The sequence below is a fragment of the Pinus tabuliformis genome, chromosome 8, assembly GCF_031772625.1.
Source record: "Pinus tabuliformis cultivar Carrire ecotype Pingquan chromosome 8, CPIR1, whole genome shotgun sequence".
Taxonomy (NCBI): domain Eukaryota; kingdom Viridiplantae; phylum Streptophyta; class Pinopsida; order Pinales; family Pinaceae; genus Pinus; species Pinus tabuliformis.
In genome coordinates, this window is record NC_142294.1 from 1,483,878,953 (window position 1) to 1,483,951,041 (window position 72,089).

Sequence of the window (72,089 nt, forward strand, 5' to 3'; positions counted from 1 at the left end):
GTTTCACATAGTACTATATGTTGGAAGCAGAGTGTTAGGAAGAGATGAACATTATAATTGGTCTTTAAAGTGGTTTTTCTTACTTTTTATTGCAGCAGCATGAGTAGTGACTAGTGCCATTAGAAAGTGGTTTTTATGCTTTTCTTTCAGTTTCATTTCAAGTTATTTCTTTCAAGCTCTTTCTTTGCAAGTTTAGAAGGTAGTTAGAAACCACCAGTTACACACACTCACTCATTTAGAAACCACCATACACACACAAATCACTCATTTGTTTATAAAATCATCACTTCATCTTAGGAAGTTAAATTGATCACAACACCCCGAAACGACAAAAAGATCTAAGAGGTTACTTAAGTATATACTGTACACCTTCACTTCATCAGCTTACGAGCCCCGGGTTGACAATTTATGATAGCAATTTAGACAACACTAAATTGACTAAACATTTTGGCGCCGTTGCCGGGGAAGTGAAATTAAGTAGCCATATTCTTAGGAAAAAAAAAAACATAAAATTTCAAGAAAAGAAGTTGATAACCTATCAAAGTATGCTCTCCTCTTGCACTTTAAAGTGATCTGGAGGATCAGAAAAGAGAAAGTTATTGATTTAGTAGTTTCTTGAGTATGCTCTCTTCTTGCACCTAGAGTGACCTGGAAGATCAGGAAAAGAACTATTAACTTGACTTGAAGAAAAATAAAAAAAAATAAAAAAAAATGACATGCATAGAGCTAGAGATTCTAGGGGAAGGTTTTTAGCTAGAGCTCGAAGTTCAATTTTCACAAGTCCATCTGCTTCAAGGAATAGACAAGAGACACCTCCCTCATCTCCAACCGACACTCCTAGCCCTAGAATTCCTGGAATTCAAGAGCCAAGAATTGACTCTCCCACACCTTCTATTGAATTTGAACCAGGAAGAGACCCTTCTCTTTCTCCTACAGAAAGACCAATTGTAATTGAGGAAGTAGAATCATCTGAAGAAGAAGGAGAAATCTCTTCTCATTCACCCTTTGTAGAAGAACCAGAAGATTTTGAAATCCCTAGGGGAACCATCATGGCAGAGGAAGAAGGGGGTGGTAGAGGTAGAGGTAGAGGAGGAGGAGGAAACAACAATGGAGGAGGTAGAGGTCCCCTTGGAGGAGGAAATAGAGATGGGGATAACTCATTTGGGTTTCCTATTGTTAATGAGGATTCCCGGGCTACTATGAAAAACATATCGCCATCTGTCCTCCCAAATTTCCATGGGTTAAGAACTGAGGACCCTGAAACATTTTTATTTGAGTTTGAAGTTGTGTGTCGAACTTATGACTATCTGGATGACTCTCAGAAACTCAAATTGTTCCCTTCAACATTAAAAGATCAAGCTTTGAAATGGTTCATGGGGTTACTCACTCAATCCATTAGGTCTTGGGATGAAATGAAACAAACATTTCTGGATAGGTATCTGGACTATTGTATGCCTACTAATCACAAGGACGAGGTATTTAAAATGATACAAAGAGAAGATGAGAGCTTAGACGATTTACTTGAAAGATTTCAATATAACCTGAAAAGAGCAAAAATGAGTAACTTGGATGAAGAGACCTTAAAAGCCCTCCTATTAAAAGCCATTAGAGATGAATGGATAGATATCTTGAACATGATGGGGAAAGGGGATATATCTCAACTTTCACTCAGTGATATAGCAGAACTATGTATCCATCTCTCAAGGGGCAAATCAAAAACTCAAAAAGGGCCTAGAGATCCTTCTCTCCTTAGAGCAAATAAATCTGCAACGGGATCAATAAGTAGGGCTGAAATCGGCAATATGCTTGATGAATTTAAAACTGACATCTTAGGGAGTCTTAGTGAACAATTAGATACCCTTAAGATTCACAATAAAAAAAAAGCAGAAGCTGAGGCTTTGGCCATTTTTTGCCCGAAATGTAGAAAGAAACATGCTTTAAGGGAATGTCCCTTGGATGCACACGTTGTAGAAACATGCGTAATTTGCTCAGAAACTCATGAGACCAAGGATTGTCCTTCAATTCCTGGCCTCAAAGCAGTCTTTCAAGAAGATCCAAATACACTTGAATCTCTCTCTTTTGTTGCAAGGAGACCTTGGCAAGGGCAACAGAATCAAGGGTTTAACAACTCTATGAATTTTCAACCCCAACCAAATTGGAATCCTTGGCAACAACCCTGGTCTCAACCTCAAAATCCTTTTCAATCATGGATGCAAAGCATGCAAAATCCTTATGGGAGACTTGCTCAATTCTATCAATATCCTCCATCTTTTCAGAACCAGCAAGCTCCACAACTTCCAAATCAAGGTCAACAATTATCATTGCCATACCCTCAACAACAACAACCTCCTCCACAAAATCAAAATTCTCAACTCTTGCTTCAATCCCAACAGAAGTCAAATCAACTTCCCTCTCAGCCATTACCAAATCCCAATAATAGGAACCCTCAAAATGCTTACATGATGGAAGGTCAACCATTTCCTACCTATATGATTGTTCCTCTCAATGAAGTACAACTCAGATCAGGTAGAATCCTAGATCAACCTTCTATAAATGTTCAACAGCCAAGCATTTTTGAGGAAGAATCTCTTAAAGTCAATAAGGGTTCTGAAGTATCACTTCAAAACCAAAATATCCAAAAAGAAAAAGAAAAAGAATCAACCCCCACAACTCCCATAGTTGAGCAACCTACATCTTTAGCTACACCTCCTTTTCCTGAAAGATTACAAATTGACAAAGGAGTGGAAAAGCAAATTTGGTTGCCTGACTATAATTTTCTAGATGAATTGAAGAATGTCTGTATCATGATTCCCTTGTTACAAGCCATTAAGGAAATTCCCATTCTAGCAAAGACAATAAAGGAGTTGAGTTTGAAGAAAACAGGAAAGAAAACCAGAGATACCAAAAGGATCCATCTGGTTGGAAAAATCGCAGACATTATGATGGGTAAGATTACCATGCAAAAGTATGTGGATCCCGGTAGCCCTATTGTCAAAGCTCATATTAATGGGGTTGAAATCCCAAATACTTTGATTGACTTAGGAGCCGCTATCAACATCATGAGTAGACAGACCATGGATCAGTTAAAGCTTCCTAACCTTCTCTTTACACCTACTTTACTGCAACTTGCAGATCGATCAATCATTAAACCTAATGGTGTATTGGAAGACATTCCAGTCTCCCTAGACTCTTGGGAATATCCAGTTGATTTTATGATTTTAACTCCCAAGAACAATCTAGGAGGACATCTTCTTATCTTAGGAAGACCTTGGCTAGCAACAGCTGATGCTTTTATCAGTTGTAGGTCTGGGGACATGTATATATCAGATGGTAATTCCACCAAGAAATTCAACTTGTATCCTCCAGCAAAGGCAATAACAGAAATAGGAGAAGATGAGTGGGTCGATGATGAGGATACTATACAACCTGTTCTAACCATCTCTGAGATCAGTGAAGACAGTCAAATCCTAAACACATTAGAAAATTTTGAAATATCTTTAGAATATGACTCTACACAGTTTCAGTTAGATGCGGATGTTGAATATCTCTCCTCTAGACAGATGTCTCTCTTCTCAATGGAAGAGTTTGGTAGTTCTACAGTTGAAATCCTTCCAGGAAAAACATTGAACATTAATAGAAACTTGGAAAGACCACAACAAGAAAAATTAACCAAACTTTTGCAAAAACATTCTACTGCATTTGCATGGGAATACACTGACATGAAAGGAATCGATCCTAAGACTTGTATTCATCACATCTATATTGAAGAAAACAGCAGACCTATTAGGCAACCGCAGAGAAGGATGAATCCAAACCTTAGGGAAATCGTGAAAGAAGAACTCCAGAAATTACTCAAGGTAAACTTCATTTACCCCATTTCAGATAGCCAATGGGTTTCTCCCTTGGTTATAGTGCCCAAAAAGAATGGTAAATGGAGAGTTTGCATTGATTATCGAGAATTGAACAAGGCAACCTTAAAGGATCATTTCCCTCTACCTTTTATTGATCAGGTACTAGACACTTTAGCAGGTAAAAAGTATTTCTCATTCTTGGATGGTTTTAGTGGGTATAATCAAATTCAGGTGGCACCTGAAGATCAAGATAAGACCACATTCACCTGTCCATGGGGAACTTTTGCCTACCGAGTACTCCCTTTTGGATTATGCAATGCACCTACTACTTTTCAAAGGGATGTATTAGGTATCTTTTCAGATCTAATCCATGATTGTGTAGAGGTCTATATGGATGATTTTACAGTTTACGGTAATACATTTGAAGAAGCTTTGGAAAATTTGGAAAAATTACTGATAAGATGTAAGGAAACAAATCTTTCTTTAAGTCATGAAAAGTGTTTTATGATGTTTACTGATGGGATTGTTTTAGGACATCATATTTCAGGAGATGGGATTAAGGTTGATAGATCCAAAGTGGAAGTCATCTCCAAGTTACCTGTTTCAAATTGCCAGAAAGATGTTAGAAGTTTTCTTGGGTTTACTGGATATTACAGAAGATTTATTGAAAACTTCACTAAGATAGCATCTCCTCTTTTCAAATTGCTTACCAAAGACTGTGAGTTCAAATGGGATCCTGAGTGTCAGTCTGCCTTTGAAACTTTAAAGACTAGAATATCTGAAGCACCCATCTTAAGGGGGCCAAATTGGAAACTCCCTTTCCACATTTCTACTGATGCTTCAGATACGGCTCTAGGAGCTGTCTTGGGACAAAAGGATTTGATCCCTTATGCCATTTATTACACTAGTAAAAATTTGACTCCCACTGAGTTAAATTACACTGTGACTGAAAAAGAATTTCTAGCCGTTGTTCATGCAATTAACAAGTTTAGACATTATATAACCGGCTATGAAACTTTTGTCCATACTGATCACTCTGCAATTAGATATCTCATGAACAAACCTGTTACTAATGGCAGAGTTACAAGATGGCTTTTACTTTTACAAGAATTCAACATTACTGTGTTAGATAGACCTGGGAAACAAAACACAGTAGCTGATTTCTTGTCTAGAATCCAAAACACTAATGAAGATTCTCCAGTAGAAGATAAGTTTCCAGATGAATACTTGTTTGCAGTAACTACCAAGACTCCTTGGTATGCAGATATTGCTAATTATCTAGTTACAGGGAAGCTACCTCTACACTTATTTCCTAATGAGAAAAGGAAAATCATTCAGGAGAGTTCACATTATTCTTGGATTTCTAATGAATTGTTCAAAACAGGGCCAGATTGTATAATCAGAAGATGTGTTCGGGAAGATGAAATGCCTGACATCCTTAAGGCATGTCATGATGAACCATGCGGCGGACACTTTGCTGACAAGAGGACAGCCTATAAAATCCTTTCTCTAGGATATTATTGGCCTTCTCTCTTTAAAGATGCAAAGCAGTATGTTAGAAGGTGTGACAGCTGCCAAAGAGTTGGGAGACCAACTCCTTCAAATGAAATGCCACTACAGCCACAGGTATGCATCGAACCCTTTGAGAAATGGGCTCTAGATTTCGTTGGACCTATTAATCCACCATCAAAGCAAAAAAAGTATATATTGGTTTGTACTGATTATGTTACTAAGTGGGTAGAAGCCAAGGCATTGCCTTCTGCCACTGAAAATTCAGTTGTTCAATTTCTTTTTGAGGATATTTTTACTCGTTTTGGTGTCCCAAGAGAAATTGTGACAGATCAGGGAAGCCAATTTACATCTAAATTGATGGAGAAGCTGATGGAGGAATATAAGATCAAGCACAGAGCATCTACTCCATACCATTCGCAATCAAATGGCCAAGTGGAATCTACCAATAAAGTTCTTGAAGGCATTATCACCAAGACTGTTCATCTTCATAGAAGAGATTGGGCGGAAAGGCTTCCTGAAGCCTTATGGGCCTATAGAACTACATGGAGGAACACAACAGGACATTCTCCCTATGAACTTGTTTATGGGAAGGAAGTCCTGCTCCCCATTAAGTTCCAAATCAAGACCTTCAAGATGGCAGTCCAATTGGGGACGAGCCTCTCGGAAGCCCAAAAACACAGAATGGACCAGCTAAATGAGCTAGATGAAATAAGACAAGATGCAATTCTAAGGACCGATCTAGTTCAGCACCAAAGAACTAAATGGCATGATCGACACATCAAGGAGAAGAAGTTTCAGAAAGGAGATTGGGCTCTATTGTTTGATTCAAAGTTTAAAGACTTCAAAGGAAAATTTCAAACTCATTGGCTTGGGCCATATGAGATTGATGAAGTCTTTAGCAATGGAGTAGTTTGAGTGAAAACTATTGATGAATTTCATACTCCTCTTATTGTGAATGGCCATCGCTTGAAGATCTACCAGAAGCCACTCTCAAAAGAGGAATTTGTCAAGTTGTTTAAAGAAGATTCTGCAATCAGGTTGGTGGAGAAGGATTCTTCTCCTCCATCAGCCTAATCTTTGGTTTTTGAAAAAAAAAAAAAATAAATAAAAATAAATAAATAAATACAAATGTATAGGCCTGAAAACCAGTCTCTGATTGGCAGTCCTATGTAGAAAATCTGAGGTGAAAATCAGGGTCACCTGACACCTCACATTTTCCAAAAAAAAAAAATCTCTCTCTCCTCCTTGTTCCATCTCATTTCGCCCACTTCATTCACCATCTCATTCATCCAATCACTCTCACTCCATCTCATTTCTTTCCATCCATCCATCCATTACATTCTATCTCACCAATAAAGTCATTGTCAGATTTATTTCACACAGCTAAAGTTGTTTTGTGCAGACAGAAGGTATCACTGCAGTTTCCTCAGCTGAGGAGCAATTCCGCAGCCAACATCCCAATTCCGCAGCCGATACACTCTGTGCCTGCACATAAAAAATTACACTCTGTTTCAAGAAGAAATCTGCAGTCAGAAAAAATCACCAGCATTATTAGAAGGCAAGGTCATAAACAATTAAAGGTTAGCATCATATGAGCAAAAGGAATCAAGATGCGGATACACAAGGTATGTTCTAATTTCTGACCAACAGTTATATCATTATGCATGGTTTTCGGATTATGTTTTGAGGCACCTAATGTAATGATTGCAAAATCCTTCCACTCCTCGACCGAAAATCCACGTAACCCTCATCCATAACGGTCCCTACTCATCACAGCTTCAAACCCAAACACGGCTGCTCTTTCATTAAAACTCTCGTACCAGAATGACGTATACAACTGTACTACGACACTCTGAGTTATAATTCCACAGCCAGATGTACACCAATGACCGACGTCTATGGGATTTAACCGTTTTCACCCATTACTCGTAACCCTCCTACGCATACATAATTCCATTCCCGCTGTTGATTCACTCCCTCATTTCCATTGTTCTTCACTGCTCTGTCTTATTCACTATTCTGTCCACCGTAAGCACTCTCTGTTTCATTTTCTTCTCATTTCTCCACTACACCCTTGACCACTGTTGTAAGTGCATCATGGCTATTTTGCTGTAGCCGTAAACCCACTGTCCAAACACTTTTCTCCCGTATAACTCTTTCACCAAGTGTTAAAACAGTGCTGTTAAGGCAGCCAGAGAGCTGATGGGTAAGCTATTGAGGGCAGAGCCTGAGGGCTCTAAATTTTTAGAAGGTTATCCCCAAACTAAAGACGCTTTGCAAAAGGCCAAATGGCTCCAGTTCATTCAAAAATTCCAGGGATACCATAAGGAAGTCACAAAGGCTTTTGCTCGTTCTTTCGAAGACAACAAAGTGGAGATTGGAGATCTGAAATTTACAGTTACAGAAGGCAGTTTAGCACAAGCAACTTCATTACCTCAAACTGGGGAAAGGTGGTTCAAGAATCGATCAGTGAAAGACCAGGAATGGAAGCAAATATTGAAAAATCCAGGTATGAACACTAGTATTTTTACAAAAGGAATCCCTATTAGTCTTGTCAAAGAAGAATGGACAGCTTTGCTTCTGTTAGTACAAAAATTCTTTACATGTGAAGGAAGATTCGGAACTTTGTATGTTTACCATGCTAAAATTATGATGCATTTCATGGGTGAACATGACATTAATCTTCCTTATTTTCTACTATCTAGCCTTAGAAAAATGTGTTCAACAGTCCAAAGAAACATAAATAATATTGAGCCACATTTATACCATCACGGGCTTGTCAAAATGCTAATTGAAGAACAGTTAAAGGCCAAAAGGGATACATGGGAAAGATTTCTTGTGAGGAACCACTTCCAAGAGGCAGGAGAAGCCTCTGGTAGTTCACCTAAAGTGCCCAGAAAGAGTAGAAGAAGAAGAGAAGAGGTTACCCCAGAAATTGCTGTCCAAGTAGAAACTGTCCCTGAAATTGTTGTCCAAGAAGAAACTGTCCAAGACCTTGTTGAAGAAGAAACTGCTGCCCATAACTCTGAGGAAGAAATTGACCCTGAGCTTGCTGTAGATATTGACCAAACAGCCCAAGAAATCATTACAGAAACCCTGCAAGAAATTGTACAAGAGGCTGCTCAAAAGAAAAAGGAGAGTAGGAAGAGACAAAAGAAGGATAAAGGAAAAGCTATAGCCCAAGAAACCTACCTTACTCCTGAAAATTCCAGTGAAGAGGACACTCAGCCATTGGCACATAGATTGGCCCAATTTCATGAGGCTGCCCTTTCCAAGAAGATGCAAAAACAAAAACAGAAGCAACAAAAGGAAAAACAGAGCATCACCACCGTGAGGAGGAGCAGCAGGCTACAAAGCAAAGTGGGGGCCACAAAGAACAAAGAGTCACTCTTTATTGACTTGAGCACACCTAAAAAGGTTGCTACAAGACTTGACTTTGAAGCAAGCCCACCACATGTTGAGGTTACTCCTCCACGAGAGGAAAGCCCTTTTCAACAGGAGCATAAAATCGAATTTGAGCATGAGCCTAGTCCAAAGAGGTCACCAGAGATTGACCCAGATCAGCAGAGAGTATATAACTACTTGGAGACATTAGAACAAGCTGCTGCTGGTCCAAGCACTGTTCTACCTCTTGAACAGCAAGTTCACTCACTTAAACAAGAAATTTTTGAGCTTGAAGTTTTAAACCGCCACATCACACAAGAGAATGAAGCATTAAAGGAACGAGGTAAAGTGGACAAAATGGTCCACGATAATACCATGCTTCATCTGGGCCTTTGGCAAAGGAAAAACAGAAAGCTAAAGAAAAAATGCAGGAAGCTAAGCAGAGCTTTGGTCAATTTAAAATTCAGATGCTTGATGAGGAGACCAAGAGTCAATGTGGCTACACAGAGGAAGAGGAGAAGACTAGATGTCTTAGCAGAGGCATCTCAGCAGGTGGATTAAACAATGTTTTCGTTGCATGAGGACATGCAACACCCTCGTAGTGGGGGTATGTAGAGCCTCTAACTTGCACCTAATTATCTATCATTACCTACAACTTTTCCTCACTTATCCCTCTCTTTTGCCCTATTTTCCTCATAAACCTATCCAGATCATTACATTTGATGTCTTTAAGCATGATTGGTTAACTTTGCTAATGTTTGACTGTTTGTCTAGATTTTTGACATATGCACAGAGATTCCGCAGCTGTCTGGCAATTCCGCAGCCATTCAGCAATTCCGCAGCTATCTAGTTATTCCGCAGCCTTTTCATTGATCTCTATGTTCCACGTGTCATTTTGAAAAACGAATCACATGGGCACGTGGGAATGAAGGTGTTAAAGGTTCCTATGCTATTGGTTCGGTCAGCAACGCCACGCACACCTCCGGTCAACGTGGATCAAACTTTGGTCAACAAAGCCAGCTCAAACGGTGCTGCGTGAGCTGATAGGTCACGTCACTCCAGATGGCGATTCCTCCACACTATGCAAGTTATGGGAGACAGGATCCAACCTTGGATTCAACCTCCATGACGACCGTACCCTCCAGATAACACACGGACCTGTTTACGTGTTGTTGTACCATTTAATTAGCATGACTGTCAGTTAATTTCTAGTTTCATGTTTTACGCAGTAGGTAGTTGTTCATACGCCTATAAAATCCAGCGTCTGCGCACGCTTAAGGATTAGTTTTTAGTTGCTTTGTTTATGTAATTGCTACAATTTTAGTGTGTACAGAAACTCTGTTTTGAAGCTGCTGTTTCAGCACTTTTTACTGTAATTTCTGCATATGAGTTAATAGAAGACTGTGGTGTTTTGACTCCTTCAAGTAGCTGATCTTTCCTTGGGTTTTGTGGATGGAGGGCCCCCATTCATAACAGCCTTTGTACAGTAAATTTACCTTTATGTTCTTGCCATTTCCTTCTTTTGAATTCAGCAATTTTCCTTTTCTTTAATACATGTACAATTTTGATTTACTTTCACTGTCATCTCATTTCCAGCATTTACTTTAACTGATCAAGATTGTTTTCTGCAGGTGTTAGCCCGGGATTGTGTGTCTTTGTTGTATTTGCTTTATCTCTAATGGTATTTTCAGTTGTCATATTCATAGTTGCTGCCTTTACTCTGTTTTTTTAGCTTGATTTCTAGTTTAGTTTCTCAAGTTGTATGCTAACATATTGATGGTCTCCTTATCATAAGTTGTTCATCTTCAAGAGATCAGAATACTAATAAATCACAACTTGCTTTGAGTAGTTTTTGACTTATATCACTAACTCTTTCTTCACTTGTTACACATTACAATGTATGTTGGAAGCAGAATGTTGAAGAGAGGTACAGTGGTGTTATAATTTGTCATCTTAGAGCTTGATTACTTTTTAGACTTATTTCTAACTACTTCTTAATCGCGTTTCACATAGTACTATATGTTGGAAGTAGAGTGTTAGGAAGAGATGAACATTATAATTGGTCTTTAAAGTGGTTTTTCTTACTTTTTATTGCAGCAGCATGAGTAGTGACTAGTGCCATTAGAAAGTGGTTTTTATGCTTTGCTTTCAGTTTCATTTCAAGTTATTTCTTTCAAGCTCTTTCTTTGCAAGTTTAGAAGGTAGTTAGAAACCACCAGTTACACACACTCACTCATTTAGAAACCACCATACACACACAAATCACTCATTTGTTTATAAAATCATCACTTCATCTTAGGAAGTTAAATTGATCACAACACCCCCAAACGACAAAAAGATCTAAGAGGTTACTTAAGTATATACTGTACATCTTCACTTCATCAGCTTACGAGCCCCGGGTAGACAATTTATGATAGCAATTTAGACAACACTAAATTGACTAAACACCCCTAATGTGACTACATATTGGAAAATACCTCTAAAAATCACATTATTTAACCCCCTACCAATACGAACCCAATACAGCGTCCCAATTTAAAAAACCTCTACTTTCACTAGATATTGAAGGCATCCATTTTTTCATTAATATTTTTTATTCCCCTTTATATTTTTTCATTAACTTTGAAGTCCATTTTTTGTACTTGTCAATATAAAAATTGTTAACCCCATATTATATGCTCAATATATTATGTCATTTTTTCCTCAATATATATCCCCCAATATGAACACGCGTGGTAGGGTATTTCTCCCCCCAATGAAGCCTTATGGATAATGTGCAATAATTCAGAGGAAATTACCATTTCATTTCCTAATCACTTCTTAGTCACTACGACATGACATCCTTAATGTTAATCTCTAGTAAAAATATACTTACTAAAAATATTAAAAATAGCTAAAAATAGAAGATGGCCCGAAGTGGTAAGGAAGGTCTAAGAGAAATAAAAGTGGTCATATGTGCCCATAATAATGTATGGAACATGGTTGTCAAAGGAACCTAGCTCAAGTGGTATGGTTCACGATTTATATCCCAAGTAGAGTGGGTTCAAGTATCCAGAGACATGTTGGCCCTTGTGGCATTTATGAAATATTGGTTCTACCAGGTGGAATAGTAGCAGTCATTTCTACCAAGTTACTGATTGTGTCTAGTGGAATATACTTGTTACTATTAAAAAATCAATGTATGGAAGAGGGTCAAATGATGTCCTAAGTGAGGTTCTAATGAGGTCCTCACTCATGTGCCCCAACATTATCTCAGTCATTTGACATGATGATTGGAAATGCTACAAAGATATTAAACTCAATCATGATTGTCACAAGTAGGTAGGTCCCCTATAAAGTCCAAGTACTTCACTTTTAAGTACGTACAACCAAATTTTCCTTTCTTGTTCAACAATGAGCAAAATGTTTATTCTTTAGTAGAGAATTTTAGCCCCATTAGGACTCTCAACTCTACTTTCGACATGAATGAAACCATCCTTAATTGGGGGAATAACTAATTTATTCACGAAACTATTTTTGGTGTACACAAAGTTCTTAACAACTTGTAGCACACTAAAATAATATGACCATAGTCGAATGCTCATCAAGACGTACTTTTTCATGACCTACATGCACTTATGTTTTTATTTTCTCCATTGCAAATGACTACCATTATGCAACAATGATCTCCAATGAACCAATTATCTAAGATCAATGCTCGATCCAAATGGAAATTTGGATTCCATATCACTGTGTGTGTCAAGATACCATCTCAATAACAGCTAAGTGGAAATCAACATGAAGTTTATAGCTCATAACATTGATATGCCTGCCTAGTTAGGTGATAAAAGTTGACTAAGTCTATATAGGTTATATACTAATTATCAATTTGGAGCAATTTAATGCGCATTGTTGGGTTATTTAATTGATGTCCAATAAACCATTTACATGTCAATTTGGTTCGTAAACTTAGGAGTTGTAAACAAAATATGTGCAGAAAACATAATGAAATTTAAGCTACCCTATTTACTTGTAAAGAAAATAAACCATTCTATGATCTAACTGAACATTAAAGAACTACTTCAAGAAAAAACCTTAAATTGTCTCACACATTCATAAAACCAATTTCAGGTGAAACCAATATTCAATGGCTTTATATCATGTCAAAAATTACTTAAATTATACATGAATGTGACTACAATCTAGTCTTATCTTTGATGATGAAAACACCAATTTCAAAAGCCAACGACTATTTCTCTATTCTAAATCTCTTTATGGGGCTCAAGATGTAATCTTTCACTTAATGATTTTAAGTGTTCTTTCTATAAAAAGTGAGGTTATATTTAGATGTTAGAGGATTCTAGTTGTTGTTTGTAATCAAATGAAACATGACAAGACAATATGAAACATAGTATTGTTGAGGCAAAGTATTAAAAAAAACACAATGACCCCAATTACTATTCACTTTGGATTTAACCTCATAAATGAATTGAAGTACAATCTCTCACCTCATCTGTTTATGTACTTGTGGAATGTGATTGAATCAGTTCTCAAGTGATCACTATAACAATTCCAATTTGCACTAAATCACAATGGATAGAAAGAAAATGATAAGGACAACATATCAAACTATGTAAAGACTATAAATCATTCGGATTGAATGTTTGTATCAAAATAATGGAACAAATGAGTGTTCTAATCTATCTGAGTACAAAACTATACTATGGAATTGAATGCTACAAAAATATAATTTAAATGCTACAGTAAAATCCCTAAATCAAAATCACAACTAAACTAAATAAAATACATAGTAGCTTTGCATTCCAAGATAGTGGGTAGTAGGCCCTTCCCAACTAGGAAACAAGTTATTTACTTGAAATCACAAGAGGAAAATCACAATAATATAATTAACTAGAACTCCAATTTGTATTATGAAAGATCTATTTGGTTTACAATAGTATCGTTAGTCAATACATATCGCATTGTGACAAAGAGTATTAATAAATCACACAAGTAGTTTATAATCTTTATCTAATAGAAAAAACCCTTTCCTCACTTCTCCCTAGTTTTATATTACAGAGTGAACACAAATGTAGAAGAGATTAGTTACAAAGATTAACATGATTCCCCTCGTTTCGGTAAAATATAGCATTAAGAATAGGTTGTATAATGAATTGGAGCAACCTTATCTAATCTTGTATAATAATTTGGACAAACTTAGAATGGCACTAGAGATAACCAAATATTCACATATTATTCATATAACATGAAATGCATACGAATATATCAATTGTTGTGGAGGGTGATATTATTAATGGCCTATGCACAAGAAAATTTGACCATGGTTGACTAAAACTCATGCTCAGCTGGAGAAGCCTAGCTGCAAACAGAGCAACACACACCATATTGCCAACTTTTCCTTCAAAACCCATGCGATAATTTCTCATTTTGGCAGGCTCAAATATGTCAATCAATGAACTCAAGCACCAGAAGTAACCTAGTGGTACACGATTTAAACTAAAGAATTCACCATTAGCAAGGTTAACTTAAAAACACACTTTAATCTACTAAATACTTAGTAAATGTCATACAATAAGAAACATTTACCTCTAGATGCTTGTTAAAAGGTTTTGGGCTTAGAAACCTACAAATCTAGGATAGTATGGATAAGTTCCAAGTAAAAAGATATGGTGATAACAAAAAAATGGAAATATATTATATCAAAATGAGAGGCCAACACACACCCTAGTCAACCTGATTCTAGGATTTGAGGGATGAATTACCTTCATATAATATGCCTAAATCCAATCACCAGGAACCACCTCATTTGATGTATAACATATATAAATATAATTGATTTTAGTTGTAAATAGTTTTATAAACTAATATGTTTTTATCAAACTTGTCATTAGATTAATTGTAAAATTCACCTTAGTACAATGGTTCTAATGACTTGGGTTACAAAATACTTCACATCACTTCAATTTTTGTTATTAATTGTAACTCACTCTTTTGTATAAGAAATTGGTGCTTGATGAAATTATAATGTATCTCTTTAATTAGATTGTTCATTATCATTGGTATATTTTTATTCATTCAATATGTTAATGCCACACTTTATTGCTTAAGTACATTATCTAAAAAAAAATCACTTGTTCATATGTGAACGGATTTGAATATAAAAAACACTTAATTAGTTTTACTCTTCTATGAGTAATATCTTATTAAACTTCTATAAGGTTGACTATTTATAATAGTCATCGGTTTAGTTTTTTAATCCATTGCTAATTAGACACCAAATAAAAAAAGGTTAATAACTGTTATATCTTATTTCTTCTCAACTTTGTTTAGCTTTATATACTAATCCAAGTGACATTCAAAAATATGTAAGATTTACTTTGATGATCGTCATGTGCATAGCTCATGCTAAGCTACATTAAACAATTGTGGCCAAATTGACCTCCTTATCTACCTTCCTATTATAGCATGTCTATGTTATGTGATTCAATCAATTCCCTCCAATTATAAACCTATTCTTAGAAATGCCTATATATATATATATATATATATATATATATATATATATAGATATATATAAATTAATCTAACACTTTTATTATAAAGAAAAATAAATAGAAAAATAATGATAGTAGTAATAATAATAATAAATTAATTATATAATAAAAATTGAAAATAAAATAATAGCTAAAATTAAGTAAAGTATCTTGTGCCTCCAATATAGATTTATTCTTGGTACCAGAGGATTTGTTGGTAAAAGATATATTTATGGAAGCTTCTATCATGCCCAGTGGTTGATTGAATCATTGGCCTATGCACCTTAATCTTAACATCAAAGTAAGTCCTAAAAAATGGTCTTTTTGATTCAATTTTTTTTCCTCTTAGACTCCAAATTCTTGGACAAAGTCAAGGATTATTGGCAAGAGGCAAACACTTTTAAAGGCACAAACATGTATAAATTTCAACAAAAGCTTAAATTTCTCAAGAATAAGATCAAAAAATGGAACAAGGAATATTTTGGAAACATTTTTAGAGAGAAAAAGGTTCTTTAAGAGGGTATGGAAAGGATCTAACAAAGGATCATCATAGAAAGCCATTTAGAGGAATTGAAGCTTGAAAGAGCAACACTTCTTATGCATATAGAGGGCCACAGGAAACAAGAAGATATTCTATCGAATGAAAATCAAACGTCTGCTAGCTTTGGAAAGGAGGTTGAAACACTAAATTATTTCACATATCTGTGATACAACACTAGAAAAAAAATCACATTACTTCCATCAAAGATGAGAATGGATGAAAACTCTTTGACCACAAAGATATGGAGGCTAAACTAATATGATACTATTCCTCATTTTTTACTAAACCCTCTTTAGATTTCCTAAACACCATTCAAAAGTTACTCAGCACATTCCATAGCTCATACGCAGAGAACAAAATGATGTCATGGTGTGTGAAATGTCTCTAGAGGAGGTAGAATGTATAGTAAAAGGAATTCCAAAAAATAAACTCCCCTAGCCCAAATGGCTTCACTGTGGATTTATTTTAGGCTTTTTGGCCTATCTTAGGGTAAGAGATCTTTGCCTTAGTGTAGGAATCCATGAACTCGACTTGCATCCTTCTTGGTCTGAATTCCAATTTCCTAACCCTCACCCCCAAATCGAACAATTGAGATGATCCCTTGGGATTCAGGCCCATCGCTCTTTGTAATGTAATCTACAAAGTAATCTCCAAAGTAGTTTTCAACCATCTAAAACATCTTCTCCACTCACTTAATTATGAACAACAAATTGATTACAAGGAAGTAAGACATATATTGGATGCAATCTTTGTGGCCCACAAAGTCCTCCACTCCCTTCAACTAATCAAAAATATAGGTATGATAATCAAGTTAGACCTCTAAAAATATTTTGATAAACTCAGTGAGTATTACATTCATCTTGTGGTTCTTGCTTTTGGTTTCTCCCCTAAATTAGCTAAATGGATTGGATCCCTTATATTGATAAATTTATTATTTACCCTTATCAATGATTCTCATTCCTCCCTTTCAACACTTCTTAAGGGATTCAATAAGGTGATCCCCTCTCTCCTTTTCTATTCATCCTAGTAGAAGAAGGCCCAGGAAGAGCCATCAAAGTTGTTGTATCCTTTGGTCATTTAATTATCCCTATCCTATTTGGTCCTTCCCACCAACAATTTATTGATGATGCTATGCTTATGGGCACCCCCACTATCTGAAGCTTTACATGGAAGACTCGATCATTTCTCTCAATAAATCAAAGTCTTATATTTTCTTCTACAACACCCCCCCATCAACCTAAGGTCACATATCTTAGTTTTCTAGATTTAAGACTTACTCTCTTCTTACCAATATCTTGGTTCTCCCCTCACAGAAAACTCATTCGAGTCAATAATTTGTCTTCCTTGTTGCTTAAGATGGCTGGAAATTTGGAAAATTGGATGTCCCACTCTCTAAACATTGTTGGTCACTTAAATCTTCTTCAATCAGTCCTCTAACCTCTTCCCACCTATATTTCTTACCCTTGCTACTCCTAAATCCATCCATGTGGCCATATGTATCCTCCAATGCTCCTTCCTTTGTAGTGGCATGGATAGAGAAAGAAATCCAACCTTGGTCTCTTGGGATAAGCCCTTCCATCCAAAATTACAAGGTGGTCTCGGCCTAAGAGACTTAATAACACTTAACATCACCCTAGGTGCTAAGATTTGCTGGAGATGGCTCAATAAGGTAATGTTATGCAACCAGCTCACAAAATAGAAGAAAAGAAAGAGAAACAACTTCAAATCATCCTCTTCGAGGGGGAAACCTCCTTTACATTACACAAATGAACAATTCTTCGATGATACAAATGATAAGACCTCCTTTCTATATATAGGATTCTAAGGGGTCACAATATAGTCAAAGTCGACATAACAATAATAATGTAAGGGCACAACAATAACAATAGTGGGATTCTATGGGGCATAATAATAATAATATGGGGACAACATGGGCATAATAGTAACAATAAGGGGCTACAATGACAATAATAATGAGGGAATACACTAGTATTATAGGGGCCTAACATGCCCCTCTCCTTCAGAAAATTGTTCTCCTCAACGCTTGAGTAGTTTTGGATGCTTCTATATAAAATTCTCGTCCTCCCATGTGGAATATTTAGTAGGTAATTTCTTCCACTTGATGAGATACTCTAAAATTGATCGATTTTGTTGCTATCGAGTTCTTGTTTCTATGACTGCTTCAAGTTCCATTATGATTTTTCCTTCCTCATCAAGTTTTGGAAATATTGTTTGAACTGGGAGCTTGTCACCTATAACCTTCTTTAAGCATGAAACATGGAAAACTGGGTGCACTCAGGAAGCTGTAGGAAACTCTAATTTGTATTCCATAGTACCAATCTTTTGCAACACCTTGTACTGACCATAATACTTTGGTGATAATTTATTATCATTCTTAGCCTTCTTGAGGAACATTTTTTCCTATGGTTGTAGCCGTAGAAATACCCAGTCACCTACATCAAAACTTCTTTCACTGCGATGTTGATCTGCATGTTCTTTCATTATATTTTGTGCCAAAGTGAGGCTATCCTTTAAGAGTTGGAGAACTTGTTGTTGATGCTAGATGTGATGTTCCACTACTTGAAACTTAGAATTTTCTCTTAAATATGATGTGATGGACGGTGGATGATATCCATAAAGTTCCATAAATGGGGTCATTTTTTCTACAGTATGGAAGGAAGTGTTATACCACCATTCAAACAGAGGAAACCATTTGACCCATTGTGTCTGTTTATCAGATACAAAGCAACGAAGATATCCTTCCAAACATTTGTTCACTATATCAGTTTGCTCATCCGATTGTGGATGATACAATGAGCTATGAGCTAATTTTTTGTCCAAAAATTTCCAGTGAAAATGGGATCTCTGTCACTTACAATAATCTTTGGGTTTCCATGCAGTAGCGACTGTACTGACTTTAAAGGGATGAGATAATGCACAAAAGTTTGCATACTTCGTAAGTCTATCAACTACCACCATGATGACACTCTTTCCTTCAGACTTGGGTAAACATGTGATAAAATCCATTCAAACCTCCTCCCAACGTTGATTTGGGATGGATAAAGGTTGTAATAGACGTGGGATCTTCATTATTTCAACTTTATTTTGTTGGAAAACAAAACATTCCACCACAAACTTTTGAATATTATATTTAAGGCCATCCCAAAAAAATTCCTTCTTAACCCTATGGTAAGTTTTTAAAAATCATGAGTGCCCTCCCAAGGGAGTGGTGTTCAATTTCATAAGAATATTTTGTTTGAGTTGGGAATTCTTACATAGGTATAAACGATCTTTGTCCCATAACGAATCCTTTTTCCAGCTAAATGTATCAGATGTACTGGGGTCTTGTTGTATCTTTTGAATGAGTGCTCACACTTCTTTGTCATTCTTCCATTCATCCCTTGTTTCGATTATCCAATTTGGTTGGATAATAGAAATAGCGCAAAGCAATGCTTCCACATCCTCATCCTTTCTTGAGAGTGCATCTGCAAAAACATTTTTCTTCCCTTTCTTGTAGATGATTTCAAATTCATAACCCAACATCTTTGTGACCCATTTTTGTTGCTCTTCTGAAGATAATATTTGTTCTAAAAGGTATTTAAGACTATCATGATTTTTTTTTACCTTGAAGTGTCTTCCCATTAGGTAAGGTCATCATTTCTTAAGTGCATGTAGTATTGCCAACATTTCCTTCTCATAAATAGATTTGTGTAAATACTTTCCTTTATTGGGATGACTTTTGAAAGAAATGCGTCTTTCTTCTTGCATTAAAATAGCACCAATTCTATTTCCTGAGGCATCAAATTCCACAATAAAGGTTTTTGTGAAGTTTTTCGTATCTAAGATCAGAGCTTGGCACATTGTCTCTTTAATATGTTCAAAGGATTTTGTTGCTTCTAGAGTCCAAGAAAATGCATCTTTCTTCAGTAATGTTGTTAGACGTGCTACTATTCTCCCATAATTCTTAACAAACTTGTGATAATACCCTATCAACCTGAGAAATCCTCGCAAATGCTTTATGGATGTGGGGATTTTCCATTCCTTAATGGCTTTAATTTTGCTAGGGACTACCTTAAGACCTTCATGAGATACAATGTGACCCAAATATTCCACGTCTTGTACTCCAAAGAAACATTTGGAGGTCTTTTCATATAATTTTTTCTCCTCCAATAGTTCGAGCACTCTATCATCATGTTAAACATGATCCTTCCAAGACTTGTTGTAGATTAGTATATCATCAAAAAATACTAACACAAATTTTCTAAGGAAGGGTTTGAAAATGGAATTCATCAAACCTTGAAATGTAGAAGATGCATTAGTAAGGCCAAAAGGCATGACCAAAAATTCATAATGACCCTCATGAGTGCTAAATGTTGTTTCAGAATGTCTTCAGTCTTCATTCTGATTTGATGATATCTTGAATGAAGGTCTAACTTGATGAAGTACATTGCTCCATGCAATTCATCTAGTAATTCATCAATGACATGAATTGGAAATCTATCTTTAATAGTGATCTTGTTGAGCTCCCTATAATCCGGACACATGCGCCATGATCCATCCTTCTTGTGCACCAATACTACTAGAGTAGAGAAATAACTTTGACTAGGTTGAATTATACCAGCCTCTAGCATTTCTGCAACCATATGTTCAATTTCACACTTTTGGGCATAGGGATATCTGTAAGGCCCGATGTTCGGAGGAACACTTCTTGGAATCAAATGAATAGCATGATCATGATCACGAATAGGTGGGAGGCCTTTGGGAGTCTAAAATACCTTCGAATGATTGTCCAGGACCTTTTGGAGATTTGGATAAATAGATGATTTCAATGCGGGAACCTCTAGCAAACAAAATTGTGCAATTATGCTACATTGTTATTTATTTAGAAGATTTGTCATGACGTTAAAGCTTCTTATTTTTCCCAGTTTCCCTGCAATACCCCTTAAATCAACTTCCTTTCCTTCTGAAAAAAAAATAAAATAAAAATAAATTAAAAAATAAATAACTAAAATAAAATAAAATAAAATAAAATAAATAAATTAAATTAAATTAAAAAAAAATAAAAAAAAATTCTCAAGAAAAGTTCTTGAAAATTAAAAGCTATCATACCCAAATATTGTAGCCATTGGACTCCTAGTACAACATCAGCACCACCCATTGGAATGGAAAGAATTGGACTATTAAACACATATTCTTCCATGGAGAGCTTGATATTATGGCACTTTCCAGAAAAATTTATGGTTCTTCCATTTGCAACCATTACTTGACACTCTGGTGTTGGATATAGGAAACAATTCAATTCCTTCGCTATCTTACAATGAATAAAATTATGGGTACTGCCTGAATCTATAAACACTATTACCTTTTTCTTCTTAATATGTTCTTCTATCATGACAGTTTGAGGAGTGGTTATTCCGGCCAATGCATTACAAGATATGGTCAGATTCATTTCTTCTTTCTCTAAGCTTTGTTCTTGGTGTGTATCCTCTTCTTTTGATGTTTCTTGTTCCTTTTCTTCTTCCTCTTCACAATCTATGTAAAATCATTCTTCTCAGCACACCTATGACCTTTATTGCATTTGCTATCACAACTGTAACAAATCCTTTTTTCTCTTTTTTCTTCCAATTTTTGTGGTGTCAACCTTGTAGGTTGTGGAAGGCTAGGAGCAAAAACACTTCCATCTTTATAGTTGTGATTGGTAGGCTTCCTTGTTGCCATAAGTTTTCTTTCAATTTTTCTTGCCAACCTGAATGCCTTCTCTAATGAATCAGGTTCCCAAATTTGAACCTCATGTTGGATGTTATCCTTTAATGTCCCTATGAACACATCAATCCTATGCTCCTCTGGAATATATTTTACCCTTATATTCAATTTTTTGAAGTTCTCAATGTGCTCCACCATTGAACATTTTTGTTTGAGATTTATCAATTGGCTAAAAAATGTGTTTCTTTTTGTATCCTCATAATGTGTTGCCATTTCTTCATTAAAAATTTCCCGACTGACAGTTTGTTTACGAGGGAAAAGCTATTGATACCATACAAAATGATTGGGATCCAAATATAAAGTTGCAATGTGTACCTTTTGTGTGTTTTTCACATTATGGAGATCGAAATATTGCTCCATCTGTAGCATCCATGTTACAGGATCCTTGCCATCAAACTTCCTCATATCGATCTTTGGAACATGGTGGGTCTTTAATCCAATGTTAGGGTCTATGAAATCATTATTAACATTTCTTTTGTTCTCGTCATGAGTTTCCTTTACTACCCTTTCGCCATTAGTAAGAATTTCTTGTAGCAACTTTGTCAAATCTATCTTCAAATCTTCCATGTTGGCTTTAAGTTTTTCTTCTATACCATCCATCTTAGTTTCGATGCCATCCATTTTAGCTTCCACGCCATCCATCTTAGATTCCACGCCACTCATCTTAGCTTCCACACCATTCATCTTAGCTTCCACACCATTATTTAAACCATCCATCTTAGCTCCCACAACTTTCTTTAAACCATCCACTGTAGCTTCTGTTACTTTTTGTGAGAGTGAAATTTGTTGCACTTGGTCTCATAAATTTGATATATCATGTTGCATTTCTTCCTCTTCTTTATGAGTCATGCTAGAGCTTTCAAGTTTCTTACTAGGTGTTTCCATTTTCTTTATTCACGGCATCAATTAATGATAATTATGTTTCACTATGTCCTTTGAATTCCTTCAAACTAATTTTTCAAACCAAACCTATGCAAACTTTTAAAAAGACTACACAACATTTTTGGCTTTGTAGGAGCTCGATATTGAATCGGTTGTATCTCTGTAATTGCAGATCTCCAAGGTTTGAAATTTATTCCTGTGGTAGCCCTTTGCGTCCTCATTCCAACCCCACAAGTGTGATCAAGATTGGATTCTCCAAGAAACAGTTATTCCAAATCTCCCACCATGACCTGATAATATACTCGTTCAGTAGAGAAAACTTGTATGAAGTCCCATGTGTCACTGTTTCAACCCTCGAACCTGAAACCAATACACAAGAAACTACAATTTGTCCTCTTTCTATACCTTTTTATGAAATTTCAATCTAATCCTCAAAGAGAATGTCATGATGATTTTCCCCAGGTTGCCTCTTTGAGATATAATTCGGGAGCCTGCAAAAACCCTAACTTCCTTGGATCATATCTCCGAAACTATAGCGAGACAAGATCTCAAATTAGTACCTAAGGTTCCTCAAGAGTTTGACGCAAATGGGTTTTAATTTTAGCTTCAGAAACAAAGAAACCCTAGAATCCAAAGCTCTGATACTAATTGTTATGCAACCAGCTCACAAAATAGAAGAAAATATAGAGAAATGACTTCAAATCAACCTCTTTGAGGGGGAAACCTTCTTTAAATTACACAAATGAACAATTCTTGGATGATACAAATGACCAGACCTCCTTTCTATATATAGGAGTCTAAGGGGTCACAATATAATCAAAGGCGACATAACAATAATAATGTAAGGGCACAACAATAACAATAGTGGGCTTCTATGGGGTACAATAATAACAATATGGGGACAACATGGGCACAACAACAACAATAAGGGGCTACAATGACAATAATAATAAGGAATACATTAGTATTATAGGGGCCTAAAAGGTAATGAACTTTGGCATCAAGTATGGAATAAGAAATATATTCCCTTCCCTACCACGCAACAAAGACTTCACTAGTAGCTCTCAATTTCAGGCTCTCTAATATTAAATCTTTCAAGCTATAGCCAACACATCATTCAACAACATTGCTTCTAGGAGATTGGAAATGGAAAAACAACATTTTTATGGGATGAATCAAGGCTCCTATTACAAAAGAGTAATAATCCTTTGTTGGGGCTATATGTCAAATGGTTTCTTCATAGTTAAAGAGGCCTATCATTTATCAATTGGGAAAAATATTCTTCCTAAAGAAGAGATATGGAAGAAACTAGGGACTCAAAACCTCTGGCCCAAAATATTGCAATTCTTATACTCACTTCATGTTGGACCTTGACATGGGAAAAAATAATCCAAAAAGGTTGTTTGGGACCATCTATATTCTACCTATATCACCTTGACTAGGAAAGTGTGGAGCATCTTATCAACATATTCTATTTCTCCTCTAAAATTTGGGAAAAGGTGGCAACTATATTCACAAAATCAGAACCAACATCAATAGTATCATGGAAGCCATTGTTAACTCGAGATTTACAACCATTAAAATCCCATTTTTAAAAAGGTTTTGGTACCTTCTCCTAGGATTCATTCTCTAGCACCTTTGGTAGGAGAGAAATCAATGCATCTTCCAGGACTTGAACTCATCTATAGATAACACTTGGAAAAATATTTTGGATTATATCAAGGAGACTATTCATCTCATCTTTTAGTCTCTAGAAGAATAGAAATCCTTTGAATTTGAATCCCTTATTCTACAATAATTCCATCTATTCCCTACCTAACCTCTTCCTTGTCATTATCCCTCTTCTTAACATACTTCCTCCCTCTAAGGGTTTCATCAAACTTAACTTCAATGGCACTTTGAAAGGTAACTAAGGAGAAGCAATATACATGGGAGCCTTCAAGAATGATAAAGGTAGGATATTTCACCTCTATGCAAACTACCAGAGAAAATAGTAACAATGTTGTTGAACTTCATGTCCTTTGTTGGGATCTTCTTCATGCACAAAGCTCCTCTTTCTCCAAATCATCATAAAATGAAATCTAGGGCTCTCTTCATACACAAAGCTCATCTTTCTCCAAAATCATCATAGAAGGAGATTCCCTCATGGTGATTAGATATGTCAAAAGGATCCTTAATGGATTGGATCCCATAAAATTGTCTCACAAGTGGCATCTAAAGCATTTACTTCTTTGTTGGCATATAAGCAAGTTAGCATACCACTTAGCCAATGAGGGTTGTGAAGCTCCAAATTCCTCTTTCAGTTGACCTTGGGAGGATCTCCCAATTTCTCCTCTTAGGAATGACTACCATACTCTAGCTTATGTGGACTTACCCCCACATTGGATGAGAAGGGAGACTATGGCATGGACGGTGAGGATGTTGACACCTCCCTCAAGGAGAGGGCCTAACGTACCACCATCCCACCTTATTCAACCATTCATGTTATCCCATTCAATAGTGTGATTTCATAGTTACAGGTGGGAATTTATGGTTAATGGTTTGGTCTATAAGGAGATAAAAATCAGTGCATGCCTCACATCACACCCCTCAACCTCATTGCTTCAATTAATTATGAGTTTGTTTCTCTTCAATATTTCTTCCATATTTCTCTATTTCATGGAAAATTTTTGGGTTGTTATGGTCCTTTGGTTATCATCCTCAACTACCTACAATTATTTCTCCTCATTGTGGCATTGATTCAATTGAAACCTATTAAATTTGTAGGCAAGTTTCGACCCCCTACTTGCTACTTTTCATTGGTGGGTGTTGCTATATGCTTTATTGCCTCCCCTCTTGTACACTCGCCTTGCTCTTAGCTATCCCCTCCCTTGCAATCTAGTTAGGAGTCTCACAACTAACTATTGTAGTTTTAGAGATGGTATGCTAGAGCAATGTCACCATGCAGGAGAAGGTAGGGGTTCCCAAGTGATAGGTCAAGATAGACAACAATGTATATCTTATATAAATTCACGTAAGTAATAGAAATCTTAACTTATAAAAAAAAGTGTAAAGTATAATAACCTTTCGAACTTGGGCTTCGTGTGGAGGAGCATGAGAGAATGTAGGATAGGTTTATTGATTGGAGTTGGGGTTGGATGAGAGGAGAGTTATCCCCCAATTATGGTTTCCCATATCAGTTGAAGTTGTTGATTGTTACTTGTTGAAGTTTTGGGGTAATCATTAAAATAAATTGTCAATAAATCAAGTTTTATTCATTTAATACTTGGAATTTCTCCATTTTTATTTCTTATCTAAAACCGTATTAGAAAGGAAAAGTAATTGTCATTTATTTTCAATTTTTCTTTTTTTAATTGTTATATATTGGAAAAAAAAAACTACAAAAATAAGTACTACAGGTCATACCACCTCATTCATTTACACATAAATAATACCTCATACGGCCTCATTCATTTACCTACATATATAAAGGTACAATGCATTAAAATGTTTTGATTAGTTAAGCCTCTTGTGATAGGGTTAAAGGAATAGACAATCCTAGGGAGTAGCTCCATTAATAGTCAACATGGAATTTTTTGGTTCTTGCTAAGTCATATAATATTAGTTTAAAAGATTGATCAGATATACTCTTGGTAATATAATGGTAAACAAAAATTTTAATCAAATAATTCCAATAAATTCCATCATAATTAAAAATAAATACAAAAATAAAAAAATACCAAAACTTTCATCAAAACCTTTTATCCTAATCTTTTATCCTTATTCACCATTTTCTTATCGAATCCACTAAAAATACTTGGAACATTGTCACCCCATTTTTTTTTGTCCATTATCCTTTATCTCATCTTTCTTTGATGTTCTTAATCAAACAAAATCTGTAGGTCCTTTCTCACTAAATTTCGTATTCATTTCTTGTGGAATCGCTTTCCGTATTCAACGCACAAAGCCAATGTTCTCAGCGGGTTCATCCACTAGACTTTGAATTAGAATAATTTGATTCAGTGCCCCTTAAAGTTCGTTGGTGCATAATGATAATATGACACGACAACTCTTTTATAGTGGCGACGAAGCATTGAGGAAGCAGTGAGGAAGCGACTATGAAACTTTTAATAATATAACACGGTCATGTTGGCTTCGATTAGAGATTGGAGGCATCAGGACTCCGAGGTTTCAGCTATAAATGAAACAATTGACTTTCTCAGTTAGCTATCCGATGACCCACATCAATATTGTGCCCAAGAAAGCCCCACTGGAGATTTTTCCTAATGACAGCGATCATGAAGACGAAATGCAAGGATGATAAAGCAAGTTTCAGGGAGATTCTCCCTGATGACAGTGGTCATGAAGATGAAATACGAGGATACGCTTCTTAATATGGTTTTGATCCATAACCAATGCATACATAACAATCGATTACCTATGTGATGCATTATTGTTTGACAAAAGGGGAAAAAAATCTAAATCAAAATTCTACCAAAAACCACTACAAAGGCTTTGTCCTAGGATATAAGACTAGTAGAGCCTCGAAGCAGCAAAAGGAACATCGAATAGTTACATTATTCAAGATTGGGGAACTTTTTATTGAGAAAATGAATCTTCAAAAGGGCTTTTAGTGAAGGTAACTGTGAATGCATTATCATGGGCATGGTTTTAAACTTTTTATCTCGTTGAAAAAATGAGTAGTGTATGATATGCAGCCAAGATTGATGCATATGGAGAAAAATGTTGAAATTGTAGCGAGAAAAGGCTTCATTTGACTATCGCCTTAGTCAAATGGAGAAAATTCGTTTTTACTCATCAGCAGGATGACATGGATTGCAGTTAGCTAGAGTGACATGGCATTATCTACTAGTTAAGTCAGTAAATTCAAGTTTGTAGACTTAGATCGAGCAATCTAGTTGAGTTATCGTTAGTTGAACTCATTTAACTGAGCTCTAATTAGTTAAGTCAATTGAAGGTCAGTTGAGTAGTTATGGCTATTGTTAACTCATTGATCTCTCAACTAACTAGTCAATCAACTAAAAATAGACCCAGTAATGCATGGAATTCGAATTACCTAGTTGAGTGGATAAGAAAGGCACATTTGTATTTATAATTGTATATTGTTGAGTGTACAGTTCTTTGGCATTGAGCAGGTGATCAATTCCCCTTGGATTTGCACAACGAAATATAGAATTTTCTTATTTTTTTAGGAGTTTGATTCCTTGAGGATTGCGCAAGGAATCAGGAGGTTGGCTGAGGCTTGAATTGGCTAAGTATTGGCCAGAGCAAGTCAGGAAGCAGGAGAACAATTTTACAGTGCAGGGTGTGCTTCAAAGTTCAAGCAAGACATTGTAATTGTTTCTCTTTATCATTTGAATTAATGCAAAATGATGGAGGGGTTTTTCCTAGCTAGGTTCCCATATAAAATCATTGTGTTCCTTTTGTTTTGATGGTTGCGTGTTGTTACATGTGTTTCTATTGTGTGCTTTCCTTTCTACAAAATAGTATAAGAAATTTATGTCTTAATTTCAGTTCAGTTTCATTAGTAGTAGAAAATTTCTTGCAATTTCTAAATGGTATTAGAGCTATGGAAGACTACATAGAAACCTTGTTCCAGATCTTCTCTCGGACAAATTTTGATTTGCAGAGTTCTTGGTGCAGATTATATTTAGTGCAAGAAAAATGTCTTTCAATGGATTAAGGCTTGAGTATGAATTGTAGGGCACCTATAATTTTTGTACTTGGAAAGACAGGATGGAAGTTGTCATGGATGACAATGGAGTATGGGAATATACAAAAATTGATATTCCAAAACCAACAACATCATATGCACAAGAACTTGCTCAGTGGAAGAATGACACAACAAGAGCCACGAGGATTATTCTGAAGGGTGTTAGGGATCATGTGGTTTCGAACTTGCATGGAAAGGAGACTCCTTTTGCAATGTGAAAAAATCTCACAGCTCTATTCGAGAGCAGTAGTGATGCCAGGAACTTGGCATTGAGAGATAAACTCAGGAGCATTCGAATATAGAAAAATGAAACCATTCCACAATATCTTTCTAGATTCACTTAGGTTCGATATGAACTTGGATGAGTAGGAGAAAATGTGCCATCATCTAAACGTGTGGACTTAACACTCCTTGGTCTTCCAAAATCCTAGCACAACTATCAGGATTTAGTTAATGGAAGAGACAAGCTACCAGATTGGGAGAGACTTTGGTCTAATTTGTTGCAGGAGACGTGTTAGGTCCCAATAATACTAGTGTATCCCCTTATTGTTAGTGTTATTGTAGCACCCTTATTGTTATTGTTGTTCCCAAGTAGCCCCCATATTGTTATTGTTATGCCCTTACATTATTATTGTTATGTAAGCTATGATTATATTGTGACCCCTTAGACTCTTATATATACAAAGGAAGTCTTGTCATTTGTATCATTCAAGAATTTTTCATTTATGTAATGTAAAGGAGGTTTTCCCCTCGAAGAGGATAATTTTTAAGTCGTTGATCTATCTATTCGTGAGCTGATTGCATAACATTGGGTTCACAAATTTTTTTATTGTGGAATGTGTGCCTCGAGAAATGGAATTGGTGTTGTTTTAATGCAAGAAGGAAGACCCATTGGTTTTGAAATTCATCCAAGGAAAGGAAAGTATTTAAATAAACCTATTTATGAGAAGGAAATGTTGGAAATACTACACTCACTAAAGAAATGGTGACCTTGCCTAATCAGAAAACACTTCAAGGTAAAAACAGATCATGGTAGTCTTAAATACTTTTTGGAACAAACATTATCTCCAGAAGAGCAGCAAAACTGGGAGACAAAGATGTTGGTTATGAATTTGAAATCATCTACAAGAAAGGGAAACAAAATGGTGTTGCAGATGCACTTTCAAGAAAGGATGAGGATGTGGAAGCATTTCTTTGTGCCATTTCTATTATCCAACTTGAGTGGATAATTGAAGCAAGGGATGAATGGAAGAATGATGAAGAGGTGTGGTCACTCATTCAAATGTTGCAACAATATCCCAGTACATATGATACATTTAGCTAGAAAAATGATTCATTATGGTACAAAGATCGCTTATATCTTTGTAAGAATTCCCAACTCAAACAAATATTTTTTTGGAATTGCACACCTCTCCCTTAGGAGGGCACTCAAGATTTTTAAGAACTTACCATAGGGTCAAGAAGGAGTTATTTTGGGATGACCTTAAAATATGATATTCAGAAGTTTGTGGCCGAATGTTTGGTTTTCCAACAAAATAAAGTTGAAACAAGTAAGACCCTGGGTCTGTTACAACCTTTATTCATTCCAAGTCAACGTTGGGAGGAGGTCTCAATGGATTTTATCATAGGTTTACCCAAGTCCGAAGGAAAGAGTGTCATCATGGGTGTAGTTTATAAACTTACCAAGTATGCACACTTTGTTCATTGTCCCATAATTTTAAATCAAGTACAATTGATATTGAATTTATGGAAACAATTCAAAAGCTTCATGGAAACCCAAAGATTATAGTAAGTGACAGAGATCCCATTTTCACTGGAAATTTTTGGACGTAATTAATTTCTTGTCTTGGTACTCAATTACTCATAGCTCATCTTTTCATCCTCAATATGAAGGGAGAATTGAGATAGTGAACAAATGTTTGGAAGGATATCTTCGCTTCTTTGTATCTGATAAACAAACACAATGGGTCAATTGGTTACCTCTAGCTGAATGGTGGTATAACATTTCCTTCCATATTGTAGCAAAAATGACCCCATTTATGGCACTTTATGGATATCATCCACCATCCATCACATCATCTTTAAGAGAAAATTCTAAGGTTCAAGCAGTGGAAGATCACATCGAGCATCAATAACAAGTTCTCCAACTCTTAAAGGATAACCTCACTCTAGCGCAGAATCAAATGAAACAACAGGAAGATCAACATCGTAGTGAAAGAAGTTTTGATGTAGGTGACTGGGTATTTTTATGGCTACAACCATACAAACAAATGTCTCTCAAGCAAGCTAAGAAGGATAATAAATTATCACCCAAGTACTACGTTCCTTATAAGGTGTTGGAAAAGATTGGTACTATGGCATACAAATTGAAGTTATCTACATCTTCCCGAGTACACACAGTTTATAGATTTCATGCTTAAATAAGGTTATCAGTGATAAGCTTCCAGTTCAAACAATGTTGCCAAAACTTGAAGAAGAAGGAAAAATCATATATGAGCCTTAAGAATTCACAGAAACAAGAACCCAACAAGTATGGAATCTATCAATTTCAGAGTATCTCATTAAGTGCAAGAACTTACCCACTGAAGATTCCACATGGGAGGATGAGAATTTTATACAGAAGCATCTAGAACTATTAAAGCATTGAGGAAAACACCTTTTTTGACTGTGAAGGGTATGTTAGGTCCCTAAAATACTAGTGTAGCCCCTTAATGTTATTGTTAATGTATCCCCCTTATTGTTATTGTTGTGCCCTTACATTATTATTGTTATGTAGGCTCTGATTATATTCTGACCCCTTAGACTCCTATATATACAAAGGAGGTTGTGTCATTTGTATCATCCAAGAATTGTTCATTTATGTAATGTAAAGGAGGTTTCCCCCTCAAAGAGGATAATTTTTAAGTCATTGATCTATATATTTGTGAGCTGGTTGCATAACAAGGCGATCAGAAGAAACACTAGAGATGGTGTCACATCCATTGCAGATGAAGAAGAATATTGTGCTCTAGTTGGAAAAGGAAAGAAGGCCAAAGGCATGAAGGCCCAAGGTGAGGAAGAATCCATCCAAAACAATGGAAAGAAGAAGGACCTCAATAAATAAAATGTTTTCACTACCATGAATACAGACACTATGCAACCAATTTTCTGTACAAGAAATCTAGCAAGGATCTTGCAGTGGGAGCAGGAGGAGATGCTCTGGCATCTCAATTCGAGTTAGATTTCACCCTCTTTACTTACATAGAAAACACAGTAAGAGGGAGTAAGTGGTACCTATACTTTTTTGCCTCATATCATATGACAGGAAATAATGAATTCTTCAGTAGCCTGGAGGAGAAGGATCTCAAATTGCACATAGAATTTGGAGAGGATGGGAGTGTTACACTAAAAAATGTCACCATGGCTATGTACAGTTAGTATGGCTCTATCAACAGTCATGCTATCCTCCTGGGCAAGTCTTAAGCCTCTACTCTCCATGTCAAACTCCAAAAAGAGAGAAAGTCTTTATAAATATATTTATCTCTGGGTACGCAGGTTCTCTCAGCCTTACCTGCGGGTACGCACCCAATGTTCACAATAACTGCGTCCTTGGACGCTCTGTATGTAAAGGGGCAGGTGCGTCCCCCTGTAAAGGTCAAAATGCGCAAGTTTCATCTTTAAAAAGTTACTTGTGGTCATTTCTAGAGCATTCTAGAAGGTTGTTCGACGTGTATTGAGCGCCTCCAGATGGTTCATGTATCCCTACCAAAGAGGAACTTATCCCATCAAGAGAGGAGCTATCCCATCCAAAGAGGGGATTATCCCATTGATGGTGGACCTGATTAACTTCCTCTTGAGCACTATAAATACAGGCATTGGGCCAGAAGGAGGGGAGGTTGAAAGCTAAACATTTCTAAGGGTAGAGGCTGCAGGAATTAGGACTCCCATTTAGAAGCTTGTGAGGAGAGATTGCCATCTTTACTTGTTCTATTTGGAAGTGGGTGAGCTTTGTCAAAGTAAAGGAGAACTCTTGATGGACCCTGGGAGGGACTTGCACAACACCAAGGCTCAGGTTGTAATTGTTCCTTTTGTTTCCTATTAATGCAAATGAGTCCATTCTTCTCAATAACTTGTTATTTATGAGTTGTTTCATATACTCCTTGGTCTATATGTTAAATGTGTTTTATCTTATGAGATTATCAAGTGCTATTTAATCGTTTGATTGTTAGTGGATGCAGGTTTCAAAGTGAAGGAGGAGCTCATCCGGATTAGCGAGGCTGGACTGCTACAGCAGCGTTAGACTACAGGTAGGATCTAAACACTTGATTTCTTATATAGTAAATGCATGTTTAGAGAAGGATTGCTCTTATTTGTCTTGTTTGTCACTAGAGAGTCTTAGGCTCCTAGGGAGGTTGATTTGTGTCCGCACTATCGACTCTTTCCGCCTGACAAAATGGCGACTCCACTGGGGAATCCATTGATGTGAAAGTCTTTTCCTTTGTATGCAACTTTGATCTGAGAAAAGTCATTTATTTTCTGGTTTTTAGCTTTGTGACTTTGTTTTTGGGTGGGTTAGCTTAGGGTTAGATTGAATTTAGTTTTTCTTGATTTTTTCAGTAGGACGCACCCTTTGAGTATTGCACAGTGCGTACTTGTACGCACTGTTTCTGTGTGCACAGAGCGGGCCCGCACCTGGCTTAACCGGTTGCCTGCGTCCCCTGCTAAAAATTAAGAAATTTCCATCTTTTGCATTTTTCCTCTTAGATTTTGCTTTTTCTTAGATTTTACTGCCCAGATCCATTAGTCTCTTATCAAAGATCTTCACCTGAACTTGTTTCGATAGCATTGAGTGTTTTAGTGGATTTCATAGAAGTTTAAGCCCTAGGGTTTGATTTTTGGGTAGGTCCTGTAGTGACTTTGGCGGTAGAAGTTGTCAAGCCTTAGATCTCTCTGGTTTTGTCAGCCTTCTTAGAAGTCGGACCTGTCATAAAGTCTACCTGTGAGAGCAGCTTACCTTTGAGTGGTCTCTTTGGCAAATTTCGAAGTGCTTGTTGATTAAGTATTGAATTCCATTTTACAAAAAGAACAAAAAGATTTGAGTTTTGTTTTGACTGGTCTTTTGATTCTGCATTAGCTGGTCCTTGACTTGATTGTGGTCAAGTAAAACAACCTAGAATCACCTTTGTAGGCTTTTGCCTCGTTAGGTTTGCTTAGAGTAAATTTCTTTTGATTTGCTTGTGAGTCAAGTTTTCATAGATTTTATAGCTTTTGAGATTGATTTTCATTAAAATAGATTTATATGCTTTATTAGATAAGAGAAAATACAAAAATATCTCCTTTGAAAAGTTTTGTTTCAAGTAGCTTTGAGGGATTTTGAAAGAAAAAGAGTTTTTCGTGCACGTAAGGAGTGGTCATGTTTGTATGCTTGAAAGATAAAGAGAATTGTTTCTTTGATTGTCTTTACTAAGAAAGTTGTTTTCTATAAAATTTGCATTTTCCAACTCTCTTAGTTAGGAGTTTCATCGAAAGAGAAAAGTAGCATAAATCATCTTAGGTGCATCTTTGTAGTGGTTTGAGTCGAGTCTACACACCATTGGTTTCATTTCCGCTACCTTTTGTCTTTAAGAAAAACCATAAAATTAACGCTTAAAGTAAAATCAACGTAGTAACTTTTATTTACTAGGGCTCTAAAACACCAATTTAGATCAGGCTAGTGTCTTGGAGTAGGAGAGTAATTAACTCTCCAAGACAACAAAACCAAACAAGTAGCTTATCTTGTGATAGAATAAATCCAATTGTCTCATTTGTACTCTGGGAAAGCTCCTCTTAAAGGAGAAGCACGAACTCGTGTCCGAACCAGTGAGGGGATCAATCCTCCCTCGTTGGGAACGACGCCAGACACGCACGTATTACAAACGGTAAACCTCGGATTAACCATTGTCGAGGAGCCAGGGGTCACTTGTCAGTAAACCTTGAATTATTGTCAAGGAGCCGGCAAGGGGATTGAGCTTGATACTCTGCCCTTGCGTGCTGTCGGAGTGTAGACTGTTCCCCCAGGTGCATTTGTTGCGGTTGGTAACCTTAGTGACCATTATCTTTAGGATTCTACCGAGGTGACGGTGGAGGGAAGATCCCACTGTACCTGGAGCAGACGTCGGCTAGACTCACTTGGATTTTCCGGGGGGTTCACTTCACTCGAGACGGTTAAAGTGGAGGAACTTGTGCCGGTCTATTCATTAAGCAGGTTGCCGGGGTAACTGTTCCACCCGCCACTTCTGTACTGAATCCGGCGATGTTGGGTTTCATCTCCAACTAGCGTTTTCGGTCTGGAAGGCTACTGTTTGTGCTTGGTTTGACGCCATAGATTCTTTAGGCGTGTGATTCAAATTTGTTTGGTTCTTTAGAGACTTTAGGTGGTTTGATTTGAGATTTTACTTTGTTTTCGTGTGTAGTAGTTAAAAGTTTTTAGCTGTGGCGGAATTACCGAGACAGTCCCGTAGACTTCGGGGCAAGTCACCTGAGATTGTTACTGGAACTGATTTGTTGAGGAAACTCTGTAGATCGCGGGGTGGACCTCCTGAAGACGTCCCGGGTCATCTAGAAGGTTTGAAGGTCCTTGTAACTCCTCCTAGTGGCAGTAGAGTAGGTTCACCTGAAGAAGGAGAGTCTTCATTGGTAGTCCATCCAGATTACCAAGGTTTAGAGACAGGTTACAATCCTGAAGCTGTTGCAGTTTCTGAGCTTGTTGGTAGTTTTTCATCTACCAGTGATATAGGCGAAGAACCTGAAATATCTGAGCCTGTTACTCCAACTTCTAGTGTTCCTGATTCACCTAGGATTGAAAGAGTCATAACCGAGAATCTTCCTTCTGGTTTGATAGTTATTGAAGAACTTATTCCAGAAGAAGAAGTAGGCCTTGTTCTTGAAGATCAACCTACTCTTGACTTAAGAGAGCGTGAATCTATCTTTTACAGCCCACCTAGGAGTACTACTTGGTATCTTTCGTTAACTAATTATTTAGACAACTCAGGGATAGGTTTTTCTCCACCTTGTACTCCTTTTCCACCAGGAGGTATTTATACTCCTGTAAATATGTCTGGTCAGTCGTCCGTGTTTACTCAAACTCCTGAATCTTTCTTACACGGCGGTCCTTCTGTTCCTACTGGGTATCAATCACTTTCTGGTACCTTTGCGGGAGCATCTCCTCAACCCATTGATCATGGGTTATTAGCTGGAAACAATGGTAATATACCATTGGGTGTAGGAGACATTTACATGATGTCAGGTTCAGTTCCCGTTTCTCAACCTCAAGGTGGCCAATTACCGCCTGGGGGGCAACCTCAAGGTACACAAATTGTGTCTGGGGGGCATCCTCAAGGTCAGTATGTGCCTATGGTGCAATACATGCCTCAGGGTCAACCTCAGCCTCAATATGTACCCCAAGGTCAACCTCAGTATCAATATTTACCTCAAGGGTATCAACCCCAAGGGTATCAACCTCAAGGGTATCAACCTCAAGGTCAAGGTCAACCCTAGTATCAGTATTTACCCCAAGGTTATCAACCTCAAGGTCAATACTCGAGTCAAGGTTATCAACCACCTCAAGGTCAGTCATATGTTCAAGGTATGGGAACTGTACCTTTCAGTTATCAATCCTATCCTCAATCCGGTTATGGACCTCAGTATTCTCAACCTGTTACGGGTCAATACCCCGGAATTTTAGTGTGGGATCCATCACAGGGTCAACAGGTGTTGCAGCCAAGTATACAGTTGGTACCTCAAGCTGGACAACCCGTAGTTTTTGGTTCACCCCAGCAACCGCAACCTGTCCAGTCAAATGTTCAGACTTCTGTAACTTCGGTAGTTCCTCAACCGCCAATTGCACCTAGTACTCCATCTCAAACGGCTGCTGCAACTACCGCTACATCTACCGCACTTACTTCTGGAGTATCGACAACTCCGGTTTCTACTGTCTCTGCAACCACTCCTCAGGCATCTTTACCGTTGTCTGGATCTACGATTCAAACCACGGTCCAGATGCCTATAGGTCAGCCTGGTATAAGTACGGTTGTCACTACTCAACCTCAATTTGTTCAACAACCGTACCAGGGACAGTACCAACAAGGGCAAGCTGTCCAACAACCGGTTTACCAGTATCAACCGTATCCTGGGTATACTTATCAACAACCTCAGCAACCCCAGTACGGTCCGGTTAATCCTGGTTTTCCAGGAGGATATAATATCCCGAATGCGATTCCTGTTCCAAGTTATCCTGGATATCCTCCTCCTGGAGCTGGTCTTGTGACCCAGAGTTTTAGAGATCCTAACCGGCAATTACCGTTTATCGCAACTTTGGATTTACCAGACTTGACGCGCCTAACGAATGATCCAATTCAATATCTTCAGTTCTGGCCGCCAATGCCAAATAAGTTGCCCAGTGATATACCCAAGTTCGAAGGTAAGTCTGGAGAGGATCCGTCGAATCATGTGATGACTTACCACCTCTGGTGTGCTTCAAATTCTATCTCGGATGATTCGATCCGCTTACGTCTTTTCCAGCGTACACTCATTGGTCTCGCGGCCAAGTGGTACATTGAGTTACCACGGGCCTCTTTTTACAATTTTAGCCAGTTAGCTACCTCGTTCTTAACTCACTTTCAGTTGCCGGTCAGATACGATAACGGCACGGAGTTATTAACTTCACTAAAACAATCGACGTCCACGTATATTTCCGATCACATTCATGAGTGGAGACGTCGAAGAAGGTTAGTGAAAGTTTTTATTCTAGACCAAATCTTAGCTGAATGGTTTGTTAAATCATTATTACCGAAGATTACTGAAGATGTAGCTAAGGCCGGAGTAGTTACTGAGGAGCAAGTCATTGCTCAGGCACAGTATCTTGACTTAGTTTATACTCAGTCGGGTACGTTACACGAGAAGATCCCAGATCTTCCAAAATCAAATCAAATCGTTGCTGCTCCTTCGGGATCTCATGCCGCTGATGGTATGATTGGTATGGTGAACACAAAGAGCAAGAAGAAGTCTTCCAAGAATTCTACTACTCCTATAATCACCTTGCCTGATTCCCCGACAGGAGAGTCTTCTCCTGAACTTTCCGCCGATATTCATGCTGTGGAGTCATCTACGGCCAAATCAAAAAACGGTGGAAAGAAGAAAGGAAAGAAGAAGGCTAAAGCAGACAAGGCTCCAAAGGAGAAAACAGAAAAGTCGGAAACCAATGACGAAAAGCGCAAACCTCGATATCCTTGTCTTATTTGTGAAGAAGATCATTTTACAAGAGATTGCCCTCATCGGGCCGAGGTTGTGAAAATAGTCAAAGGTTCTCCCACTCCTGCTGTGTTGAAAGATCCTTTTCCGAAGCAGGAGAGTAAGATGATAGGTTCTTCCTCGACTGCCAGTGAAGAACCCATTTTGATGATGTCTCATGTGAGGATTGCGACTCGGTCGCAAGATTATGGTAGTAAGAATCCTGTTGATGGTAAAGAAGCAGAATCTTCTCATTCTAATCCATCAACCTCAGCTCCTGGTTCAGATCCACTACAGATCGAAAAACCTAACCCGGACTTAGTAATCAAACCGCCCGCCAAGGGTGTACTTCGAAGGTCTGCTTTCAATCCACATGCGAGAGCAGCCCAGAATTACAACATTGTTGAGGACTTAGCTGTTTCACCCTCAGCAATGTCGGCTTTAGAAGTGCTGCAATCATGCCCAGCACAACGAAAATTACTTTTGTCGGCTATAGGAGCTGTTGACATTCAGGACCCGAACCTGACAATCTTCGATCTAGAAAATAGTACACCGCGTCTCCCTCATCAGATGGCTTTCCAGATTCCAGTGATAGTCAAAAACAGGCCTATTCATCGGACTGTAATTGATGAGGGAGCTTCTACGTGTATTATGTCGATTCAATGTTGGAGATCGCTTGGTTCTCCTTCGCTGAACCAATCCCCGACCATCCTTAAGGCCTTTGATGGCCGTGGGTTCCGTCCGTTTGGTATTCTACAGGAATTGCCTATAGGGGTAGAAGGGAAAACTGTTAGTCTGGATGTGGAGGTGGTTGATGCCCCTCTAGACTACAACCTTCTTTTGGGTCGAAGTTGGTCATATGCTATGACAGCGGTCGTGTCATCGGTCTTCAGAGTAATCAAGTTTCCACATAACGGCAAGATCGTGACAATTGATCAGCTGACATACTTTTCATCCGACCCAGCCTCTTCAGAGAGTATCCAGCATGTCGGTAAAATGACAATCCCTTATAGGGACGTTGGCGTAGGTTTAGTTAAAGATTCCGGTTTACTGGGAACTTTTCCTTTCCCTCCAATCAACGCAGACCCTTCATTTGCATCAATTCATATGATTACATCAGATAACATTATTTACGACAATCCTTGGATTGTCCCATCTGAATCTGAGATAGACTCATTCGGTAATGCTATGACTTTGAGTCCATATGAGATTGCTTATGAAGTCGTCGTGTCTTTTACCGACTCCCTTTCAACCCAAATCGACCAAATGAATGTGGTCAGTGAAGAATCACTTTTCACACCAACCTCAGAACGGATAGCGTTTCCCGAAGTCGTGTCATCTGACGAGCAACTTCGCGAAATCCTAAGTGTAGATGATCTACCATGGGAAGATCTTCATCATAGATCTTCGTTTTTACCTGAGGGCGATGCCTTTGAAAACAATTTTTCATTAATCTTTACCGCTGAATATGTCAAAGAAGCTCAGAATCCAACGAAACATCCTGATTCAGAGTTGAATTTAGGGAATATTTCTCGTACTATTCCCATTGACATTTCAGTGAAGCTCGGAATTGTTGAGAACATTCATATAGGTGCCTCGTGTACAGATGAGGAAATTCAAAGTTACAAGGCCCTATTCCAAGAATTCCGCGACGTGTTTGCCTGGTCCTACGAGGAAATGCCAGGAATCGATCTCGCTATTGTTGTTCATGAAATCAAGACCTACCCGGACGCTAAACCCATCCGGCAATGGTTGCGTCAGATTCACCCTCGAAAAGCAGCTGCCATTAAAGCAGAAGTCGAAAAGCTGTTGAAAGCAGGTTTCATTTATCCGATCCCGTTAACGGATTGGGTATCGAATATTGTTCCGGTTAACAAGAAACAAGGAACAATAAGAATCTGTATCGACTATAGGGATATCAATCGAGCTTGTCCAAAAGACAACTATCCTACGCCCTATATCGATCAAATAATTGATGATTGTGCCGGAAGTGAAATGTTTTCCTTTATGGATGGTTTTTCGGGCTATAATCAAATCAATATTCTACCTGTCGATCAACCAAAAACGACATTCATTTGTCCATGGGGGACATTTGCTTATTGCAAATTACCTTTTGGGCTTAAGAATCCTGGCGCCACTTTTCAACGGGCAATGTCTTATGCATTTCATGACATCAAACACATTGTGCAACCGTACCTCGATGATTTGCCTGCTCATTCTTTACATCGAGCTGATCACCTTGTCCACTTACGAGCAATCTTTATGAGGTGTAGGCATTATCGTATTCGGTTGAATCCGCACAAGTGTGTATTTTGTATAGAGGCGGGTCGATTGCTGGGATTTGTTGTTTCAAAAGCCGGCATTCGCGTCGATCCCTCGAAGGTCGAAGCTATCATCAAATTGCCTCCTCCTTCGAGTTTGCGCCAACTCCAAAGTTTGCAAGGGAAAGAAAACTTTTTACGCCGATTCATTCCAAACTACGCCGAGGTCACTAAGGGTTTTACACGGTTGTTGAAACAAAATGCTCAATTCTTTTGGGACGAGATTGCCCAACAATCTTTTGATGCACTTAAGCACGCGTTGACCCATGCACCGTTGCTGCATCCTCCCAACTACAACCAAGACTACTTCTTATACCTCGCGGCTTCGCATTCCACTATTGGAATGGTGTTAGTTCAAGAAGATGAATTCGGAACGGAACATGTGATATATTATCTTAGTAGGACATTAAACCCCACTGAGCTAAAATATTCGCATGTGGAGAAATTGGCCCTGGCAGCTGTTCAAGCTGTCCAGCGTTTTCGTCACTACATTCTTCTTCGTAAAACTATAGTTATTTCGGATTGCAACCCTATGATTTATATTTTGACAAAACAACTGCTAGGGGGCAAGTACTCTAAATGGATCGTTATCCTGCAAGAGTTCGACTTGGAGTTTGAGAAGTCCAAGTCTAAGAAATCCTTAGTTTTTGCGGAATTAATGTGTGATTTCCCGCATGCTGACACAGAAACTGTGGCAGAGGAGTCCATTGCGGACGAATCTTTGTTTCTTATCAGTACTTTAGATCCGTGGTACGGGGATATAATCATCTATCTCCAAACCCAAACCTTTCAGTCTGAAGCTTCAAAGTCGGATCGTCGAAAAATTCGGTTTCAATCCCAGCAATACAAGATTATTGGAGATACACTTTATCGCCGGGGGGCAGACTTAGTTTTTCGACGTTGTTTAACTCACGAAGAGGCTGAGAGGGTTTTGAATGATTGTCACTCTGGAGCGTGTGGCGGTCATATGTCTGGGTATGCCACAGCTCAGAAGGTGTTGCGTGCTGGCTATTTCTGGCCGTTCATGTTTAAAGATTGTATCATTGCGGTCCAAAAATGCCACAACTGTCAAGTGTTTGATCGCAAGATGCACGCACCACCTGCTCCTCTCCACCCTATAATTGCCGTTGGTCCTTTCGCCAAATGGGGCATCGATTTTATAACTTGTAACCCTCACTCGGCCGGGGGCATGCGTATATCATCCTCGCGGTTGATTATTTTACTAAATGGGCCGAGGCGATGCCTACATTCGATGCAAGCGGCAAAACAACTGCAGTTTTCGTATTCAATCACATTATAACTAGGTTCGGTGTCCCGCAAGCGATTATCACTGACCATGGGAGCCATTTTCGAAACATCATGATGACTGAGCTTACAAGCCAGCTTGGTTTGCGCCACGATAGCTCTACTCCTTATTATCCACAAGCCAACGGTTTGGTTGAGTCTATCAACAAAGTTCTCATTATCATGATCCGACAAATCATTGGTATTCATCGGTCGAATTGGCACAACATGTTATTTTCAGCGCTATGGGCATATCGAACTTCAGTGAAAACATCAACAGGGTTCACTCCTTTCCAGCTAGTTTATGGCTTGGAAGCCGTGTTACCCATTGAATGCGAAATCCCATCACTTCAAATGGTTGTCGAATTACTTCCAGCTACTTCCGAAGAGGAGAAACGTTTATTATACTTAGCTCAATTAGATGAGACTCGACGTGACGCTGCATTGGCAATCGAGACTCATGCGAAGCGAATGAAAGCTCAGTATGATAGAAATGTGACCCCTCGAAGTTTTTCGGAGGGAGACCTAGTGTTATTATATGATCAAGCTAACGATAAGCTAGGTGCTGGAAAATTCGTTCCTATGTGGCATGGACCCTACATTGTAAAGCGAAAGCTAGCAAAAGGGGCCTATGAGCTAGTAGATTTTGATGGGGACTCTTTGGGTAAACCCAGAAATGGACTTTACCTAAAGAGGTATTATGCTTAAATGGTGGGTATGGAGAATTTTTCGTTAGGTTAGGTTTTCTTTCTAGCTAGTATGTTTGTTAGTTTAGATAGTGTGCCTAGTTTAGAAAGTGTGTTTTTTGTCATTATTCTGGCTTATCTTGGTTTTACTCTTGATATTGCAGATGTCGACGCCTCTCCAAACGTACATTGGATTTGCTGATGGTGCTTGTCGTAGTACACGGAATATCTCTTCCGCAGCTTGGGTTATCTATTCGCCCTCTGACGAGTTAGTTTCTATGCATGGGGTGAGCCTCGGTCAAACAACGAACAACATTGCAGAATACAGTGCAGTGGTTGAATTATTGTCTGAATCTATTTCATTCAGAATTCGACGTTTGATAGTGAGGTTAGATTCTGAACTCGTTGTATTACAGCTTAATAGAGTATATGCCATTAGAAATCCTGTGTTATTAAGGTTGTTTTTGAGAGTACGTCTCTTGGAACGTGAATTTGATTACATTGAATATCAGCATATTCCAAGGTCTTTAAATACATTAGCAGATGCAATTGCTTCTCGAATGTTGGACAGACATTTGTGATAATCATACAAGTAAATTTAAAAACATTTCATCACATATGTTAAACAAGATAAGCCGGTAATAATGATATATATATATAAGTAGGAGTGTGTCAAAAAATATACATCGTCTTCGATCATAGGTTGAAAAACACCTTATGATCGGAAAAATGATAAGTACAAAAAACCAAAAATGACATATGTGTCTACAAAGTGACTAGCCAATCACTGGTGGTGCTCTCTATACGAGACCACTGCCCGCGCTACCCTACACAGGAACCCTCTGATAGGTCCTGGGACTGCAACCACATAGCGCTGAAGTCGAATAGGAATGTCATCTATGGTGGTCTCTGGTATATCCGCCGTCAGACGCTCTAGATCCCGTTCCAGCTCGACTAAGGCCTCTGCGGCTGCATCCTGTGGGGCGGGTGCTGGTACAGCTGGTACTCTTCTCTCAAAAGCCCGGAGATTGGCCGGACGCCGTGGACCTACATCTGCATTTTGAAAATTTGCCACTGTCAGTTTTGAGACGATATATATAAAAAAAAAAAAAAAAAAAAATAGATAACTTAAAAACTTGTGAAAAATAAAGTACCTCTGTCATCCCATTGTTCTCCCTGTGGAAGAACCATGTCCGGATCATTCCGAAAATCCACTCCGGCATAAGGAAAGTCCTGAATAGCAAAGACCTGGTCCTCTAACCAGTGAAAATAACCAGCAGGGAATCGAACAACTGCCGCGCCCTCATCAGGATGCCGGGCCATCACCGTAACCCATCGTATCAGCTTTGGCTCCCGAGGACCCAAGATATCAACAGTGAGATGCTGAGGGATCAGCATCGGAACTCTCTCTAAGGCAAAGCTCACAACTAGAGGCCCATATCCAAAGGTCTTCAGTTGTCCGTTCTTTGCCCTAGTCAGTTGGGCCTTTATATTGGCCGACACAACATCGCACCAGTTGAAGATGGTGCCTCGGAAACAGTCAATCGCCATCCGCATTTGGGACCCGGTGGCAATATGTAGAGCGGCTGCACCGCAAATTCTGGTAACCGTGAAAGCTATAACCTTGAGTTCACGCCGAGAGATGTATTTGATTTCTACGCCTTTCGCATGGTTTTGATTGGGTATGCACCAATCTGCCCGGAGACTAGCAAGGGATTGGCCACCCGGCCTAGTCCCGGCTAGATTGAGTTACTCGCCCCTATTTGGCAAGCCAGTGAGAAAGTATATGTCAGAGGGCTCTATCTCGAGCTGGTGCTCTCCGATGTAAAAGCATTGCTCATGAATGTTCCATCTCTCAACCAGCCACTCCAAGAATCTCACCTGAGCCCTCATGCTAGGTATGGCCCAGTATTTATATAATCCGCATGCTTTTAGGGCATCAATGGAAGGTTGATGATTGATTGCGGCTAAATCAACGTCCTCGTGCTCTCTTTCTCTCCAATCCAACATGGTGAGTGCCCTACACACCAAGAAATGAAGATTAGAATTAATTTGGGAAAATTCAAATGGTTATTTTTGGGGTTTGGGGTTTCAAATTCCACCCTTCGCGGGGGACGCACCCCGCGTTTAGGACACAGAGCGTCGGACGCAGCTGGCCTGAAGGTGGGATGCGTACCCCGACCTTTTTCCTGTGTAGGAAAAGGTCGGGGGACGCAGGTCACCCTTGGGGCACCTGCGTACCCCGCAGAGCGGTTTTTAAAACCTAAAACCCCCCAAAAACCAAAACTAAAACCTAAAACAAAATTTTAATCGGATGAAATTGAAGAGGAGGATGTTGTGAAATACCTGGAAGAGACGGCGTTCGATTCTGACGGTCGGATTCTCCGCAACGACCACGGGAAGTTTCTTGCCAAAAGCCCTTTTCTCAACCTCAACAGTAAAATGGTAAAAATGACATGGTAAAAAGTCTTTTTATAGGTTTTTTGGATGAATGAATGCTAGGTTTGTTTATTTTTCACCATGGAAGGATATTTTTCAATGTATTTTTTCCTATCTTAAACAGGTATGAGTAATGTGTCGTTTTTGTGCAGGACAAAGGGATTTAGAGGGAAAATTGTCATTTTTCACGAACCAAAATATCAGAGTAATCTTTTAAGCCCTTTTCTGACTCCTAAAATATGAAAAGATTGCCGAGCGTTTCTTTTACACTCGTTAAAACGGAATTAAAAGACGGTCCCCTTATAGCCCTTTTCTGACCGTAAAAACAGGAAAAGGTTTCTGGGTTTTTGTCGTTTCAAACTCGATACTGGAAATAAAACGACGTGTCCTTGATCGCTTTTTACTTTTCAGGTCAGTGACACTAATCATGAAAGTACTCCTTGGTCGCAAGATCAAGCGGTTCCCCCATGTATTATTTTATACTTTTTTGGGCTTGAGGGACACAAATTTACGAAAAAGTTCAACCTGGAGTCTTCTTAAGTTTTTCAGACTCTCTAAAATTGAAAAACGCCGAGTTTCTCCTATATTGGGCTCGTAAAAATTTCACAGTAAAGGACCTGTTCAATGACAAACAGGAACGAACCACTCCTTCCTAGGGTTCGAATCAAAACTAGGTTGGACTCGTCCGAAGGATGAGCTTATAATCAAGCATATGTTATCCTCCTCAAGCTTCTTAAAAATAAAGAGGTACTTGCCAGAAATGGTGGGGGCAAAGAGAGAAGAATGAGCCTATTTGTTATCTTTTGTCTCAGAAGAAACTTTATTACCACTCTTGGACACGACACTTTTCATTCACTTGGGTTGGGAAATCCTTTGCCTCACAGTTGATCAAACCACATTGAAAGTCTTCAGCCGGGTTCCGGGGATTAACTTTGAGTCATTCGTCACCAAGCCATCTGTTGTGTCGTTATGTGTTCAAGAGGTCTGCAAACAAAACTTTCATCTGCAAAATACTTGTCATCCATTTGACCGTCCCTGAGTCAGTCCTTACAGCAACATTTCTTCAACTTGAACAAATGATTTCGTGTTGTGGGCTTGCCTGCAACAGGTCGCTTTCTATCGACATCAGCACATTATCTAGAAAGATGACTTAGAAATCGTCAGTACCTTGAAGTCTGCATGCATCAATGGCAAGTTTCTCGCCTTTGACGACAGTTTACATCATCGACTTTCGATCGAAGGATTCCGTGAAATGTTCGACATCAACTCATTTATTCACTTCTCATGGATTGTACTGGGTACTTTGAGAACCATTGACATTACTGGTGGTCTCTCTCACACTTGTTAACAGTTTACATCATCGACTGGTAATCAAGTGGTTTCTACCATGTTCGACATCAACTCATTTATTCGCATGGCTAGAGTCGTACCAATTCGGGAAGCAGAAATGAAGACCCTGGATCTAGTTTCCACCATCCAGGCTGCGAGGAGTTTTGTATTCATTATCTAAGTAGACTAATCATAAACAGATGGTTGCGCCCATACTGTGTCTACAAAAGTCTATGATTATGATGTACTACAAGATCATTCCTGTATCAGAATAGTTAGTCTGTTAGTTAAAGTTTTGATCTGAGTATGGGAATGCCTACCTCAGTGATGATATAATCTTATACATGTATTTTGTGTTGAAAATTGCAGGTTCTAACCAGGCTCTCCACGAGATAATCCTTGAAATGATAAAGCGCTTCACCCTTCCTAGATTTACAAAACCCTAATCTACTACAGGCTTCGCACTTTAGGGGGCAATCTGTTACACTAAAAAATGTCACCATGGCTATGTACAGTTAGTATGGCTCTATCAACAGTCATGCTATCCTCCTGGGCAAGTCTTAAGCCTTTGCTCTCCATGTCAAACTCCAAAAAGAGAGAAAGTCTTTATAAATATATTTATCTCTGGGTACGCAGGTTCTCTCAGCCTTACCTGCGGGTACGCACCCAATGTTCACAATAACTGCGTCCTTGGACGCTCTGTATGTAAAGGGGCAGGTGCGTCCCCCTGTAAAGGTCAAAATGCGCAAGTTTCATCTTTAAAAAGTTACTTGTGGTCATTTCTAAAGCATTCTAGAAGGTTGTTCGACGTGTATTGAGCGCCTCCAGATGGTTCATGTATCCCTACCAAAAAGGAACTTATCCCATCAAGAGAGGAGCTATCCCATCCAAAGAGGGGATTATCCCATTGATGGTGGACCTGATTAACTTCCTCTTGAGCACTATAAGTACAGGCATTGGGCCAGAAGGAGGGGAGGTTGAAAGCTAAACATTTCTAAGGGTAGAGGCTGCAGGAATTAGGACTCCCATTTAGAAGCTTGTGAGGAGAGATTGCCATCTTTACTTGTTCTATTTGGAAGTGGGTGAGCTTTGTCAAAGTAAAGGAGAACTCTTGATGGACCCTGGGAGGGACTTGCACAACACCAAGGCTCAGGTTGTAATTGTTCCTTTTGTTTCCTATTAATGCAAATGAGTCCATTCTTCTCAATAACTTGTTATTTATGAGTTGTTTCATATACTCCTTGGTCTATATGTTAAATGTGTTTTATCTTATGAGATTATCAAGTGCTATTTAATCGTTTGATTGTTAGTGGATGCAGGTTTCAAAGTGAAGGAGGATCTCATCCAGATCAGCGAGGCTGGACTGCTACAGCAGCGTTGGACTATAGGTAGGATCTAAACACTTGATTTCTTATATAGTAAATACATGTTTAGAGAAGGATTGCTCTTATTTGTCTTGTTTGTCACTAGAGAGTCTTAGGCTCCTAGGGAGGTTGATTTGTGTCCGCACTATCGACTCTTTCCGCCTGACAGGGAGTTAAAGTACTAAAGGAATTGGTACTGTCACCTTTAATAGGGAGTTAGGCTCCTATCTTCACTTGAAAAATGTAATGTATCTGCCTAGGTTGAAGAAAAAATTGATTTATATAGCTGTAATGGAGGACAAAGGTTATGATGTGGTGTTCAGTAAGGGAAAATCTTTTCTAAAGAATGTTTCTATTGGACAAGTGAAACAAAATTGAGTTAGAGTGAAAAATCTCTATAAGCTAGAGGTATATTTCACCATACATGCAGCCATACCTCCAGGAGTGAGGTGGGGCGATGTAGAGCCTTATTTCCAGAGTTACAAAGATTTGGGAAGGGTCCATATGAGAGCAGTTGTAGCTACAGTATACTATTCTCATGGATCTTTACCCTTGTTAAAGGGGCCATAGTATTCAGTAGCAGGAGGATCAATGTCAGTTGATGCAGTCAGATCTTGAGTGACAATTGCAAGCTAGTAGCAGTCAAAGACTCAGGAGATAGTTTCACCTCAGAGACACAATTGATTAAGTATGTTGGATGCTTCTCAGTTGTAGTTGTTGCAATAAAAACAACAACAGTGAAAGGTTGTGTTATTTTTGCTATAGTACATTCCACTGGAGCGGGATTGGGGTTGTGCAGAACCCTTTTGTTACTAAGAGGAAGTGTTGAAATTATAGCAATAAAAGGCTTCATTTGACTAGTGCCTTAGTCAAATGGAGAAAATTTGACTTTCCTCACCAGCAGAATGACTTGGATTGCAGTTAGCTAGAGTGGCATGGCCTTCTCTACTACTTAAGTCAATAAATTTGAGTTTGTAGGCTAGAATTGGAGTTGTGCATGAGTTGATTTCTTATATCTATAAATCTAGTTGATTTATTGTTAGTTGAACTCAATTAACTAAGTTCTAGTCAATTGAGTAGTTATGATTGTGTTAACTCACTAATCTCTTAGTTAACTAGTTAAACAACTAAAAATAGACCTAGTCATGCATGGAATTCGAATTTCCTAGTTGAGTGGATGGGAAAGGCACATTTGTATTTATAATTATATATTGTTGAATGTACAGTGATTTTTCACTGAGCATGTGATCAATTCCCCTTGGATTTGTGCAAGGAAATAGGGAATTTCCCAATTTTTTAGGAGCTTAGTTCCACCAAGATTGCACAAGGAATTAGGAGGTTAGTTGAGACTTGAATTGGATAAGTGTTGGTCAGAGCAGGTCAGGAAGCAGGAGAATAGTTTTCACAGTGCATGGTGTGCTTCAGAGTTGAAGCAAGGCATTGTAATTGTTTCTCTTTCTCGTCTGAATTAATGCAAAGCAGCAGAGGAGTTTTTCCCATTTGGGCACCCCTGTAAAATCCTTGTGTTTTGATGGTTGCATGTTATTGCATGTGTTTCTATCATGTGTTATACCTTTCCACATAATAGTAGAAGAAATTTATGTCTCTTGATTTTAGTTCAATTTCATTAGCAGTAGAAAATTTATTGCAATTTCTACAAAAAATGTTATTAGTTATAAGATGAAAAGGTTTTTAATCACAATGAATAAAGAAGTCAAACAATACTAGAGTTTAATGTCATGATCAAAATAAATGGGGTGACAAAAGTCCATGACATGTTATTGCTATCTTCTAAATATTGGGGCAAGCTACAGAGGAAAAGAAGATGTTTTAAAAGATGGTCAAAGTAGGGGTCAAACAATACTAGAGGTTAATGTCATGGTCAAGATCTTCATAATTGCAAAATGCCATGACATGTTATTACTACCTTTGGAAGATTGGAGTTGGATCTTGAATGTAACCCTTAGAAAAATTAAACGTAAATGAAAGTGAAATGACATTAAATGTAAATTGGCATGCAAATGAAATGAAATATAATGAAATTGAGATGACACATGGGATGTAATGTGAATGGAGGGAAAATATGTTAGGATATGTTTCTATGAAATTATTAAAATATTCATTCTCATGATTCTAGGGTTAGGTGTTTTGTATTGGTTGTTGAATGAGGGTTTCAAGTGTGTTCTTTCTTAGAGAATTTTGTATAGAGTAGTGGTCATGTGAGGATAGTGTGAGGGAAGTGAAAACTCCCTATTTCCATAGCAGGGAGGGCTTCTTATGATATAAAATTATGTTCCAATTAATAGAAGAATATGGATTCGGTGTTGTGTATGTAATTTTTTATACTTAGTTTTTTGATCATGGATATGTTATGCATAGTTTCTACATCTATGTATGCTCAATTTTTGCCAACTTTTTCTGTGAAATTTTATTTTTAATTTTTAGTTCATTTTTATTTTTCTTTTGTTGGCCCTCCTGGCAATAGGTGCCAACAAATTGCATGAGCCAGGAAATTCATGGTCCCCTTCTTCAGTTGGGTAGCAATAATGATGGAGAGAAGTCCAGGAGATTGAACATGTGGTCTAAAGGAGGCTATGGGCCTAACCAACTTGTAGCTTCAGGAAGAGCACAGCATCTTTGACTTCATAGCTGAAATTTTCTAGGTTATGTCAGTTCGCAGGCTCCTCGTAATATGGTGGCTTATCATTGCCTTGGTGGAGATTTCTGTGTTTCCACAGGGCTCTCTTACTCTTGGGGTTCTTTTAGTGTTTTCTTTGTCACAAGAAAGACCATGGAGACCCATATGGTAGTCATACAGTTGTTAACAGAAAACACGATAGACAGACCCCTTGTTAATTGCTACAATGAGCTAAGAGGTCAGGTGCAGTGTGTAAAGGTTGTAATGGAGAGAGTATCATTCAAACTTTTGCATACCTCCCTAAAGGCCCAAAATGTGGATGTTGTACGTTGTTGTATTTTTTATGGATAGCGAGATAGCATGCTCACTAGTGATGTGTTGAGCAATGAGAGAGAGACACTACACAGTGGGAATGAAGTGCTCATTGTCAAGAGAGCAAACGACGCAATAGTTCTACACACCATGAAGATTCAACTAATGATGGGTATAGTGAACAACATTGCAATGACCCATAACTACACAAGGGTGTCAAGGATGAGCCACCTGGGTGATAACCAGCACGATGCGTCCTCCAGCCCCTAGTTGCGGTTTTCGTTTTAGGTTGGAATGTAGTTATAGTAAACTCAACCGATTGATAGGAACTGGGTGAGATATGTTAGATGAAACAATAGAGTATAAAGTCATTAGGAGAGGTTTTGGACATCACTGCACAAATAATGTGGGAACAAGCTATGTATAGTTTTTCCACACCCAACCCTGACAGCAGCGTAGGTGCTTTTATGCTAGAAGAGTCATCGCCAACGTATCACTCATTACTTTGGTAACATGGTATGATTCGATCTATTGTGAGCCCAACCACTGCATATAAAAGAAGAGCCTGATTGTTGTGAAAACATATGGACAACTATTCCATGAGATGAGGCTCTATTGTCAGTGTTTCTCGTGATCTATTGCAAAATCAAGCACGGACACGATGTGTAGGTGTGTTTTGGGAATGGCAGCAGGAGCCTAGATAGTTACACATGGAATGGAGATAGATAATGGGATTGCTTCCATCTCCTAGCATGACAACGCGACCTACATTTTCTTAGATATTTTGCAGCACATGTAATGTGGTTTCCACACAAATTCCTCTACATCTAGCGTGTCACATGGGATAGGCATGAGTATTGATGAATAAATGTTTTCATCAAAGTTTTTCTTTTGGAACCATGTGTGGGTTGTCAAAGCCTTAATATGAGACTAAATTGTAAGGATGTATATCTTAATTATGTGTTCGAGAAGTTTGGCAATGGACTGTGCCGGGGGAGCCCAGTCCAATCTAGAATATGCATAACCTAGAACCTTTAATTTTTTGTTATAGGCAAAAATTTTCCAACAAATGCACTAGTTGTTTGTATTAATATCATTTTTTTTAGCATCATACTGTTTTATTTTTATGTTTTCAAAGAACCCATGCAACGTAATGAGGGAGAGACAAATTTTTATAGTAAATTCCCCAACAACAGCAGATTCCAACAACACTGACCAGTGACAGTATGTAATGAGTTTGAAAAACTGCAGCGGGCATGGAAAGTGGACAAAGGGGAGAGTAGTAGAGAGTTGATTGCGGGATACAGTAGATAGATTAGAGTAGAGAAGGAGAAAGGGTTGGGGTCTTGCGAGAAGGAGGTTGAAATGCCCATAGAGGAAGAGGTGTGACATGAGGGATCACAATAATAGAGTAGAATATGAAAGAAACATGCAGTTCTGCATTCAAAGGAGGATTTGGATTATGTAGCAGCAATGCATGGGTGTGGATGTTTGTCTTCAACTAGCTTAGGATGAGCCACGATTTTGTGTTGGGGTCTGTTGAAGCTTAAATGTAACCCTTAGAAAATTTAAATGTAAATGAAAGTGAAATCACATTAAATGTAAACTGGCATGCAAATTAAATGAAATGTAATGTAATGAAACTGAGATGACACATGGGATGTAATGTGAATGGAGGGAAAATTTGTTAGGAGATATTTCCATGAAATTATTAAAATATTCTTGCTCATGCTTCTAGGGTTAGGGGTTTTATATTGAGAAATGAATGAGGGTTTCAAGTGTGTCCTTTTTCTTAGATAATTTTGCACAAAATTGTGGTTGCGTGAGGAGAGTGTGAAGGCAGAGCATCCTCCCTACCACCATGGCAGGGAGGGTTGTTGATGATGTAAAATTATGTTCAAGTTAATAGAAGAATCTGGATTCAGTGTTGTGTGTGTAAATGGTGTGCTTAGTTTGTTGATCATGGATATGTTATGCAAAGTTTCTACAGTTGTGCATGCTCATTTTTTAGAATCTTTGTGTGTGAAATTTTTCAATTTTCAATTTTCTTTTGTTGGCCCTCCTTGCCATAGGTGCTAACGACTGGTTCAAGTTGCAAAGGAAAAGAAGGTATTTGAAAAAATGGTCAGAGTAGGTCTGAAGTTAGATGTTTTTAATTATGGTGCTTTTATAAATATTAAATCATCTATTTTCTAGGAGAAGTGGAACACTTCATATTTTGGGTGTCAAACTCTCTACACCTATTATTTTCTATTTTTAGAAGGTAGTTACGGCATGAAAAATGGGATAAATGACATAAGTGAAGATTTGGAAGTGGTTGGAATATCATAGCCTTGGAGGTGGGAGTTTCTCTTGAAATCCCAGGACCACTATATATACAAAATAATAGGGGAATGAACCACAAGATTCCCTCCTCATTTTCTAGACCTTGTATCTCTTTCTGTTTATGTATAGTTACTTAGTAAATAATGATCTATCAAACACGTAGCCAATGAAAAATATTGAAATTGAAGTTAATAATAGGGGAAATTAAACTCGATATTCATAGTATGGGTTTTCATGGCTAGAAAAGCAAAGGATATATAGAAAGTAATGAAATGTAGAAGGCAATGTTGCACAATGAATTAGATGTTGCAAAGGTGTAATGTACCTTTCCAATCCATAGAAGCATGGGTGGTTTCGAGTCATGCCTTTCTATATCCCATGAGCTATTCCAAGAAAGAAGAAGGTCGATAGAATAAATTAATAAATAATTAAATAAGGTGGTAAAAAGTAACTTTAGAAAAATGAATTGACACATGGTTTTCATAGGAGGGAAATATTATAAAAAATAAGAGACTCAAGAGGAGACATGTAAAGAATTATTAGTGAATTGACAAGGAGCTCAAGCAACTTACTTAGTGAGGGAGAAACCTCGATACTTCACATTCTTAATGTCAGAATATACAGACTAGATGGTGGTGGTTGGTTTTGGTCATTGTAAATCCACCCTAGCTGATCATTTGAATTTGCAAGGAGATCAAAGCATCCATTGAGGATGCCATTTATCCATCAATAAGAGAAGAAAAATCGTTGCATCATCTAGGAGGTCAAAGTTGTCTATGTTTGCAGGGACCAGGTCATCATATTCTTGGGAGAAAACTAATCTCGAAAAAGGGTTGAATCATTGAAGCATTAAGGAATTGGTTGAATTGTCACACATTGAGGATCAATTCAATGCAAGAGAGAATTGATTGGATGACGAGTCACTTCCATAAAATTAAGGGGCAAATTGATATCCTGTGAGGGTTGAATTTCCTATACAAGAGGGTCACATCATTGGCATTCTAGGAGCATAGGAGGATTGATTTTCTAGAGGGGGGTGAAACTATTATTGTTAAAGGGCTGAATTAAATCCTGTTGTAGCATCCGAGATTAATTAATCAAGTAGACCAAAAATCGTGTGCTTTAGGAGGCCAAATTGACGCAATGAAGAGGACTAGCTTTATTATCTAAGAGGTTTGAATTGTGAAGGTTGCATTGATCATATTTAGGTGGGCCAATTTCATCCATCAAGGGGGTCGAATTGATCATTGGAGTGTTGAATAATTGAGAGAATTGTGGCAAGAATTTTCAAGAGTTATTCCCTAGGTTTTGTGTCAAAATATTTATGTAAAATTTCCTACGAAGAACTTCATTAATAAAATATAGGTAGAGTTTCAGCATCTCTGTAATTTCTAGGTTTTACATTTACAAAATTTATTTGACATGCTAGTAATTCTATTGTGCGAAATTGTGCATTTTTTTATTATGTCTTTGGGAAAGAAATTCACAATGTATTTTTTTGAAGCAAATTTCTGAAAAAAATAGTCAAATAATTTTACGGGGAAATTAAAGTGGTATTATTGTGAAAGTCTTAGCATATTTGATGACTCAATGGGATCAAGAAATTGTAACTTATAGGAGGAAGAAGGAAAGGAAGAACCCCTACCCAGAATTAGAGGAAGAAGAAAGAGAAATGGGAGATTGTGAGTATTAGCCCCGAGAAATTCTTAAGCATTCCCTAAATAATTTAGCCAAAGGACAATAGGAGATAGCGATAAGACAACATGAGATGGACCAGACCATGAAAACCATCACTCAGTCAATGTTTGACCTTCATGGTAATCAGCCCAACAATGGAGAAGAAGGCTCAAACGGAAATTGTAACTTCCTCAGAGGATATAGCAATTGTCACGTTGAGGTCAAAAATTCATCTAATCCAATTCCCTCACTAATAAATAAAGCTACATCAAGTCCACTGTTGCCCAAATTATTAGAGGAGCCAATAGACACCGCTCCACCTTCCTCCTCATAAGCTCAAGTCCAAGTTGTCACAATACAAGATATGACTTGCTATGCAAACATAATCCCTGAAGTAGTCAAACACACCATTGCAAAAGTGGCGGAAGTGGTCAGTCAAGAATGTAGGTTCACCCCTAATCAGCGTATTGAAAGGGAAACTAGGCAATGGATTCCCAAAATAGGCACTTATACTTGGTCTCGTTAAACTTCTTACGTGTAGTTGGTTAATTTATGCAAGCACATAAAAATGCTTATTGCTTGAGTCTTCATTGAACAATCTAACACACAACAAGAGATACTAGTTTGCATGGTAGAAATGTTGGAGAAAATGAGAGGCTAGAAAAGAAAGTCTATGTCCTAGCTAAAGTGCAAGTAGACATCACCTTCACCCCCTTCGATGAAGACAATGACTCACCTCCACCAATCTAGGTTGACTCTACCACAACATGGCATTATCACTTTCACGCCTTCCGATGAAGACAATGACTCATCTCCACAAATCCAAGTGGACTCCCACAAAATGACATGATCAAGCAAGCAACTTTCGTGTTTATATTTTAATTTATAGTTTCAATATTTCCATTGTTTTGAATGTAATGGTGAGTCACTAGCCAAGTAAATGCATTAATTGTATTTTCAGTTCAACTGGGAGACTCTTTGCATTAACCATTAACAATATGGAAAATTTGGATCTCTTCTATTGGTCTAGTTTCCCAAGTGGCAAAATAATATAAAAGAAAAAATGGTCATGTATATCCCTTTTTGAAAATTAATACAAGTTCTCAAACTTTACAAAAAAATATTTAACTAATTTCTTTCAATTGTAAACTTAGTATTAATTGTGTAATGCCCCATATTATATACATTTTAATTAATTTAATGCTTTCATTATGAAAAAACAAAAAAACAAAACAAAACTAGATAAATAAATATATAAATATAATAATTATGCCGATAGAAGTGTTTATTTTAGAATAGAATTTCTAAAATTTTAATATAATTACTAATAATTATTAAACAGATGATAGAGATTTAACCTTTTAGAAAATTTTAAAATATTTTTAAAAATAATCATATATCAAAACTTGAAATTTATCTCAAAAAATAGTTATATTTTTTCTAATACAAAAAAGATAATTATAATAAATTGTCAATCAAACAATTTGGTTTCAGCTCAACTAATAAAACACCAATCATAATAATAATAATAATAATAATAATAATAATCATACATCATTTCTTTTCAAATCTCATATATTAATTAAAATAATCTTCTAAAATAATCTTATATATTAATAAAAATAATCTTCCAAAATAAATACCTAATGCCTTATATATTAATAAAAATAATCTTCTAAAATACATACCCAATATCACAGCCCAACCCCTATTAATTCATTTATGAGGTTACAGCCCATTAAACTTTGCTTTATCCATGATATTCACCACATTTGCTATCCATTTCTTACCTAATCTCTTTCCATGGTTAAGAAAAAAAAAATAAAAACAATTAGCCAAAACTTTCCATTTTATCATTATTCACCACATTTACTATCCATTTCTTACCTAATCCCTTTCCATGCACCATTCAAGTAATCAAAATCCTTGGAACATGCTTGCATCATCCTTTCTATGATCTCTCTGGTATTCTTAATCAACAATTCAAATCTGTAGTGCTTTCTCACAAAAATTGGTATTCATTTCCTGTGGAACTGCTTTCAGTATTCAACGCACAAAGCCAATATTCTCAGGGTCTTCGTACACTGGACTTTGAATTAGAATACTTGATACGGGGCCCTGTTGGTGTACATGCACTTAGACTAGCTGTGTTAGTGTACATGCACTTAGACTAGCTGTGTTGGTGTACATGCACCTAGATTAGCTCCAGTTAACTTATTGCTTGCATGTGGCACATGTACACATTAACATAAGATAAAGCACACTTAGCTTTAGTTAGCTTTAGTTATTGCATGTAGAACTAAGCTTAACTTAGTTTCTTTTATGTATTTATTCTAAAACTAATATTGTAGAATCAATTTTCATTCTTTTCTCAATTCTTGCTCGCTTCCTTCCTTCTCTTGCAAGCTTGTTTATTGTTTTGCAGATCTAGATCTGTGTATCTCAAAAATCTTACATGGTATCAGAGCACAGGGATTTGTAATCAGTGCACAAGCAATTTTATTTGCAGGTTTAGAAGATTGAAGCAACAACAAAGAATGGAGTCTAAATTGGAGTTTCCACAATTGGCAATTCTCACTCCATTTAATTATTTCGAATGGAAGCCAAAGATTCAACTTCATCTCAGAAGTAGAGGCTTATTTCGAATAACCATGGGAACAGAAGTTGAACCAAAATCAGCAATGGAGAAAACAAGATATTTCAATCGCATGGACGAGGCCTTCGGCATCCTATGTTTATCTATTTCTCCGAAACTGCTATTTCATGTTGAATCATGTTCAACTCCAAATGAAGTATGGAAAATTTTGGAAGAATTGTTTGGAAAACAGGATGAAATGCAAGGTCACATTCTCGAAAATGAGTTAAACTCATTAGATCCGAGAAACTTTGAGAACATTCAAGATTTTTTCACAAGGTATAAATCCTTGTTGGTGCAGCTGAAAGGATGCGGGATCGACAAATCTAAGCAAGAAAAGCAGTTGATTCTTTCCATTTTATCAAAACTTGGTCCAGAGTATGCAGTATTCGTCTCTACATTCCACATAGTCAGATCTGCAACAGGTGCAGATTGGAAGATGCCCTCACTGGATTCTTTTATTCAGTATTTGATGCATGAGCAAGATAAGCTCATCAAAATGGGCACACTTAAAAATTCCAAAGCGCATGCACTTACTGTGCATGCAAAAGGAAAGGCAAATCCCAAACCCCCTGATGGATCATCTGGCTCAAAGGAAAGGAAAGGAACGAAAGGGCAATCAATGTGCAATTATTGCCACCGTGGTTTTCATCCTGAATCTGCATGCATGAAGAAGACTATAGATCTTATGGCGCAGACACTCCAGCAACACAATCTTGGAGACCACATTCCTGAGAATGCTAAGAAGAAGTCTGGAGAAAAAGCACCAGATCCAAGAGGTAACGGGCATGCTTTGATTGCTCTTCATTCTGCACCACAAGAATGGATCATCGATTCTAGAGCTTCACATCATATGGCTTTTTCAAAGGAATCCTTTTATTCTCTACATGCATACTCAGGTCCTCCCATTCTCATGGGGGATAATTCTGCAGTTGCAGCAACTAGACAAGGAAGAGTGCAATTCGAAGATGGAAGTTTTGAAAATGTCTTGCATACTCCAAGGCTTTCTGTGAATCTTCTCTCAGTGTATCAGATGACACACACAGGCAGCGGAAGGAAAGTGGAATTTACCCTAGATTCCGTGAGCATTTATGACATGCAAACCAATTTGAAGATTGCATCTGGCAAGGTAAATGATCAATCTCATCTGTATACCTTTTCTGATTTTGTTCCTCAATCAGATTCTATTTTTCTACTTACGCATGCAAATGAAGAAAGGAGGAATTTGGCGACCAGGGAAAAGAAGAGGAGCAGCGGTGGTGTTCCGGTGGCGCAAGCAGGTTTGATAGCCAAAATGTCCGCGGAAAACAGCAGCGGCAACCCAGCAGCTGCGAGTGGGAACAACAGGAGAGCGCATGCGCCTCCTGGCGGGCCGTCAACATTCGATCTCTTCAGCTGGTCGGAGGGGCCACCCGACAGCGTGCAGGTTCGAACCCCCGCGAGGCCTTCCGTGAGCACAGACAGCAATGCCTTTGATCAAACTGCAAATGCGTCTCCTGTCGGTCGGCCAACCATACGTATGCACCAGCCTGCTGGCGGGACGAGCACGATCACGTTTGGCGAACAAATAACTCCCAAGGAAGCAGAGGCATTGCTGAAGAGGAGGCCTTGTTCTGATTCAAAAAAACGAGAAATGACTGGGAGTGGAATCTTTAACCCGGATAATCCAACTGAAGGTGCTGATTCTGCCAATGGCTATTCTACTCCTGATCGTCCTAGCTCCAACGTCGTCAAGAACGACTTTGTCAGCTATGGGAAGGACGCTAATGGAATGTCGAGTGGCTTCTCTAGCTACGCCCAAAACTCCAATGTTATCACCAACAACTTCAAAGGCTACAGTGAAGGCGGCAATGGCCCCAGTGATCGATTTACATCATATGCAGATAACGGTAACGTTCCCAGAAACGAGTTTGAAAGCTACGGGAGCAATGGAAATGGAGCGATTCAAACCTTCACCAGTTATGCAGACGGCGCCAATGTACCCCAAGACGTTTTCAAGTCTTACGGGAAGGATGCAAATACTCCTCTGCTTACTTTCACCAACTACGGGAATTCGTCCAACTCTCAGCAGGACGAATTCAAGCAGTACGGGAAGGGTTCCAACAGTCCTGACATCACGTTCACCAGCTATGGCCGAAATACCCAATTCAAAGAGTATGATAAGAACGGCACGCGGGGCATGACCTTCTCATCCTACACTAATTCCACTACTGCTTCCAATTCCAGCACGATAGGGATGGGCGTGGAGGCAGGGAAGTTCTTCCGGGAGAATCTGCTGGTCCAAGGTTCGAGTCTCCCTTTGCCTAACCTGAGAGATTACATGCCCAGCAGATCATTCCTGCCTCGATCTATGGCCGACAAGCTTCCCAGCTTCAGCAGCCAAAGTTTAGGAGAGCTGGTGCGAATGTTCCGCATTCCGGAGAACTCGAGCATGGAGGGAATGATGGCGAAGACGCTAAAAGACTGTGAACGCCCGGCGGTGAAGGGAGAAATAAAGAAATGCGTGACATCGATCGAAGGGATGGCAGAGTTTGCAGTGGGGATATTAGGGGTGAAGGACACCACTTCCTAGCAGTTGTCTTTTCTCTACTATTGCATTATATTTTGAGGGGGGTTTTCTTCCCACTGGGTTTTTCCTCTTTCTTCCTTTTTTATGCATTGTATATGGGTACCTAAAATGGCCGTATTGCTGGGACTCATTCATTTTGCATCACACTCACCTAAGTTATGCTTAAGGGGGGGTGTTGGTGTACATGCACTTAGACTAGCTGTGTTGGTGTACATGCACTTAGACTAGCTGTGTTGGTGCACATGCACCTAGATTAGCTCCAGTTAACTTATTGCTTGCATGTGGCACATGCACACATTAACATAAGATAAAGCACACTTAGCTTTAGTTAGCTTTAGTTATTGCATGTAGAACTAAGCTTAACTTAGTTGCTTTTATGTATTTATTCTAAAACTAATATTGTAGAATCAATTTTCATTCTTTTCTCAATTCTTGCTCGCTTCCTTCCTTCTCTTCTAAGCTTGTTTATTGTTTTGTAGATCTAGATCTGTGTATCTCAAAAATCTTACCGACCCATTCAAATTCGTTGATGCATAATAATATGACACGACAACTCTTCAAAGTGCCGACGAAGCGACTCTCTGAAACTTTTGATGATATGACACGGTCATGCTGACTTCGATTATAGATCGGAGGCATCGGGATTACGAGGTTTCGGCTACAAATGAAACAGTTGACTTCATGACTGTGCTATCCGATGACCAAATCAAAGGTCAACATATCCATGACAGCTGCAATGATAGTTAATTATTTCCATGAAAGCTTCTATGATATTTATTTATTTATTGTGCAGCGACCAACCAGCTTCCACATGAAAACAACAGCTCGATGTCCCATTATAAACACTGGTGTAAAGGAATCATGATAAACACGTGATTGGAAATTAAAGAGAATTGTTACATTACTCCCAAGCACCAATTGCTCCGATGGAAGTGAGGAGGGAGGTTGCAGCTTCAAAGTCAAACCAAATACAGCCTAAACCACAAAACGACATGCAATTTAGGGTCTGACCATTGTACGTTAGGAACATATCTGTCAGCCTATGAGAGAAGTAAGTGGGGTGTAAATGGCACAAATTCCTACTTTAATCGCTCAAAGTGATGATAGATTTAGAGATCATATCATATGAGCATTAAAATTTCAATGAAAAACAAATCAGACGAGAGTAATGAATAGAGGCAAGATTTCATTCTACCATGCCCGGGTCCATATTTATTAACCAATCAACTCTTGATTGTGGGTTCACAAAACTTGATTTAAGGGAAAATGTTTTTCCCAGTACACATTTCGTAATAGGAAGATAAAAATTTCAAAAATATAATATAATAATTATAATTAGGTAAATTTAAAAGAAATTTCAAATATAAATAAAGTTTTATCAAAATTATTATATTATTTATTTTTAAAGAAACTATGTGAGAATTTTATTAAAAAAGAAAGTTGGAATTTGGTCCAAAATCATTATATTTCTTTAACATTATCAATATTTTTTGCTGGATTGAGATTGAGTATAGAAGATTAATTTAATCTGTTAAGCAATTATCCAATCATATAAAAATTTCAATCATATTCCAATTAAAAAAATTCAGAACACTCCCAAGATCCAAATGCATTTACATTCCATTTCCACTAACTTGATTCATTATCCAAAGGGGATGCACTAATTGGAAGACCTCAATAATTTGGGGTTACTTCCAAGTTTTTTATTTAATTCTATCTCTCTAGCTTCCTTCTTAGAGTATCTCCCACGTCCCATGGGGGCTTCACTAGGTGAGCAATACCATACCACATGTGTTCATATTGGGGCATATATATTGAGGAAAAAATGAGATAATATATTCAACATATAATAGGGGGTAAAGGGTTTTAATATTGGCAGGTATAAAAAATGGAGCTCAAAGTTAATGAAAAATATAAAGGAGTATAAAAAATGTTAATGAAAAATGGATACCGACAATATCTAATGATAGTAAGGGTTTTTTTAAATTGAGAATATGGATTGGGTTCGTATTGGTAGGATGTTAAATAATGTGATTTTTAGAGATATTTTCCAACATGTATTCATATTAAGGGTATTGTTTAGTATACCACGATCACACAAGATATGTCAGAGGTTCATTGAGTGAAGCCCTAGTGCCATGTCCTCTTTTGGAACATCTCATTTCTTGGTTGTTTTTTTCATCTCCCCAATTCTTTTTTTGCATGTCTAGTCAATACTTTCCCAAAGCTTGCCTCTGATTCCTTTGGTATTGTAGTCATGCTTCTCATTTTTTGCCTCGTATTCCCTACGGAGTTTTCAACTTGTTCTAAAACCATAGAGTTTTGATTATTGATCTGAGCCCTAGATAAGGGTTGCGCCTTTGCCACTAAAATCATTTCTTCTGCAGGTTCTATTTCATGAATTTCCTCCTTCTCTGCTTCTGGAGTTACTTCTTCCTCCTTTGAAACCTCTTTTCACTTATTTATTTTTCTATGCTTCTGATCTGATTGCTTCTTGCACCTCGCATTTTCTTCTTGAGTCTGAAAGACCTCAAAAGGGTTTTCCAAGGTGAAAGCTGCATTTCTTCCCTGTGTTGATTGGGATTTAAACGTTGTTGTATTTCCTTTGTTCCCTAATTATTTTTTTCCATTGCTCTTCTTGGCTTGATATTGTATCTGGCCCTTTACCATATTAAAACTTCTTGCAATCCTTGGAAAGATGGCCATATTCATGGCAAAATCTACATTTGAAAGGTAATTTCTCGTAGTAAAAAATTTGACAATGAGACATGTAAAATTATGGTATGTTCTATGCTAAGAGAAATTTACTTAAATTCTTCTTATTAACCCAATGCCATGTAATAAAAGTTAATAATGGCAAAAATAATAACCATGGTTGATGGGACACTTATTCCAAGTTGAATGTTGGGAAAAACATCCTAGTGTGGGTGTTCGTTTGGTTTATTATGGCTAAGGAAATTGGCGAAGGCAACGTCTAAGGCTTTGGAAAGGAAAAATGACATTTTTGGCACATTTATTTATGAAAATAATGGAAATTAGGAGAAAAGTGAGGTGAAAGGTCATAGGTTGCATGTCAGGAGGAAATTGAAGGAAAATAATCAAAATTGAAGAAAATAGAGGCCTAATTGATAAAAAGGCTTTTAAGGATCATTTGGTACCTTTTTGTCAATTTATTTTTGGAGCTCTCTCATTATTCTCTCTCTCTCACTCTTGGACAAATATTTTTCTTGGAGCACTTTGGCAATGGATGAAGAAAGGTAGAGAAGGAAAGAGGAAGGAAGGAGCAACAAAGGAAGAGTAGGATCATGCAGCTAAAGCAATATTCTTTGCAGTTATTGATTTGCATGTGTGTTTTCCTTGCTAGGTTTGGCATGTATGGTATTGCATGTGGTTCTTTTGTTGTTATGGCATGGGTTTTACCAGGTGTGATAGTGTTTTCATCCTATCCTTTCCATTTCTCGATAGCCATGGTGTGACGGGGTTCTCATGTTTTGGTTGAGCTATATTTCCGGATGGATTCGAAGCTAAGTCAGGTGGATATCCAAATGATAGAACACATGGCCTAGTAACCCATGAACCGGACTATGGGTTTCAGTAAAGTCAGATTTTGTGTTTCCTTGGTGAGCCTAGGAATCATCGACTGGTGAATGGTGGGATATACAATAAATCCTAGAATTGGGTGCTCTCCATCAGACCTAGTAATCATGGGATGAGATATGCAGTAAATCCTAGAGAGTGGGTCTCGGTTTAGGGCCTAGTGATCCGATGTGGATTGCGATAAAGCCTAAGAGACTAGGAGACAGGAAAATTCCTCACGGTGTAGGTGGAGAAATCTAGTGGTATCCATGCTTTTTTTGGCCTAATGATCTAGTGGAGATCATGGTAAAGCCTGGTTTCTATTGATGAGAGTGAGGTGGTTTAGCCTCGGGATGCCCTAGTTGGTTCTTTTGGTTTGAGTCCAACATTCATGCCTGGAATATGGCACGGGGGTGAATGAATGAAGAGAGAATTGGCTCAACCATTCTATGGTCGGGTGGAACATGGTAGTCCCATCCCGAGTTAGATATTGTATTCATTAATAAGAGGTTCTCTCCTTGATATATTATGTATAAATGTACTGGTTTATATGTGGATTTTATAGTTGATGTATCCTTGATATTTTTGTTGTTATTAATCTAGTTATAAGCATGTATTATGATAGTGATGATGTATGGCTTTCTTCATGTTTTGATTTGTTAATGAATGAACAATGTATCTATGACCTAATATATGATAATGCAATTAATGATCTAAGGGAAATTCGCTTCTCAATGATTCTCAGATAAGTATGATAACCCTATGCTTAAATATGTTGTTTACACCTATAGTTTACATATTTGTGATATGTTTGATGAAATTCCTGTCATGTCTAGTAGGGGTCGAGTCAAGCCCTTGTTCGAGTAATTGCATTTGTATCATCATTCTCTTTTTATATTTATGTTATGAAGGTGCCTGAAAAGGTGGCTCAAATCCTAGGGACGTTGGCACAACATTGAGAAAAATAGTACCTAGATGCTGGCATGCCATGTTGTGGGAGCATCCAGAGCCCTATGGATGCAAGCATGCCCATATCATCAGAGACTCTGAGAGTTAATTGGTCTAAAAACTCAGTGGGACTCAGGGGTTGGTTACCTGAGAGGTTGAGATGGTTCCACGGATTCGTGTTGTTGATGTGGAAGGTTTGTATATTGTGTTTTCATCGATTCCACTTACTTAGGGTCTCATAGGAGGTTTAATCCCATCATAGTAGCCTCTCATCACATTCTTACCCCGGTTGGTCGGTTACTTGGGTAGATGTGGGAGGATGGTGTTAAAACCTTCAAATGCAATGTATATTATGTCTTACTATGTAGTTCCTATAAATAAGGATTGTGCCACTAATAAACCCCATCATGTGAGAAACATTTTGTAGCTAATTGAACCTTGTACTTTCTTACAGTAGTAGTGAGAGCTTGTGGAATACCAAAAAACTAAAAGTTGGTTTGTTGTGTCTTGGTAGTATCACCCACTAGATCAGTCACTACCTATAAAGTTTAATTTCTCCAATGTAGATTTTGATTTGGATATGAAATAGGATATTGATGGAATTATAAATCTAATCAGAAATGATATGAAGAATAACCAAATCATCTTGAAGATCTCTCTCAAAACAAGGTGGTGGTGAAGTTGTAGTAGGACTAGTGCAAGGTACCAAAGAATAAAAATAATGCTTTGATGTTACTATATTATTAGAGGAACTTGGTTCTAAAATCCATTTATAAAATGATGAATCAATAATAGTCAAAACATGACCCATACCTTGATCCTATGGTGGTTTGTTTTCAGTCTTCTTCTTAACATTGTCTGGGATGAAGTCACCTACATTATACTACTGAATTACTTTTTCCATGAGATCAACTATATTCAATATAAAATAACTCTCCAAATTAGATCATTTATTACAATAACTACATTTTTTTCTCTTCTTCTTATATTTTCCTCCCATTGGAATCCTAGTCTCCTTACTAGATTCAATGTTTTCTCCATCTATGTGATAACGATCCCTTGGTTTTTTCTTGTATTTCTTGTTATCACCCTTCACTGTAAGTGCATTTTCATTTGGAGACTTAATGGGCCCCATGTGAATGATCATATTTTTCAAATGTATCAGGGGTTCAATAAAATAATCCATAAATGGCATCCTCCAATTTTTACCCATGGAAGGTGTAGTGGTATGGAATGAAGATACAAAGACATAATATTGAGGAGCTAGTTTAGAAAGTGTTGAGAGGATAAGTTGATCCTCTTTCTTATCTATGCCACAAGATTTTACTTAAGTCATCAAATTTTTCAACATAGAGAAGAATTCCTCTAGAATGTTGAATTTGTTTGGATCCAAAGTGATAAGAACATTCTCTAGTTGATGTACTTTCAACTCATCTTATTTTCCAAACAATCCCTCCAATTTTGTCCAGACATCACGAGGATTTTCACATTCTTCTACATGAAATAATGAACTGGGAAGATAGAAAAATACAATATCCAATAAACTTCATCCATTCTATTAAAGCACTTTAACTTCTCTATAATTGAATAGGGCTCTACTTCATTCCCCATAGTGATCTTGTGGAGTCCCATACTATGATGCAACAATTGGATCCTTGGTTTCCAATCAAAGTAATTGAAAGGAGTGAGAATCACAATGATATCATCCATTCTCTTTGGGTTGTTCAAACATGTAAAATTTGCAATAAAATTTTAGTATTCTTCAAAAATCAATAATGCTTTAATACCATGTTGGATTTGAAGCACAGGTGCAAGATATAATTGTGTGAAAATGCTACAATAGAAATTACATAACAAGAAAGACGAGAGAATGAAATTGCTCTGAAAAAATACTAAGTAGTTAAAGGAACAAATTTGAATTACTCATAAACTCTTGTGTGTATTATCCTTTAACATGAAAACCGCTTTCCCTAATTAGCTAGTATCCTAAAATTAGAGTAGGGCACCCTAAAATAGAGTGAAGTCCTAAAATAGGGTTGAATACTGGAGTAAAAAATAAGTTATAATTGAAGTGTAGACTCTCCCATATAACTTCAAACTCATAAATACAATAAACCTCCAAAAATAAGACTAAAAAGAATAAGTTTGGTAGGTGAGTGTATAAGAATGCTTTTGTGGGAATTTCTTCCCTAAGGCTAGGATTATAAGCCACAATAGATTGGACAAAATAAACTCAAGAACTCATCCCAAACAATCAAGAAATAAATATAAACTACTATGCAAAGGTTAGTAGACCTACTAAGATATTCGACATTGAAGAAGATCCTCTTGTCCAATATATCTCTCTTACTCCTCACTTCAAGATCTATGTTCAACATAGAAAACAAGAGTAGAAAACAACAAAATTAAAGTAAGATTGAATATATAAAGTTAGGTGAATCCCAATTTCAATGCATAAACATAAAAGTATATTTTACCAACACTGAAATGGAGATAGAAAAGATGAGCTTCTTACTGATTGAATAAGAAGCAATATAATGAATAACAATCACCTAACTCTTTCCTCGATAACCAAACATAATCGTCCTCCATATCCCCCCTTCCTATGCCACTAAAGGTCTCCTCCTATGATCTTTCACTTCAAAACAATGTGAGAGATAAAGGGGAATCAACATAAGGTTAAGAAAATAGTGAGAAAATAAGGAAACTAGGGTTTCCTTACTAAGGGCATGGTTTAAAATCTTAGGAATCAAACTTAGATCAATGCTAATCTTTCCAATATTAGATTAAACAACTAGGCATGAATGAATCCTCCACCCAAGGCATCAATTTTTACTCCAAAAAATTGGTTATAGACGCTGAAGCATGGGTTAGAGCATGTAGGTCTTGGTAAAACACATAAACCCTACCTCAAAACACATGATTATGTGCAAATTTATTTTTTTTAGTGCATTTTGAAGAAATATGTGAGTATATTTCAAGAGACTCATGGAAATATGTGTTTTTCTTTGTGAGAGTCATGTATATACGTGTTATGCAAGAATATAAAGGGAATATGGAAACTCAAATTTTTATTTTTGAAGAATTATCTAGGGGAGTAGAGTTTGCTATAAGGAAAGAGATATGATGTCATGGCCAAAAACTGCATCTTATAAAATGTGTGGCAAAATATGCTATAACAATTGTGGATAAGGTAGCCTCCCAAAATAAGAGAGCGGATGTTTATTATTAATTAGGGATATTGAGGATAAAATCATGTCAAGGGGGCTTCACTCAATGAACCTCTGACATATCACATGCGTTCATGGCATACTAAACAATACCCCTAATGTGACTACATATTGGAAAATACCTCTAAAAATCACATTATTTAACCCCCTACCAATACGAACCCAATACACCTTCCAAATTTAAAAAACCTCTACTTTCACTGGATATTGAAGGTGTCCATTTTTTCATTAACATTTTTTATTCCCCTTTATATTTTTTCATTAACTTTGAAGTCCATTTTTTATACTTGTCAATATAAAAATTGTTAACCCCATATTATATGCTCCATATATTATGTCATTTTTTCCTCAATATATATCCCCCAATATGAACACTTGTGGTAGGGTATTGCTCCCCCAAGTGAAGCCCTATGGATAATGTGCAATAATTCAGAGGAAATCACCATTTCATTTCCTAATCACTTCTTAGTCACTACGACATGACATCCTTAGTGTTACTCTCTATTAAAAATATACTTACTAAAAATAGAAAAATAGCTAAAAATAGAAGATGGTCCGAAGTGGTCAGGAAGGTCTAAGAGAAATAAATATGGTCATATGTGCCCATAATAATGTATGGAAGATGGTTTTCAAAGGAACATAGCTCAAGTGGTATGGCTCATGATTTATATCCCAAGTAGCGAGGGTTCAAGTATCCAGAGACATGTTGGCCCTTGTGGCATTTATGAAATATTGGTTCTACCAAGCGGAATAGTGGCAGTCATTTCTACCAAGTTACTGATTGTGTCTAGTGGAATATGCTTGTTACTATTAAAAAACAATGTATGGAAGAGGGTCAAATGATGTCCTAAGTGAGGTTCTAATGAGGTCCTCACTCATGTGCCCCAACACTATCTCACTCATTTGAGATGATGATTGGAAATGCTACAAAGATATTAAACTCAATCATGATTGTCACAAGTAGGTAGGTCCCCTATAGAGGCCAAGTACTTCACTTTTAAGTATGTACAACCAAATTTTCCTTTCTTGTTTAATAATGAACAAAATGTTTATTCTTTAGTAGAGAATTTTAACCCCATTAGGACTCTCAACTCTAATTTCGACATGAGTGAAACCATCCTTAATTGGGGGAATAAATAATTTATTCACCAAAGTATTGTTGGTGTACACAAAGTTCTTAACAATTTGTAGCGCACTAAAATAATATGACCATAGTCAAATGATCATCAAGATGTACTTTTTCATGACCTACATGCACTTCTGTTTTGGTTTACTCCATTGCAGATGACTACCATTATGCAACAATGATCTCCAATGAACCAATTATCCAAGATCAATGCTCGATCCAAATGGAAATTTGGATTCCATATCAATGTGTGTGTCAAGACACCATCTCAATCACAACTAAGTGGAAATCAACATGAAGTTTATAGCTCATAACATTGATATGCCTGCCTAGTTAGGCGATAAAAATTGACTAAGTCTATATAGGTTATATACTAATTATCAATTTGGACCAATTTAATTCACATTGTTGGGTTATTTAATTGTTGTCCTATAAACCATTTACATGTCAATTTGGTTTGTAAACTTATGAGTAGTAAACACAATATGTGCAGACAACATAATGAAATTTAAGCTACCCTATTTACTTGTAAAGAAAATAAACCATTCTATGATCTAACAGAATATTAAAGAACTACTTCAAGAAAAAAACCTTAAATTGTCTCACGCATTCACAAAACCAATTTCAGGTGAAACCAAGATTAAATGGCTTTATATCATGTCACAAATTACTTAACTTATACATGAATGTGACTACAATCTAGTCTTATCTTTGATGTCAGTCCATGAATGTTTGATCCATTTATTCATGAAGGAAACTGAGATGCTAGTGAAAACACCAATTTCAAAAGCCAACAACTATTTTTCTATTCTAAATCTCTTTATGGGGCTCAAGATGTGATCTTTCGCTTAATGATTTTAAGTGTTCTTTCTATAAAAAGTGAGGTTAGATTTAGATGTCAGAGAATTCTAGTTGTTGTTTGTAATCAAATGAGACATGATAAGACAATATGAAATTGAGTATTTTGAAGCAAAGTATTAGAAAAAAAACACAATGACTCCAATTACTATTCACTTTGGATCTAACCTCACAAAGGACTCGAAGTACAATCTCTCATCTCATATGTTTATGTACTTGTGGAAATTGATTGATTCAGTTCTCAAATGATCACTATAACAATTCCAATTTGCACTAAATCACAATGGATAGAAAGAAAATGATAAGGGCAACATATCAAACTATGTAAAGACTATAAATCATTCGGATTTAATGTTTGTATCAAAATAATGGAACAAGTGAGTGTTCTAACCTATCTAAGTACACAACTATACTATGGAATTGAATGCTACAAAAATATAATTTAAATGCTACAGTAAAATCCCTAAATCAAAATCACAACTAAACTAAATAAAATACATAGTAGCTTTGCATTCCAAGAGCACAGGTGGCGGACCCTTCCCAACTAGGAAACGAGTTATTTACTTGAAATCACAAGATGAAAATCACAATAATATAATTAACTAGAACTCCAATTTGTATTATGAAAGATCTATTCGATTTACAATAGTATCATTAGTCAATACATATCGCACTATGACAAAGAGTATTAATAAATCACACAAGTAGTTTATAATCTTTATCCAATAGCAAAAAACCCTTATTTCCTCACTTCTCCCTAGTTTTATATTACAAAGTGAACACAAATGTAGAAGAGATCAGTTACAATGATTAACCTGATTCCCCTCATTTTGATAAAATAGAGCATTAAGAATAGGTTGTATAATGAATTGGATCAACCTTCTCTAATCTTGTATAATAATTTGGACAAACATAGAATGGCACTAGAGATAACCAAATATTCACATATTATTCATATAACATGAAATGCATACGAATATATCAATTATTGTGGAGGGTGATATTATTAATGGCCTATGCACAAGAAAATTTGACCATGGTTGACTAAAACTCATGCTCAACTAGACAAGCCTAGCTACAAACAGAGCGACACACACCATATTGCCAACTTTTCCTTCAAAACCCATGCGATAATTTCTCATTTTGGCAAGCTCAAATATGTCAATCAATGAACTGAAGCACTAGAAGTAACCTAGTGGTACATGATTTAAACTAAAGAATTCACCATTAGAAAGGTTAGCTTAAAAACATACATTAATCTACTAAATACTTAGTAAATTTCATACAATAAGAAACATTTACCTCTAGATGCTTGCTAAAGGGTTTTGGGCTTAGAAACATACAAATCTAGAGTAATATGGATAAGTTCCAAGTAAAAAGATATGGTGATAATAAAAAAAGGAAATATATTATATCAAAATGGGAAGCCAACACACATCCTAGTCAACCTGATTTTAGGATTTGAGGGATGAATTACCTTCATATATTATGCCTAAATCCAATCACCAGGAACCACCTCATTTGATGTATAACATGTATCAATATAATTCATTTTAGTTATAAATGGTTTTATAAACTGGATATGTTTTTATCAAACTTATCATTGGATTAATTGTAAAATTCACCTTAGTACAATGGTTCTCATGACTTGTGTTACAAAATACTTCACATCACTTCAATTTTTGTTGTTCATTGTAACTCACTCTTTTGTATAAGAAATTGATGCTTGATGAAATTACAATGTATCTCTTTAATTAGATTGTTAATTATCATTGGTATATTTTTATTCATTCAATATGTTAATGCCACACTTTATTGCTTAAGTACATTATCTAAAAAAAATCATGTGTTCATATTTGAACGGATTTGAATATAAAAAACACTTAATTAGTTTTACTCTTATATTGGTAATATCTTAATCAACTTCTATAAGGTTGGGTTGACTATTTATAATAGTCATCGGTTTATTTTTTTTATCCATTGTTAATTAGACACCAAATAAGAAAAGGTTAATAACCTTTGTATCTAATTTCTTCTCAACTTTGTTTAGCTTTATATACTAATCCAAGTGACATTCAAAAATATGTAAGATTTACTTTGATGATCGTCATGTGCATAGCTCATGTTAAGCTACATTAAACAAATGTGGCCAAATTGGCCTCGTTATCTACCTTCCTATTATAGCATGTCTACGTTATGTGATTCAATCAATTCCCTCCAATTATAAACCTATTCTGATTAATGCAATTAATCTAACACTTTTATTATAAAGAAAAATAACTAGATAAATAAATATATATAAATAATGATAGTAGTAATAATAATAATAAATTAATTATATAGTAAAAATTGAAAATAAAAGAACATCTAAAATTAAGTAAAGTATCTTGTGCCTCCCACCTAAATTTATTTCTTGCTACCAGAGGATCCGTTGGTAAAAGATATATTTATGGAAGCTTCCATCATGCCCAGTGGTTGATTGAATCATTGGCCCGTCTACCTTAATCTTAACATCAAAGTAAGTCCTAAAAATGGTCTTTTTGATTCAATTTTTTTTCCTCTTAGACTCCAAATTCTTGGACAAAGTCAAGGATTATTGGCAAGACGCCAACACTTTTAAAGGCACAACCATGTATAAATTTCAACAAAAGCTTAAATTTCTCAAGAATAAGATCAAGAAATGGAAAAAGGAATATTTTGGAAACATTTTTAGAGAGAAAAAGGTTCTTTAAGAGGGTATGAAAAGGATCTAACAAAGGATCATCATAGAAGGCCATTTAGAGGAATTGAAGCTTGAAATAGCAACACTTCTTATGCATATAGAGGGCCATAGAAAACATGAAGAGATTCTATCGAGTCAAAATCAAAGGTCTGCTAGCTTTGAAAGGAGATTGAAACACTAAATTATATCACATATCTGTGATCCAACACTAGAAAAGAATCACATTACTTCCGTCAAACATGGGAATGGATGAAAACTCTTTGACCACAAATATATGGACGCTAAACTAATCGGATACTATTCCTCATTGTTTACTATACCCTCTTTGGATTTCCTAGACACCATTCAAAAGTTACTCAGCACATACCATAGCTCGTATGCAAAGAACAAAAATGATGTTATGATGTCTGAAATATCTCTAGAGGGGGTAGAATTTCTAGTAAAAGAAATTCCAAAAAATAAACTCCCCTAGCCCAAATGGCTTCACTGTGGATTTATCTTAGGCTTGTTGGCCCATCTTAGGGTAAGAGAACTTTGCCTTAGTGCAGGAATCCATGAACTCGACTTCCATCCTTCTTGCTCTGAATTCCATTTTCCTAACCCTCACCCCCAAATTGAACAATTG

General features: G+C 37.3%; 1 protein-coding gene across 1 annotated transcript; it reads left to right on the top strand.

Moving 5' to 3' along the window:
• The first annotated feature begins 7,565 nt into the window (after positions 1-7,565).
• Positions 7,566-59,007, top strand: LOC149241435 (uncharacterized). Its single transcript, XM_089370543.1, has 2 exons — positions 7,566-7,872; positions 57,617-59,007. The coding sequence occupies exons 1-2, from the start codon at positions 7,566-7,568 to the stop codon at positions 59,005-59,007; spliced, it is 1,698 nt and encodes a 565-aa protein (XP_089226669.1).
• Positions 59,008-72,089: the final 13,082 nt, after the last annotated feature.

Excerpts from the sequence above, each read along its gene's own strand:
- LOC149241435 (XM_089370543.1), top strand. The coding sequence starts at position 7,566 with ATGGGTAAGCTATTGAGGGCAGAGCCTGAGGGCTCTAAATTTTTAGAA. Across the intron at positions 7,873-57,616 it reads GCAAATATTGAAAAATCCAG|ATTCTATTTTTCTACTTACG; the intron begins GTATGAACACTA and ends TTCCTCAATCAG.